The sequence below is a fragment of the Polyodon spathula genome, chromosome 22, assembly GCF_017654505.1.
Source record: "Polyodon spathula isolate WHYD16114869_AA chromosome 22, ASM1765450v1, whole genome shotgun sequence".
In the NCBI taxonomy this organism is placed as follows: domain Eukaryota; kingdom Metazoa; phylum Chordata; class Actinopteri; order Acipenseriformes; family Polyodontidae; genus Polyodon; species Polyodon spathula.
Window position 1 is genome coordinate 7,045,776 of NC_054555.1, and position 72,089 is coordinate 7,117,864.

Genomic DNA, 72,089 nt, shown 5'->3' on the forward strand with positions numbered 1-72,089 from the left:
CACTGCGGGCGAACTTGCGGCCGCAGATTTCGCAGGCAAAGGGCTTTTCTCCAGTGTGAGTGCGAATGTGGGTGGTCAGGTGATCACTGCGGCTGAAGTTCCTCATGCAGATGCGGCACTGGAAGGGCTTCTGCCCTGTGTGAATGCGGATGTGTCTGGTCAGCTCATCGGAGCGGGAGAACCTCCTGTCGCAGGTCTCCACGGGGCAAGCGTAGGGCCTCTCATGCGGAGGAGTCTTGCTGGGACGGTTTGGATATTTTCTCATTCTGCTGGGCTTGATCAGCTGGGACTGGTAGGCGTTCTTCAGGTCTTGAGAACCTGTCTGGGTGGCAAAAGCCTTGATGGTGGACAGAGGTGTGAGGGAAGGCTGTGGGTTTCGGTTCTCCAGGTTCTGGAAGGGTTTCTGGTCCAGGCAGATCTCGGCTTGCTGCTGTGGGAAGAGGTAGTCTGGGATCATGGGCACTGAAAAGTTGGTGGTGCCAGTCTTGGTGATGGGGTACGCTGGTGGAGGGTACTGGATGGAGCTGCTGACCTGGCTGGAGAAGGTCTGGGACTGGTCAGAAAAGATGTCAGTGCTGGCACTGGAGTAGGTTGGAGCTGCTGAGTAGATGGGGTTGGGCTCACTGTGCTGGATGGAGCAGCTCATGGCAGGACTCTGGGATGCTGAGGATGAGGGGGGTGAGGATGAAGTGGAAGTGGAGGGCGAATTTGCCATTCCCATCAGTCCACTGACCAGGCTGAAGAAAGGTTCTGCCCACAGGCTGTTGCTGCAGTTTGCAGGTTCTAGAGTGAAGCGCCCAGTGTAGGAGATTGGAGGCAGCCTGCAGGTCTGGTTGGGGTAACTTGGCTCAACCAAAGACTTGTCACCATTGATGGAGATATCAGTAAATGTATCTGGAGAACAAAACACAAACAAAACCTATGTTTAAATATCTTTGTCTGATCAGCAGTAGACAGCTAATTATATGCAGTGACATGTATCAGAAGGTATAGTTATAATGCACTTGGATTTATCGTTTGTTTCTTCTGCACGCTAGTGCTTCAGAAAGAGAATCCTATCCAATCTACAGTGCTTAGCAGCAGCAGGTGCTGACGCAATGAGAGAGAATCCCCCTATGCACAGCACCAAAATGTAATTGCACTTCACACCTTTTGCATCTGATTGCTAAAACAGCTAAAAACAGATATCTTTCATTACATTAACAGGCAGCATTTACATGTTCCTCTGTTTCTAAACCTAATTACATTTAATGCATTTTTTTTTACTTCCACAGGATTACAAGCAATTCTTTAAAAAAAAAAAAATGCATATGTGACAATTATTGTCTATGCTTCTTAATCCTTTAACTGTATTTAATGTACATATAAATGCAGGTTAAATATGCAGAATGCATGCATGTTAAAGAATCAGAACCTGGGCAATACATCCATCTTAATACACACGCTGACTATTACAAATGATTTTAAAATGACATGTATTTAAAAGGAAAGCCAGTTCTTACCTCCAGTCAGGTGTTCATATTGGTCTCCAGGTTCCCCAGAGCCAAACCCAGTGTTCTCCGGTACAGAGGGATTCAGAAACTGTGTCCCTCCTGGATTGAGGAGCATCATCTCTTCCAGCTTCGGGTAATTATCCATTGGGGAGTGGGGGAAATTACACAGAGGATCTGATATTTGCAGAGGGGACAGAAGCATCTCCGTCTTGGCAGCTGCCATTCTTCTACAAACAATTAATATTGTTTTTCAGATAAACTCTGAGAAGGGAATCACCAGAGCAGTGACAGCTCTGGGATGAGAGAGGAAGAATTCAGATATAAATCAGCAGCCTTTTTGTTGTTGTTGTTGTTGTTCTGCTGGTTCTCCAGTTTTTTTTTTTTCCTTTTTTTTATAGAAAAAAAAATCGTGCTCTTTTTTAATATAAATATTAATGTATATTTATATATTCTGCACTCAACCAATGAATTAAAAGATGATAGCAATTGGTTGTTCTTTATTAATGTTAAAGGAAATCTTCCTGTATTTAAAAAGGCTGCAGCTGGTTTTGTTATTTTCGCTGTTTTACTTGCACTGGCTCTGTCTCTGGTTCGCTCTGTACTGCCAGTGAGCAAGCTCTGAGGGCTGTTTCTCTAGTCAGAGAATCCCCGCTCCTTTTTATACCCTCCTGGTGTGACGTAGATGTCCATATATGGATAGGAGGAAGCCCATATTTAGGCACTGCAGTGGAGGACACATGACGTTGCCTGGGGGAAAAGGCAACACGGAGAGAATCTGAATTAAATTCTGTGCAATAAATTCAAGGAAAAGACCGATCGTTTTCTCTTCACGTTGGGATCAATGCATCCATGGCTTAATACCGGACATTAAAATGATTGTTTTTTTTTTTTTTTTTTTTTTTTTTTTTTTTTCCAATGCGCACAAGTTAAACGTGGATTTCCCGTCCCCTTGTCTGCCGGAAGCCTCGGCTCTGCCACTCCATATTAGGGCATATCTACATATGGCTAATTCCGGTAGGGTTCCTCTTCCTTGCCCTTATTTGGAGCTTCCTGAGATTCTGATTTTTAAATACTGATCGGAGAGCTTGGCAGTGGATGAGTGACGAGAACGGGATTAAAGTCCAACAGCAATAAGTTATTGTCAGAACTACTATATACTTTCACTAGCACTGGCACAGACTCATTTTACTAACTGTAATATTACTGTAATCGTTTTTATAGATGTAATTAAAATAAAACGCGGACTCTTTTTAAAATTCCCGTGCTTGCACAAATTTGTCAAACAAGGTTATAATACGTTCTTAATTTAAAACGTAAAATGTTATATTCCATACTGTTATAAAAGTGAAACATTACACATCTTCGCAATACAAATATTGATATTGATTAGTTTCGTTTACTGTTTTGTGAGACGTTCGACGTACAGTGTTTGGGATGTTTCTCTTGAACACGCTGAACTTGACGGTGCAGGACCCTACTACTATCTAGAAAGCAGAAAGACTGGGCAAAATCAGAAGCAGCAAAGTAAATAAATAAGCAGACCGCTTGCTAAACAATAGGAAAAATAAACATTTTGCTGATATTACAAAAAAAAAAAAAAAAAAAAAAAAAATGTTTTGCGTTGAGCACTTAAGTGCATGGGCATTATTATTGTTAACACCTACTAATCAAGCTACAGAAAGTGACTGCCGGAGAAAGTTGTAAACAGGTACTAGCCAGGAAGTGTTTTGCCTAAAAAATCTCTACCGTGGGGACAGTTGACATAGCGGGTGGCGTTGTAACCAAAACGGAGCTGGGAAAGCCACAAAAAAACGCTGCATCTTTCAGACAAGCAGAAAAATAGAGCAGAGCGTTCGGGCTGGGTGGGGAAACTCGTACATTTGTTGCAGTAGTACGAGCATAACAGATACACACTTTCTAGCGGAAGACTCAGGACGTGAATGCTACAAACACACTAAACAAACACGGATTGTAATAAAAGAATAAAACATACAAATAAAAAGGGTGAGCGTCGAGCGATTAAAAGGTAAATAACGGGCACATAAGATTCATTTCAGTTTAATTTCTACCACATTAAAACGACTACACTGCATCTCCATCGGCTGCACTGGGGAACTGTTTACACCAAGAATGACGCCCCGTGCATGCAATTAACCCGTAAAACAACGAATATGATGATTTAAAAAACAAAGTTGGAGTGAATTAAAAACATCTGTGCAAAGCTGAGAATGCTCGCGCTGGCATACGCAATTCCTTATACATATGTGACAGATGTAGAGCAATGACTGATGTATATATCGGTTCTGTACACCTGGCAATGTTGTGGATACCGCATCGGTAGCCTGTCATTCTCTCGATATCTTAATGTCACGATTGCGCTTTAGTTATTTATTTATTTATTAACTTTTTTATTGCATATATAAAACAGAACAAGGTATGATTTACCGTGATAGCTGTTTTACCAGTCTGTACATTTAACAATGTGTTTGTCTCTGCTCTAATTTAGAGGCGATTATGCGAAAGGAATTCCCTTTAATGTTGTTTGCGCTCACGATAGTGCGGAGAAGGTTTGATTCTCGAGGCACGGATTAGAAATCCCTTGCCTTCCTCTTTGCTGCCCACACCTTTTAAAATGTAATGCAGAAAAAAAAAAAAACTAGTTGTTTTCTACTACGTTGCTGGGTATAGAGCTATATCATATTCAAAATAATGCGCATAATTCAAGCAATATAACTGGTACTTCAAACATATAGATGCTATATATTTTTTTATCTCAATGCAATCATGTGAATTACACATTTTCCGTCATTTTTTTTTTTTTTAAGTTTTGCAATACATAATATGGTACATATATGTACCATCGTTTTCACAATACGCCTGGCGATCGAATCTTGCAGACATAATATACGGTTGTTTATTTACACCTTACTGCAGGCGTTTCCTGGGTTCGATCCTCGTGGGTTGGGTTCCCTTATTCAATCGTTATTTTTAAAAATGCTGCAATATGCTGTTGTTGGGGGAGGAGGGGGTGCTCCTGGTGATGCAAAGTAGAAAAGCAGGGAATCTCTGTGTCAATAGGTTCGCTGCTGCCCTTCGGAGCAAATGTGCAACCTGTTTGTACATCATTACTGTTGTATTATTTATTTTCTATAACTTGTAACCACTGCAGAAATGCAAACTGAAACGTGTTCAATATATTGCTCGATCATCATAATCCTTGTGGCTGGCTTCTGGAAGTCTCTGTAACTGGTTACTTGCTGTTTCCTGTACTGGAAAAATGCCAGGTAAATGCCTAGACGCAGTGAAATTGTACTGGGCATGCTCGTATTTGTCTTTGGTTTGTTGGTGCTCTGCCGCAAATCTCTCACAGACGAGTCAATAGATCTCGAGCTCACAATGAACGGTCTCAGGTAGAAACTTCTGTGCTCCTGAACTGTGCTTTTCTGACGTCGTATACAGTGTAAATAAAGCTTTATGTGTGGTGTATAGTTGTGTATATGTTTTATGAAACGCGTTAAATGGTTCTTATAACACTAAATGAAGACATCTATACATAGCCTAACAAACATACAGCCACAATTACCAAACCAGAATTAAACAACACATACAAAAAAACATGCACAAACCAAGAACACTACCAGAGATATGAAAGTCGAATCTACAGTCGCGGTCATTTCCATTTTTATGCTTATAGTACAGAGTGTGTGTGTAAAAAGTGTTTGGCCTGCCACCAAGTAACTTCCTCAAAGAATTCACAGCACGGTATAAAAAAGACAAGAAGACCGAATAGGAACTTCTGGATATTCTGGAGAATAAATAAAACAAGCTTTATTTGAAATGAGAATAGAATTCAGTGTTCAGTGCATCTTGAAATCAAGTGCCTACGTATAAAAACTATCAAGAAACAATTTAGTTGCAGGAAGGAGCAATTGCATTATTGAGTACTATAGTGCTGGTTTTGCACCTTCTATTTGCTTCTGCACTTCACAATAAAGACCTAATTGTTTTATTAAATGTACCATTCAGCTGTGAATGTTCAATGCATGAGAACATTTTAACATAGGTAATTAAACCCCCCCCCCCCGCCCCCAAAAAAGCCACAAAATGTACTATACACTGACAGCAAAGAAAATTTCACTTGTGTAACGTGATTTATTTTTGTGATTGACCAACTTCGCCACTGGCACGACTCACAGCATTAACTTTTCTGTTTTCAATCACTCTTCCCACAGTAGAGAAAAGCCCTTGTTTTGCTGCTGTTGGAGGTGTAAATACAATAATTGTGGCTTTCTCCTTCACCTACACACTGCAACACCCCCTCCTGGTCTTCAGTCTCCCTGTACTAATATTTAAAAATGCGTCAGCGTCACATCGTGGGATTAGCATTCCCTCACACCCACGCTCCAGTAGAACACTTGCTGTGCAAAATTAATTGCAGCTGCTTTCGAAAATGTTGTCTCACCCCATTAAAAGTAGAATCATCACATTACTTACAACTACTGTACTTATTTAGTTTTACTTTTAAATGTAGAGGTTGTTATTGCCATGCTGTTTTAAAGACACACTTGGTGCAGTTCTAAAATATCTTTACTGATGTCTTCTAGCTGTTTTGAATGTCTTATACTATATCGTCTGGTTTCACAGCCCCTGATTAGCACTAGTATTAGACTACCCAATGTTAAATTAGATAAGGTAGTTTCAAGATTAGTGCTAATCATTTCAGTCATCACATTTTGGTAACGTTTTAAAACTTTTAAGCATTCCTTTGTCTCTGTAGAAAATTCAAGCATTCTTTTCACTAAGTACGGCTGGAACACCATAGTGTTGGTGTTATTTAGGCCACAGATGTGTTTTAAACTGCCAAGTTTTAAAAAGTCGACAGAATATGATGACTGAAACAAATATAGATATATAAATTGAATCTAACAAGAAGAACATTTGTTATATTTTACACCCCTACCAAGCTGCTCTTTAAATTCCCCACATTGAACAAAATCAAAATCTTTTTATTGTATTATTGTAGGATATGAAAGTCATAGAGCGCACATTTTGCCTTCTGTATTCCACTTTGCATCGCAGAGAACCTCGATTCATGACATCAACCGTGCCACTTTCAGTTTGCTGTGTTCTCCCTATCAGCACCCTTGACGTCAGTTGCTTTAAAAAAAAAACTTAGCTGAAGCATCTTTTGGAAGTCCATTCAACTGCAAAGTCCATTCAAAATGGTAACATCACAATCAGTCACGTTCCTCAGCCACTTCACAGTATTCTCTTCATCAAGTTTTTTCCTCTTTTCAATGAAACAGACAATGAATTAACTACAGGTTGGTATTGATTAGAAAACAAATATAGCTGGTATAGTGGAGTAACGTCACGGTCAAGGCAGGCTAGCGGAAGGAATAGCAGACACGGAGGCAGAAAACTGCAGCACAGTGCTTTTGTTTACTTTTATTTAAGAAATTAAACAAGCAAAAACGCACCACAGCAATGCTATCTCGCTGCTAGGACAACAAACACACCTTGCTGCCATCTGCCCTTCTCCTAAACTACCCCACCTAGAACAAAGGATCTGTCTCCTCTTATACATGTGGCCATCCCTGAAAAATTTACAATTCATTAACTAATTTGGGAATGTCTACATTTCACACTCATTTCTGCAGGGAACATTTGTGTATGGGTTATATCGATGCTCGTAGTGCTTAAACATTCCCTGGCTTTTAGCTTCGGTCAATTCACTTCTACTCATGCTGGTATTCTGCCATACAGAGACTTTCACCATCATGTAACCCTGTATTCATGATTCTGATTGGCTCTCCCACAGAGAAAGACATGCAGGAACCTCAGTCTGGAGTGTCTCTGTGTTCCAGTGTGAAAGAAGTCAATAAACCCAAGCTTCTAATCTAATCACAGCTACTGCATAAACTCCAAGGCAGCAGTGTGAGGGAATCGAATAACAAACAAACAGAATAAGGCCCAAACCTCATTCATCGTTGTTTAATGAAATACCAGATCATTCGATTCTGTGAGTTTAAATTCAGGTTCTTGCAGTACTTGGGAGCACTTCCTAATAAACTGCTGTAGGTGTGTTAAAAACACCTGCTACTGGGGTAGATGCAAAAGGCTTTGCTGATTGATGTTATTGTATTGTTACAAATAAAATGAAAATTATTCTTTTGTGAGGGCTTTTGCTGCAAACAAGATGATCTGTTTTCTCAAGTGCTTCCTGGTGTATGGTTATCACCAAAAATTTATAAACAAAACACAGATTCCAATTAAACAAGTGAGGGCCTGTGGTTGTGAGGTTTGCTGTGGTGCTGATGGCTCTGCTACTCTCAGAGCTTCTGTTTCCACCCTGGGCAGCCTAGAATACATGAAACAGAAGAGAATTAATGTAATGTCACTGCTGGATGAAGAGAAGAGACAGCGTTTGCATAGCTTGGCCCCTGTCACCCAGTGCCTCTTGTCCGTCACAGAAGCATTGCTGTTTAAAATTATGTTTTTGTTACATCCTCATGGGAATCCTTTCAAATTTTGTCCAGGCTGCTTAATGCCAGCACCTCTGTAAACAGGGTGGCACGTCCACATAATGCTGAACAGATTAACAGGGATATGCTTCCTTCTAATGCGTCTGCTCCAGGCTGTTATTATCATTTTGCCACAGACACATTTGATGGATTTCTTTAGATGCCTATATAGAAACACTTAAGAAGTGATCTTTACATAACCTGGATGTGATATATATATATATTTAATGGGTTTTTTTTTTGTTTTTTTTTCCAGAACATGTTGCCACGAAGGCTGTTTTGCATTATACAGGAACGTAAAGTCTTGTCAGATTTCAGCTCTGTTAACTTGGAAAGAGGAACTAAGTAGAGGAAACTGGTGAGTATAACACCTCAATTTTTCAATTTTAAACCAGGAAAATAAGAGAGAGGTCCTGCAGTAAGCTATAACCCCAAGGGTTTAGAGTGAACCAGTAGTTCAGTTTACCTTCGGAACACTTTTGAAAACAAGACTTGACATCTGAAAGAGCTTTGTCCAGGTTAAATAAATAAGGAGGCTGAGCAGCACTTACTGTATGTAGTAAATCGTACCTGCCCTGCAGTTGTGTGTAAGCACGCCAAGATGTACCTGTCAACTCCCACACATAATAAATCAGGATAATCTATTTTTCATAATCCCCATTCTGTGTGGCTGGCAGTTCAGACTTGTAGCCACAAATAATGTCTTTGGTAAGTCATTATTTTCCCCCTTTGTATGCATTCCCTGCGAGATGGAGTGGTCCGGACAGATTAAACTAAGATACTGCTTTCAGCAATAAATGTTACATTAGATTTGTGTATGTTGACTGTAGTTTTCCGCCAAAGACAACCAATTTCCCTTGCATTCCTTTTGAACTCCTTAACAGCCTTAATTAGTATACTCTACCGCTAAATCAAAAGAGCCACATGTATGACTCAAAAGTCATCTGTTGGGCAGCCCTGGTCTGTATCCAAGTTGTACACAAAGCTGCTGTTCTGACAGGTCTTGGATATGCTACATCTGTACCTAGGAGACTGGGAGTTCCACTAGCAGCACCACGGTCTGGCTGATGAAGTGGGGGAAGCACAGCAGGACCACCAATAGTCTGGACGTGTGTGTAGGGGGGTGCTCAGAAGGGTCTATATAAGCGTGGACTATATTATTTGAATGCCTTACTGTGGCAGGGCTTTTAGTAACTTGCATGACAAAGAATACAAACTTAGTTTTCTTATATGGCAAATCTTTTGCATTATGTATTCCTTTATTCAGTGTTGCTAGGATTTTTGTGCTCAGTCTGGACCTCACACAAAAACCTGCTCAATGCTGAATGCACACTATTCAGACATCAAGGTTTCAGAGTTTTCTTTGCCTTCCGCCTCCTATACAGATTTTTGGGGGTCGAGGCAGTCTATGTACAAATCCTCCTCAATGTGTGACAGCTTTTATTTGGATGTTTGAACATTTCTTTTTACACTTTAAAATTGATTTAAGAGAGCTGACTATGTTCAAAGCTTTTTAAAATAAATATTTGTTCGGAAGAACCTTTTAAATGTGTAAAGTACTCAAAGAGCAAAGCGTTTCTTTATCATGTGTGGTTCTCTGGTTTGCACAAGCATGAGCCAACTCGGTGATTTTTAAAAGCAATTGTCCCATCACACGGGTAGGTGTGTCACTTGTTATATAATATATATATAATATATATATATATATATATATATATATATATTTATATATATATATATATATATATATATATATATATATATATATATATATATATATATATTAATATATATATATATATTATATATATATATATATATATATATTATATAGATATATATATATATATATATATATATATCTATCTTGTCTTTCAGATAGATAGACACATTTTATTATGGGCATACCCTTCCATTAAATACAGTTTGCTTTGTCAGAGGACATGTCCCAAGTCTATTGACACTTCTGTCTAGCCTGGGGAGGGGTGGGGAGGGGTGACCTGGCATTTTTAAATGCTTACAAATGCCTGTAGGTTGAAACCCTTATGGAGAATCAATAAGAAGCTGCCATCCTCGAAATTAATTGCTTTGCCTAGAGACGCTGCTGTTATTACACCCTGTAAAAAAACAAAGGGGTGTTACCAATTTGCATTTGTTGTACTGCTACAGATTAATCATGTTACTTTTTCCTAAAATAAATAAGGGTTATCCACGGCAATTCCGAACTGTGAATGGTAATACGTCTTGCCATTGTTATTCAAGACCCAAAGAGTGGCCCATTGTAGATTGTAATTGAGTGTTGATGCAGTACTGTAGGCGTCTAGTGTTACAGAAGTGATGATAGACTCATCCACGTCGTTCCAGGCTCTTGAAGTAGCAGCAGACTGGTTATTCTCCAGTCCATGACCCTTGACTGGTATTAAGTGCACTGATGTGGACTGATATGTGTTTCCCAACTAGTGACCAGGCGCTTGAACACGCTGGTTAAAGATCAGCTGTGGGTGAAAAGCAGAAGAGTGCATCTTACAATCCTGGTTGGGTTACCTTTGATCTGTATGCTGTATGAAGGCAGTCATGCTATACTACTGCCTTTCTCACAGGCAGGTAGGAAATACACAGTTACAAACCTATGCAAAACTGTAACCTTTTCAGATTATGTTAAATATTGGCTGAAAATCTACAGGAGTTCCTACAAATACAGCTGTCATAATAATAATAATAATAATAATAATAAATAATAATAATAATAATAATAATAATAATAATAATAAAAATACTGTGCTCAATAATCTCTTATATGACACCCTGTGGAAAAAACACCTTAGAAATGTGTTGAAACACCAGCAGGAAGAAAAAGTAAGTCGTGTCACTTTTCATGTGAACGGAATTTCTTCTGTATTTGCATAAACTGGGCCCAGTTCTGTTTCTGGAATTCCTGCTTTCTGTGTACCGCTACCAAAAGGTTATCATGTTTTGCAAAGAAATTTCCTTGCATTGTTCATTGAACCCTATTTCTCCCAGTGAAGTGACTAAACCAAGGAGCCTTATTCCCTTGTATTTGAATATACAGTGGCTTTCAAAAGTGTTCACCCTCCTTGGACTTTTCCACATTTTATTGTGTTACAACATGGAATCAAAATGGATTTAATTAGGAGTTTTTGCCACTGATCAACACAAAAAAAGTCCATAATGTCATAGTGAAAAATAAAATCTACAAATTGTTCAAAATTAATTACATATATAAAACAAAAAATAATTGATTGCATAAGTATTCATCCCCTTTAGTCAATATTTGGTAGAGGCACCTTTGGCAGAAATTACAGCCATGAGTCTATTTGGAGTCTCTACCAGCTTTGTACATCTGGACACTGCAATTTTTGCCCATTCTTCTTTGCAAAATTGCTCGCGCTCCATCAAGTTGGATGGGTACCTTTGGTGAACAGCAATTTTTACACATATTCTCAATTGGATTGAGGTCCGGGCTTTGACTGGGCCACACCAGGACATTGACCTTTTGGTTTTTAAGCCACTCCGGTGTAGCTTTGGCTGTATGTTTGGGGTCATTGTCCTGCTGGAAGATGAATCTTCTCCCAAGTCCCAGGTCTCTTGCAGACTCCAGGATTTCTCTGTACTTTGCTGCATCCATTTTGCCCTCTGTCTTCACAAGCTTTCCAGGCCCTGATGCAGAGAAGCATCCCCATAGCATGATGCTGCCACCACCATGCTTTATGGTAGGGATGGTGTTCTCAGGATGATGTGCAGTGTTAGGCTTGTGCCAAACATAATGCTTAGCTTTGAGGCCAAAAAGCTCTATTTTGGTCTCATCAGATATATATCAGATAATGAGAAAAAGAGAGAGAAAGAGAGAGAGAGAGAGAGAGAGAGAGAGAGAGAGAGAGAGAGAGAGAGAGAGATGTATGTGTATATGCTAGTGACTGATAAGGAGACCACTTTATTCAGGTGATCAGGTGACCATTAATTCACTCTTATAAATGTATTTTTTTCAGCGAATCTTGGAAGGTACATTCAAGACAGTGAAATAAGCTTAATAAAACAAGCTTTATATAGTAAGGACTTGTGTACAGCTTAGGACCATAATATCAAAGCTCTGTCATTTGTGTTAAGTACCTCTTCCAAACAAAAATGAACAAAAAAAACAGCCCTAACAAAACATTCCTTAATAGAGTCATTAAAGTGTTGTGAATAGATTCCAATAATACAAAACCACACTTTAAAATAACGAATGCTGCCCACACATGTTTTTGACTATAATGAAGTGCCCAGTCCATGTCTAGAGATGAATCCTTCTAGTATGTCTATATAAAGTGTATCTGTAAGAAAACAAAGCCTGTCACATTGGCAGTCACTACACATACTGTATTCATAACAAACATGTCTGTTTGGACTGTGATTCTCTCAGACAAACAACAATTTAAATTGATTTGGTTCTTCTCTTTTTCATGAGCCGGTCTAGACTGGGCGGCAGTGAAGAATCGGCTCCCTGGTTTTGCGTCTGCTCCGATTCCTGCTGCTTTCAGACAGTTTTACATTCTGGCCTGGAATTCCCCCTTCCTTTTCTCGTAGATTTGGCCGACAGTCAAACGCTGGCCTGATGGCAGCAGGAAAAAAAAGCAACAAGGCAAGTTGTAATTTCACTCTCTCATGAAGTTCCTGATCATTTGGTAGCTCACATATTAATTTATTTTTATTTTCACCTATAGATAGCTTTATAATCGATGCATGTGTATGATCGCATGTAACCCACTGTTTCTGGATTCCTGGAGAGCAGGTGCCCATTATATTATGTGGGCATGTATAAGGAGCTTTGGAATATTGAGGTGTTTAAACCTTTTCTCCACAAAACACTTTGTAATAACAATTGTTGTCACTGTTATGAAAATAAAAATGGAGAGCCAAAAATAAATGAATAACAATTCAATTTGCCATTTCTGGTTAAAAATTGGTGTATATCTGTATTAAAAAATAACATGCATTTATCTTTTTTAGCTACTTAATATTGATCATTTTGGCAATCATAATGTGTGTCTGTGTGTGTGTGTGTGTGTGTGTGTGTGTGTGTGTGTGTATATATATATATATATATATATATATATATATATATATATATATATATATATGTTGAAATAAAGAAGCACTGTTTTTAAAAGTTAAAAGCAGGGGAATGAAAAAAAAAAAACACATAACAAAACAGATATCTGAGATTGATAATGTAAGATGGAAAAAAAAAACAGTTAAGCCAGCTGGCTATTTTAATTGATATAATCTGCAGGGGGGATATTTATCTTGCCTCACGTATGTGGACATGTCAAAATTATCCACGGTCTGTCATAAAACATATGTTCTGTGTATATAAAGCAGACTTACAGTGGTCAAGAATGTTAACCCAGTCTGACAACACTTGTTTAAAACCGCAGCTGGAGGATGAGCACCATAGTTTTTCCCAGTGAAGTATTCAATAGAATTGAAAAGATGTAGGCATACCTACAGCTATGATTCAAAGAGTGAAACCTGGATAGATTAAACCATCTTCACTCACTGAACATTGGTATGGCCAGGCTGGCAGCAATCCATGCAAGTCGATAAGACTTCAACTTTGTGTCAATTAAAAGAAACTGTATCAGGAAACACATGTAACCAACTGAGCTTGCATGCTCCCCACCCCCCATATCCCTCCTCCACCCACTTTGCTGCATTATTATTTTTTTGTATTGATGTACAAGAATCGGAACATACATTAATGTTTTCACGTGAGGTGTATTACTCATGCATCATAACAACTTTGGGAAGTGTGTTTGTTTCAGCAGTTTTCCCTCTCCATAGTGAATTTGTTCAAGATATTTATAACATTAAGAGCAGCTTTTTAAATTTCATACGATTCCCAATTGGGCAGCCATGAATGTATGATTTGTCAAAAATAAAAGCCTTTTTTTCATGTACAATAGGGATTGTCTTAAATGTATCTAAGTCTGCTTTTCTGTAAAAATTGTTCCATCAACAAGCTGTTGCCTATAAAGTCAGTTCAAACGGACTTCAGTCATTGTGAGGAAGGTATGTTCCAAGGATTATGGTGACAGACTTTAGGAAAGTCTGGCCTGTACCCTTTGAAATGGAGGCCCTGGCTGAATGGCTTTGGACCTTTCTATATACCATATTTTCCTTTTGTTGCTGTAGTTTTGTTTAAGGAATTCCACAAGTTATTTTCAGTCATGCATTTTGTCTCGCTCGACCCGGATAAAAGGGTGTTGACCCACATCCTGTGACCCGGATCAACCTGGGTACTACCCCGGTACATGGTTTCATACTACTTGGGATTGTGACCCTGGTAGACGTGCCAGTATGAAAGGGCCTCTAGTTGTACCATTGTACAGTGACATACAGCAAATATGTTAGTATGTGCCTACAACTTTGTTTTTTTCATGAAAAATAATACAAAGAACACCATTATTTACCAGTTATATACAGTTATTAGTATGACATGGAAAGCTTGGACACACTACTAGGGCCTGTTCTTATTTGTTTATTTCCCCCCCAGCATTTGAATATGATAAAAAAAGCAATGTTATTCTAATCTGTGGTTTACAGTTTGTGTGTAGCCTTTCTTTGCTTGGAAAGCAGACTTCACCAGAAAGAAAGATATTTTAATAAACCAAAAGAAAGAAAGAAAGAAAGAAAGAAAGAAAGAAAGAAAGAAAGAAAGAAAGAAAGAAAGAACTGTAACTGGTTATTTTGCATCTTCATCTGCTATTTCTGTCCTGTGGTTTCACTTTAATTACCAGAGTTCACAACAGAGGAAGTGTTGTCACTTCCTGTGCTCCATGATATCACTGCTGGTTAGTAAGACTGAATGTGTTTCTGTTTTACTGTTGGAAAACAGATGCTATCATCAGTTTACCATGACTGTGTTTAAATAAAAAAAGAAGTAACTATGTTTAGCATATATTGTATTTAGAAACATATGCATACACACATACAAATGTTTACATTATATACTTTATCAGCACACATTCCATTAGTGTTAGAATATTTTTTTATAGAAGCAGGAGTTTTAAATATTCCATTCTAACAAATTCATTTGGAAGACTGGTGTTTATGGACTAGCAGGCTGTGGGAACCAAAGTTCATCTCCCATATGTTGTCCAACAAGACAGAAGTTTTATGGTTGATTCCATTGTTGTCTCTAACAGTAGAACACAACAAAAAAAAAAAAACAAAAAAAAAAAAAAAAAAAAAAAAAAAAAACACAAAACAAAACAAAAAAAAAAAAAACAAAAAAAAAAAAAAAAAAAAAAAAACAAAAAAAAAAAATAAAAATATCAGAAATCACATTATATAAAATTTTTATTAAGAATCCACATTATATAAATTATGGTTTTTTTGGTAAAACCAAATACAATATAATATATATATATATATATATATATATATATATATATATATATATATATATATATATATAAACATGGATTATAAATTACTATACAAATCAACCATACTTTAATTAACTTCTTTGGCAAAGGTGTTCGGAAGTGATTATAATACAGTAACTGTTTTGGTAGCAAACAATCTCATTTTAAATTGGATATAAATATCTATTTAGATGGTAAGTGAGACCCAGTGGCTTTGGGGTGCTCCACAGCAACCCATATGTAGACAGTTTAATGCTACAGCAAATAGACCTTCAGTAAAAAGGGACAGATTCTGCAGACAGTGTCAGTATATTGAATTATGTGAGTCTGTTTAGATATTTGGAAGGCTCTCTTCTAAGTGATTTCACCCTGTGCTTAAGATATTTCAATGCATTCTTGTTCATGTTAACCTGTTCTCAATAAGGGGTTTACTGTATCACACAGAGTCTCCCTAACATATAAAACACCTGTCTCTAATTGCACAGCAGTGGAGAGCCATCAGAACCTGTTTTGGGGCTGAGTTGTCACCTGTCAGTAGTCCTAATTGTATGCTGTTTCATAGGCTGTCAGATGTTTTCTGCTCCCTGGCAATGTAACACGTTGACAAGAAAACGTGGGAAAATGTTACATTTAAAGTGTCAGTGAAATTATATAGACACAATTTGAAAATACTGGAACATGCATTTTTGTTTAACCCCTTGTGTGATCATCTGTTTAAGGTATTTTACTTTATTCATGCTGTCTAGCCTTTTGGGGGTCAAAACTTTTTGTAATACACTTGGTAATCTGTCCTAATCTTGGCCCAGTAGGAGATTATTGTTGTTGATTCTCTGGGGAGGAAACTAGTGATATGTGAAAAATGATCAGAGGTTAAAATCTGGCTAACACTTTAGTTTAGTGATCCATTATAAGTGCTTACAGTGGCTCTCAAAAGTATTCACCACCCTTCAGCTTTTCCACATTTTATTGTGTTATAACATGTAATAAAAATGGATTTAATTAGGTGTTTCTGCCACTGATCAACACAAAAAAAGTCCATAATGTCAAAGTGAAAAATAAAATCTACAAATTGTTTTAAATTAAGGACTAATACAAAACAGAAAATAATTGATTGCATAAGTATTCACCTCCTTGAGTCAATATTTGGTAGAGTCACCTTTAGCAGCAATTACAGCTATGAGTCTATTTGGATAAGTGTCTATGCGTTTTGCATATCTGGACACTACAATTTTTGCCCATTCTTCTTTGTAAAATTCCTCAGGCTCTGTCAAGTTGGATGGGGACCCTTGGTGAACAGCAATTTGCAACTCTTTCCACATATTCTCAATTGGATTGAGGTCCAGACTTTGACTGGGCCAATCCAATATATTGACCTTTTGGTTTTTAAGCGACTCCAGTGTGGCTTTGGCTGTATGTTTGGGGTCATTGTCCTGCTGGAAGATGAATCTTCTCCCAAGTCCCAGGTCTCTTGCAGACTTCAGAAGATTTTCCTCCAGGATTTCTCTGTACTTTGCTGCATCCATTTTGCCCTCTATCTTCACAAGCTTTCCAGGCCCTGATGCAGAGAAACATCCTCATAGCGTGATGCTTCCACCACCATGCTTCATGGTAGGGATGGTTTTCTCAGAATGATGTGCGTTGTTAGGCTTGCACCAAACATAGTGCTTAGTGTTGAGGCCAAAAAACTCTATTTTGGTCTCATTAGACCATAGAGCCTTCAGAGACTCCCACATGCCTTCTGGCAAACTCTAGCTGAGTTTTTTTCAACAATGGCTTTCTTTTTGCCACTTTCCCATAAAGGCCAGTTTTGTGAAGCACCCGGGCTATTGTTGCCATATGAACAGTGTCTCCCAGCTCAGCCGTGGAAAACTGTAACTCCTTTAGAGTTGCCATAGGCCCCTTGGTGGCCTCCCTGTCTAACGCCCTTCTCACAAGGATACTCGGTTTTTGAGGATGGCCTGTTCTAGACAGATTCACAGTTGTGCCATATTCTCTCCGTTTCTTAATAATGGACTTTACTGTGCTCTGGGGGATATTCAATGCCTTGGAAATGTTCTTATATCCTACCCCTGATTGGTGCTTTTGAAGAACCTTATTCCTGATTTGCTTTGAATGTTCCTTCATCTTCATGAGGTAGTTTTTGTTAGGAAATGTACAACCAACTGTGGGACCTCCCAGAGACAGGTGTATTGAACCTGAAATCATGTGAACACCTAAATTGCACACAGGTGGGCTCCATTCAACTAACTATGTGACTTCTAAAGACAATTGGTTGCACCAGAGCTTATTTAGGTGTGTCATAGCAAAGGGGATGAATACTTATGCAATCAATTATTTTCTGTTTTGTATTTGTAATTAATTTAGAACAATTTGTAGATTGTATTTTTCACTTTGACATTATGGACTTTTTTTGTGTTGATCAGTAGCAAAAACTCCTAATTAAATCCATTTTGATTCCATGTTCTTATACAATAAAATGTGGAAAAGTTGAAGGGGGAATACTTTTGAGAGCCACTGTATATACAATCTATAAACATGTTATTAATTATGGTATAAATAGTCTGTGCTAAAACAAATTTAAAATAATTAATATGCATAAGCATTTTAAACAGTTACCAAAATCTGTTTTGGCACAAACTTACTCTCAATGCCATCTGGACATTTTCTGTGTGCAGTTAAGAGGAGAGCAGTTTCATTTCAGAAAATGCTAGACTGGTCACAAATTGTAAAAGAAGATGACACATTTGCAAAGACTACCCGTTTCCTTTATGGATAAATTCTAGTGATCAAAATCACTTTGACCTGTAAATTGTTCCTGTAGAAAGTACAAGTCCAAGAGCTGAGCTGAGTGGGTTCATGAGGTGTATAAGAAGGGATGTTAACAGTTTGTGTTACATAGTGAGTTGCAAAACTCAACAATGAATGTATCATACATTTATGAGTCCTAAACAATTGACCATTAATAGATTACAGATCATCTAAAAATACAGCAAATCAAATTCCTAGGGTCATTCCTGCTTTATTAAAATGGCATCAAATTGTTATGGTCATTCTTGCGTTATTAAGCTTGCCCATATTTATTTCCAATACCTAAATTAAAAGTTGCATCATGGGTACTTTGAGACAGTATCGCTGATTAGTATTAAAACCTCAGATTTGATCCATTCGAGACTCGAATTTGAGTCTCCTGTAGTCGATGCACCCTGTAGTTTCTGCTTAATTACACTAGAAGACGATATTACCCCCATTAAGTCTAGAGATATCGTCATTGGTTGAAATATTATTCTATTATGTTGGTTTATTACAGTATCTCCCTATTATAAAGCTCATATTTCTCAATGGGATTATCAGCTATCCCTTCTGACCTTGCCAGGGCTGCTGTTTGTGAAAGACATCTCTTCACTGGCGCTGTTTACTCCCTATTTTTAAATGTCTAGGATTGTAACTGCGTCAGTGCGATGCTGTGTAACTGTGGGGCACCTATTGTACTTATCACACAGGAGGCTGTGTGGTCCAGTGGTTAAGAGAAACGGGCTTGTAACCAGCAGGTATCTGGTTCAAATCCCAGCTCAGTCATTGACACTGAGAAAGTCACTTAACCTCTTTGTGCTCTGACTTTGGGGTGAGACCTTGTTGTAAAGCACTTTGTGATGGCGGTAAATAAAAATGATTTATTTATTATTATCTACATCATTCCTGCAATCGTAGTTATAAATGAGCTCGTCTCTATTGCTGTATTTTCTCATAGGCTTTTTTAACCCTTTGTTGGCGTGAGACGCACCCCACATGTTTATACCTTTAAGATGCTGCATCTAGTATTAAATAAAGTACTGTGCAGTAGGTATTGAGTTAAGTTTAAGGAACGGTCACATTTACTTGACGAATCCGTTGTATTTGCTTGTTTTATACATATCTTCATTGTGAGTTTACGGCCTCAGTAGAGCAGTAAAAGATGTCCCTTTCAACCGGCTTCTAAAACACCCAGTGCAGAAGTTAATTGCCATTGATTGGTACTCCCCATGTTCTTTTATTTCAATGTGTTGCTCTATAGATGACCAGAGAGCAAACTTACTGAGAACTGTGCCATTTCCTCTTACCATGTACTGTATAATTCTTTTTCCGCTGCCAGTTTTAGAGTTCACACTTCCCATTGATCTCTATACTTCTTCTCTGGCATAAATTCAACCCAAAACTAAATTAGTGTGTGGTAGGTTTCTTCCTTTCCTATACATCAACCAATCCAGAGTACCGTATGTTTTCAATTTGGAAATTCAGTGTGCCTCAGGAATACAATCTTCATTTTTCTTTCAACTTTTAAATAGTTTTGGAACTATTCTCCATATCATTTTCAATCCTCAATCCTCTAGATGCTGTTTTGTATTTCCTTTCTTGGACGGCTTCAGTAAACAGCCGCTGAATCACTTCCCTTCATCCTAACTTGTCCATTCCACATTCTGGAGAGGATTGAGTGGCCAAGAGTGTTGGGAAACAGTATCGACAGCTGGGGATACTGAGGACCTCGGTCTGTCCGCAGGGCTGGCTCCCAGCAACAGATTACAACCAGGCCCGGAAACTTTAACCTCTGTTTAACAAAGGCAGACGGGTCAGTTCCTACAGCGCCAAAGTGATATGATACTTTTTATTTTGATAGCAGCAGTAGCACAGACTCAGTTACTGTTACTGTGTGTGTATATACTGTACGAGCAACAAGCATTTTAAAACAGCATCATTCAAAAGTTGATGCAGCCAGGAAATATAAAACCAGCTATCAATAAAATAATTACAATTGAGGAGCAGCAACAGGTTCCAGAACTCCTGTTTAAAACAAGTTCTAAGGTAGTCTGTAACCAGTGATTTTAGAATTATCTCTTGAGTCACATTTAAGACCAATAACTTATTTAAGACCATAGCATTGGTGAGGATGCATTACCAGTGTGTTTTAGAGAAGAATAATGTGGTCCAATGACCCCACAGTAACAACTTGGAACGCAACATTAAATTTGTTCTCAATTGACCTCTAAAAAAAGTTTTTGTAAACGTTGCTATTACAGAATATAATCCTCACAAACGATACGCAGGCCTTTGCTATCGATAGAATGAAGCAGTGATGTTAAAAAGTATGCCAAAGGATTTATCTAGGATATAAAACGTTTATGTACTTGGTTTTACTTCTTTTTTTTTTTGTGTTATTTTTTTTTTTCTCTGCGATTGCTATGGGATGAAATTACCAGACAACCTTACACATACAGTCCTTCTGTAATAATCATTTGATTATAATGGTCTGATTTACCAAGATGCAAATAAAGAGCAACATACTGCCTCATAACTATGCTTGTCTCTAGAACACTACTTTACTCCTCTTTAAAATAATTGTTTTAATTTAGAAAAACAAATGATATAACAAGCTGCTGAATTTAGCCCATTAGTTAACCTCCTCTATGAGGCTGTAGTAATTTCAGCACATTTTATTTTAGCTTGTGCTTTATTACAAAATTGATTAATGCTTTTGTTCATACCAGAAAGAATATCATTATTAAGTAGGCTGCTAGTGTGTCACAAGAGAGGGTCATCTCATAGACTTGGAGTTAAGCGTTACAAAACGCTTCCTTCCTCCTTCCTGTTTGTTTGTTCTTCAACTCTAAATTAATACAGCTAGGATTTTCCCTAGGGGTGATTTTTAGGCCCTGTCCACACTATACATTTAAATCATATTAGTTGCTTTTAAACTGGCTTAATTAAAAGAACTTGAGAACAGGACTCGAGACCACCTCAGCAGATAGTCTCGAGTCCAGTTCTAAATTTGGTCACATCGGGTAGTGCGGTTTGTCAGAAGTGTGGATGGGGTAATACCAAACACTATTTTTTGTGTATCCTTCAATATCACAAAATGCCCTTTGATATTTTTGGCACATGGACATTGCAAATACAGGCGCCTGAAGGAGTTGAAAATGACTATCAATACAGCCTCACTGTATATCGTCTTATGTTGTAAAATGGTGGCACGCGGAATGACTCGGTCAGATTCCGAAATGAAGGCACTTCTTGATATCTGGAACAACGAAACTGATGAAGCAGAACTTCAGAGTTCAAAATGGAATGCTCAAAGCCATAATGTTCATTCTAAGCTCTATGTCTTCCTTGGGCATGGGTTCCATATTTGAAGGGTTGTAAACATAAAATACAGTGCATGGTGGGATACTATCGTATTAATTTCCAGTGTTCATTGCGCTGCTAGGAACTGTAACTGAAAGATTTTAATAGAGTCTTTATGCATTAATCAACCAATCACTGGTAATGATTTGTCAAAATCCTGAGTAATTTTTGTGATTTACTGTACAATAAGTTATCCATCGTTATCCAGCCCATTTAATTGAATGGAAAGGCACAGCTGGACGCAAAGCGCAAACCATGTGGTTCAAAGTCGAGAGGTAAGTACGGATTTTATGCTGATGTCAATATTATTAACTCACCAGTCGCTAGGAGGAGATTCATTACAGTATGTAGAGTGTCTGTTATTATAACAGAAATCCTTTTAAGTAGCCAGACCACCTCGCCCAAACTGCACAAGATGACATTTCTTATATCAATAAGAGATACTGTACACAATTCAATTATATTAAAACTGACCTCATGGAGTGTAACCCCTCCACCTCTGCCTGTGTTGCACCTCAGCATTATTTCTGTCCAGTCAAAATGTCTGGATCAATGAAACATATCCCTCTCAGGAAACCTACAATAACCAGCCTCAATAGTGACACCGTTTTTAAATTACCTGCAAGCACCCATTCTATGTATTATTTAATTACACTACCTGTATCCACCTCCCCCAGACATTTTATCAACAAATAAAAACACACAGCAGTCAAATTCCTTCTCAGTTATATTGAAGGTTATAACTTCAACCAGTTTATCCACCCGCATTTCTGTTAACTTTTTGACTATTATTCTCTTCTGGGCCTCACACTGGATGCTGAAGCTCTGTTTGTCCCTGTACTGAGGCTACAATGAGTCATCTGGCTTAGCAGTGCAGTGAAAGGTCAGGTAGGGAACATGGAAAAAAAGAAGTATGTGTGTGTGTGTGTGTGTGTGCGTGTGTGTGTTTGATCTCAGTCTAAAAGAAGTCCTTTTCTAAACCACTCTTTTTGTAGTTCATTCAAAACTCTCTGTGGTTTGAATAGCGAAGAGGGACTGTAGGGGAATTCCAGGCTCACACAGCTGCCCAATGTCTCTGCCTAGCCAATGAAATAATAACAGGAATCGAGTCCAACAGTGCACTGCTGTCCAGAAATGAATAATCCTGACTCACTGTTCTATACAGTATATAGCGGTACACTGTGTGGATGACCCTGTGAAACAAAGAGCCATGTGATTATTGGGTTTACAGTTTTGAGTTACATTGAGGGGCAGCCATGAGGCTGGTATTATTAGGGAAAAGGGTTTTTAGAAAGCTGAAATGCAGTTTATTTAACAACCAATAAATACCAAACTTTTTTAAATTTACCACAAAAAAAATAAATAAACTGTATTTAAATAATTTGTAATGAATTTCCTCCCAGAGGCTGATGAGCTAATAATACTGACATCAGCCTAAGGCATGTGCTTACTTATCCTCTACAGACCTTATTCTTTAATTGAATGGTATTACGCTCATTTTGAACCGTGAAGTTAGCGTTTCGTGTCCAGCACTTGCCTCTCTATTCAGTTCAATAGACTAAGATGCCAAGCCATTATATTAAGTTTTGTGAATAGGGCCACTAACATTTTTTTTTTTTTTTTTTTTAATTTACCAAAACGAACAAGAACTGTTGTAAAGATAACTGATGATTTAGTTATCTTAATTACTCAATAAAATGTTGTTGTATAAACGTTATGCTCTCACACCATGCTGAGCGCAGCATATCTCAGACCTCCCACGTGTTTGTAAAATAATGTATCTGTGGCCAGAGCTGAGGCCTGCAGGCCTGTCTTTGTTATGGCCTACTCATGTTTCCCATGAACTTGATCAGTCTGAGCTGTCAGCCTGTGGTCCAGACCCCTCCCCCTGTCACACTGTGTGTATCTGTGCTTCACTCTGGACGGGTGGTGGTGGTGTGCGGCCTGCTATTTTTAGCCCTTTTTCCTCTCCATTCACAGCACACAATGAGGGGTGATGAGCTTTATGGGTCTTGCCTTTCACTGTCCACCTCTCCAGTGGTCAGTGGTTCTATTTTAATCACTTTTGTCTGCTATTCTTTAGGGTGTACAGAGCGAGGTGCTAAACGCAGTGCTATTTTTGCATTGCAGACAGCTGATGTAGCCCAGCCTTTCACATAGTCTTTCTTGTTTTGTTTAATAACCACCCCCCCAACCCTGCAGTTACCGGAAGCTCTTTCCTAATTTAGAAACTTTCCGGCTGCTTTCACTCTTACTTATTTGTTACTTTGTTTTTTCCTACAGATCTTTCTTTTTTTTTTTAAGTTGTTATTTTAGTTTTGTAATCGAAAACGCTTTTATTAATTCATTTCTTGCAAAAAAAAATAAAATAAAAAATACTGATTTAACACAGTTGTCTTTCCACACAACAGTAATAAAATTACACCAATCTTAAAAGTCTCTGGATGTCTAACAGCAAGGTTTGTACAGAGTAATGTTGGTAAGCATAATATACAGTACTTTGAATCAGTAACCAGTGTATAGCACTGGGAGATTACACTGAATGTATAGATAAATGACAGTTTCAGTAGCAAATGTTTAAAGATGTTGTTTGACCTGTCTCTGTGCAAAAAAATATATTCATTTACATTGGGACTGAAAGCACTTTTGCTTGTTTTGTTTGTTTTTTAAGGCTAATGCAAATGAGTGTATGCAATTCATAGTGGTGGAGACAATACTCTTTCCTTCTAATAAACACATTTTCCAAATCCTTAAAATAGCCACTGTGATACAATTATTTGGCAAATGGCCAATTACCCAACCCTTTAGTCATCCCACTTCATTCTCTGAGATTCCTAAAAAGTATATGAACTACATTATCAGCCTTTGGACCACATTAAACTTAAAATAACCCTTGATAATATTACGTGACAAGGGTATTTTTATTATAAAAACAGCTGGATTAACTCCCCCCGCCCCAACCCTCCCAACCCTCCCAACCCTCCCAACCCTACACACAGACAACTAGAAATAACCCTTAGATTAGATTAATAACACAAAACCCATCAGAAACTCTTGCTTTAAATGGTGTGATATTAGCCTGTGTCTGTTTTTGTGAATAAAGCAGACAGTGATAACTTAATGAACACCTTTAATGAAGCTTAACCTTGGAACATTCTGTTTTCAATATTCCAGTCTCCCCTTCAAACTAGTGTAACTAATCTCTAAACTGCATCATGTGAAAGGTAGATGCAGTAGTCTTTGCAGTCCAATGGCATTTCAACACATCATATCACTTTCATTTAGGAATCCATTATAGGTGATTATATATTTGAAATATGCAATAATGTATTCATATAACACTCTGTAGCAAAAACCATTTCAAAAGTGTTCCCACAATACCATTGCAGGGTCACTGTCACTCGTCCCTTTTGAGCATTCAGTTCACAAAGTGAATTTATCAACGAGGAAGGAAGGAGTGAAGGAAGGAAGGGGTTAATCTGAATGCTACCCTTCTCTTTCATGCTACGAATAGATGAGGGACCATGGGTTTGTTCTGAATGTAGGCTCTTCAACATGGGAATTGATGTTCTTGCAATTACCAGTGCCAAGTGGCACTCTGAAACATCTTTTAAAATCTCTAGCCTTATTTTCCTTAAAATGGTTTGCGGCAGAGCTTTCTCCTGCTGTAATTTGTATTTCACAGAACATTAGGAGAAACACTGTTAGCTTCATTATTACAAATAATTGTGTAACATTTTGATTACACTTTTAGCTCCCTTTTTCCATGATGTTATAGTTTTGTTACAAGAGGGAAAGTGGAACCATTTTCTTAAAAAGTGTTTTTTTTTTTTTTTTTTTTTTGTGCGTGTTATTCCCAGTATAGAAAACTTTCAAATAGGTGGGACTTACACAGGATGTGTCTAGGAAATGTTTTTCCTGTTGTTAAATGTTTCAAAGGCCGTTTTGTCCTGGCTTCAGCTTTACTTCAGGACCATAGCCGAGGAGACCAGGTCGCTTTAAATGAGCCGATCGTCTCAAAGGCTTTGTGATGAGCATTGCAACATTTCTATCGGCTCCACATAAAAGCTGCTAGTCTCCAGCTCCTTCATAAATAAAGGCAGTTATCAAATAATACTGGCTATTTGGTCTGGTGAATGCTGCTGATATATAGGGCGTGTATTTCTGTGCCATGTTTAAAGCAGTATAAGCTGACCAATGGTTTGTAATAGGATGGCATAATTGTGTGAACTAGTAAATACCAACTTTGCTGTTCTTTCTTCTACAGCCTTGTACGAATAGGACAAGCTTTCTGTTAAGACAGACCATGGAGGAAACAAGAGCTAACTGGTAAAAAGAAAGGCTAGCAGTACAGCAAGATTGACACATACAATAGTTATTAAATACTGTACTGTATATTGAATCAAAATATTAAAGCACACCATCTAGTCTCTGTGGTGTAACAATGGTGGTTTACCCAGGAAGGCTCAGTTTTAAATATCTACTGTATCTACAGTGCCTGTCTATCTCTAGTGCTTAACACTGCAGTGTTTGTTTTCATGGTAGTCAAAGTACTGTACATTACACACACAGAGTATACACACCCACGCACACACATCAACCACACACATATACTGTATACAAAACACTCACCTGCACACACACACACACACACACACACACACACACACACATATAAAAGATTCAGGGGAACCACACATTACAGCTTCAGTCAGCTTTTTTGTACATTTAAAAAATCATTTTCAATTATTATCGTTTCTTAATCCAATACAGACCAAAGAATTGCTGAATGCATAGAAATGTAGTTATGTAATATATAATGCCATCATTTGAAATTCATGCTATGCAAGTACATGTACATTATAGTACATTTTCATTTCCTCTTGATGAATTACTGTTGACTATAATGAAGTGTGAAATATAAAACCCTTATAAAAATTTGCCATAGTAAAATCATAGCAAAGTGTTATAAAGCATTGTGAATGCAGGGTAAAACATAGGTAAGCATGACAAAGAACAGTTATGGTGAAGCATATTAATAAATATGGCAAACAGGGTAAACTATGGTAAGTGCATAGTAAGGGAATAGATGCTAATTTCATATTAAAAAAAAAAAAGGTTTGCTTTAATAAAAAAATATCAATGGCAAGTCATTGGTTAGTTCTTACATGAGGAGTTTATCTTTGTGTTTTCATGTGTTTGTTATGTGCTAGCCAGCCTATTAGAACATGAGTGAGCTGTGAACAATGATACCCAATTTAACTATTTAATAACTATCACGTACAGACAATGTCTATTTTTAGAGACTCTTGTGCCTAAAAATATATCTTTCTTTTCTATTTCTATGTCTGTGTCATCCTGTTATTTGTCTCTCTCTCTGCTGATAAATGTAGTTGAGTTGGTTTTGAAGTATGTGGAAACTGTGACAAAAGATGTTTTGCAGCGAATGCTTCCTGTGTCAGAAGCAGCCGAGTGTCTCGAGAAACCACAGCCACTAGAGCTGCTATCGTATCGGTGACGCTGCAGTGCCGTGGAAAAAGACTGTCGTGGAAAAAACGTTTTCTTTACACTGTGAGGAAGTTTATTCTTCCGAACAAAAGTGACTATTTACTACTAACCAGAAAGGATATTTTTTTCCTGTTGAGGACTTTCCCTTCAAAAGAGAGACAAATGGTGAGACCACATTTTGAACTAATACAGTATTTCTTCAGCTATTAGTGCTATCTCAGGGGGTTCAACTGTAACACAAACAAATCTTCTATTGTTTCAATCCAATCTATGTGTACAAAAGGCAGCTTTGGCTATAAGAGGTATACAACAACTGTTAGCATTCAAAACTAAAAATGATTGGTGACGACAAGGACCCTTATCAAAGTGCTGGGTCATTTATTTTGTTTTAATGTGGTTTTCTGGTTATACCTTTAAGAAACAACTGGTTTTGACTTCTTGAGCAAAGTTTAGTTATCCCTATGTGTCAAATTAATGCGTTCCCTTTTTCTAGATATATTTTCATGAGTACATTAGAAAATTTACGAACAAGAGCAGGCCATTCGGCCCATCTAACCTTGTCCAGTTCCTAGTAGCTGGTTGATCTCAGAACTTTGTCAAACTGGGTCTAAAAGGATCAAAGTGTTTCTGTATTTCTGTTCAACCATAAGTTACATTATGTACTAACAGAAGCATGCCACAAATGTGTCACAATATCTATTTTCACATTGGTGAATTGAATGGTACCGTGAATTATGCGTTAATGACATTTCTATATGACAAGCAGAGTGGAGGCGGTTGCTTTATTTCCAAAAAGTTATGTATTTCTGACTCAATTCCATAAGGTTTACTCAACTAACAAATATAGCACAGATATGACACTGCTGTGTTGGAACAGACTGTTTCACCCACGCTTGCACATGTACAAACTCAGAAAGTCCAGCAATCCTGAGATTTTCCTAAAGAAATTCTAATAAGCACACTCCTACATACAGTATTTGTGCAATGCTGGCTCTTCCAGGTATAATAATAACCAGTGTTAACAAATCAGTCTTATGTCAGAGTTGCATGGGTCTGGTGGCTGCAAGGTGACTCTTAGTTGAAGGTTAAAATAATTTGTATATCCATATAACAGTTTAGCATAGTAAAAGTATGGCAAAGTGTAGCAAAGCATAGTTCAGGTAAGGCACAGAGAGATGGTAAAGCATATTGAAACCATGGTAGATGCATACTATAACCATGGGAAAAGTGCAAAATGACAGTGCATATATACAAACTATTTTAAGGATCAGTCCTTAGAAATACATTGACTGTGTCACAAATAATTGAGTACTCTGTCACCTCTGATTTGTATATCTTAAATACATTTGACACCCTATTGTAAGAAACCCTGTCATATATTTGTGTCACCCCTTTAAGAATTATTCAGCTTTACGCTTATTGTGTATAACTGTTGTCCCTTTAAGGGTGACCTCAAGTGTTTATTGGTGCTCTGTTTAGTTGTCAGGACTGTGGAAAGAAGGCCTGACCTTGATGTTTGTATCTTTGCGTCTTGCAAATTAACTGTTTAATTTGAAAATGCAGTACAGCTATGGCCAAAGTTTTGCATCACCTAGAATTTTAGGATTCATAATTCAATATGTTAACGTAACATTATGCAGCAGGTTTCATTCGACTGTATGAAGCTAAATTAATTAATTCTATAGGGTGATGCCAAACTTTTGGCCAGAGCTGTATGTTTGTGAGTGGCTGTTTATTGAGCTAGCTGGACAAATGAGGGTTTAGCCCAGAAGTCCCTTACACTGTGCTGTAACTGAACATGGATGTGAGCATCTTTTTCTTTGCTTTCATTTTCCTTGATGATCCCTGAATTCAACCCAACTATTTCCTCGGAGCTTTTGAACTCCCAAAGCAGCATTTTCTTTGAACATTTATAAACATAAAGGTCAGATTGTATACTCAGCAACCTTGAGATCAAAACAGACTGAAAACAGAAGCACTACACATTGTATCCTATCTATAGGACAGCATGAGAGAGATATGATCATATTGAGCAGTGATTCATATAGCATGACACTTCAAACAGCTCCTGTTGCCCAGCAGATCTGATACTGTAAGACACCAACTGCCAAACTAGCAGATTCCAGTCACTTTCGTACTTGGGTCCATGGCATCCTAGCAGGGCTTTGCTGCTGTCAACCAAGTTTTTGTTGTGCATAAATGGCCAGTATGTGTGCTTGGCCTATTATACATCATCACAACCTTTACAACCAACCAAATTGCTCAATTGTCGTAGGATATGATATGATACATGACAGATCTTCTGTAGTGTATGAAAAGGAATAAGTTTAAGTTGAAACCAGAAAGCATTTGATCGCTATGGCAACCGTGGAGAGCAAAGTAAAAACCCAATGCCAAGATGTATTCACTTATACAAGCAAAAGAAAGTAAACAGAACATGATCTTTTTTTTTTCCCCCTAAAGTAATGGTGTATAATACAGATTATTTGGTTTTCAGTGCAGTGAACTTGGAGGTAAACATTACAAATTCTAAAATAAACGACTCGACAGGCCTGATCTTTGTTTATCTGAATTTTCAATGTTTACCCTACATTCACTACACTTAAAACTGTCACAGAATTACCCTTCTTTCTGTAAGAATACTACCAGTAAGAAGTTATAAGTATATCCCGGAAAAAACCTGAACATAACCCACAATTTCAGATTCACTTAATCTTGCCTAATATTTCAATCAAAAATCTATTTCTGGAAAGTATATATATATATACACACACACACACACACACACACACACACACACACACACATATATATATATATATACATATATATATATATGATATATAGGTCCTATTTATATATATATATATCCCCCGTAGGGGAAAAAAGATGTATTTGGTTTGAAGAAAGTGAAAATTTCCTGAACAAAATGAAATTGTGGGTTATCAGGTTTTCTAGGTCAACCCTCAAAACATAATGATGCTACTTAGGGTGCAAATACAGCATTTCATGGGTTCATATTATTATTATTATTATTATTATTATTATTATTATTATTATTATTATTATTACTATTGTGTATGCTGGAGACCTCTGTGGAATAAGTTTTGGTGATTTCAGCCCAATTTCCAGTGGACATCAGATCAAAACCATGACTGACTCTATAGCCCATTGTTCAACAGAACAACAGATCAACAACAATGCTAGTCCTAAAGTTGCACTGCTTTGTATTTCCACTGCTAATAGACGCACAGGAAGCATGCAACAGCTTGCATTGAAAGAAACAAAACCACAAAAAGATTTGAGTTCTAATACTGATGGTGTTTAGTACAAATAGATTTGGTGATATGTCAATTTTAACATGCATACATATATATATATGTATATATGTATTATTTATATATATATATATATATATATATATATATATATATATATATATATATATATATATATATATATATATAAAACTAGAGATATCTAGGTATTATTATTTAATACATTTCTTGCTAATGTCAACAGCAAAAAATAACGAGTCAGTTAGATATCGGTTTCTTTTGTCAGTTAAAAAAAAAAAAAAAAAAATTGCCAAACATTCCGCTTTGCTATTTTCATCACCCACCTTAAAATAATATAGGTCTTGTAAAGTGGGAGTTTGCAAGTAAATACAAATGGCAGGACAGAAAAAAGAGTGACATTTAGAGGAGCAGAATGTGCAGGGAAATTAGATTTGCATATGTGTACTTTAAATGAACTGTTCAGATTATCGCTTGTGAAGAGAAAGTGGGTGGCCAAGACATGTTGTTTGTATTGTGCTATTTACACCCAAGCCCACATACTTGCTATTTATGTTAAACAGTACAGTTTCTTTAATCAACTAATATTTTCCCATCCCACCCCCAGTATTACAATCTAGATATGTGTTACATGATCTGTTCTACAGTATAAAACCACCACATTGGAGCATTATAGTGTCAACCACTTCTGTACCTGGGGTTAATGGTTTTCCATCATGACCCATGTGGAACATACAGTAAGTATAGGTATATGTTTTATAATAGATAGGGTGACACATATAAAATGTATTATGTCTTATGTGTACAAGCTTAGGCTTTTATTCGGGGTGGGATTATTGAATAATCGCTCTCTCATCAGATCACTTCCTTGTATGTCATATAAATCTCAGGTGAACTCACCTGGGCATTGCCGTCGCAATGCTACAACTGCGCTGCTGATTCCCAAAACAGACCCCGTTTTTATTTCTGCAGTCTGTGCTTCCCCGTGCGTCGCCAAAGCTTTTGCGTACTACATTGTTACATTTTTCTGTGCTTTGGTTGGGAGAAACTTTCTCCATTGTTTTGTTTGGGGGGCTCGCCATTCCTCTCTAGACTTTACAACAGCGCTTATGTTCAGCTTTGCTCTGTGCTCTGTTGTGCTTTTACTTGTTTGGACAGTCCTGAGCCTGTCGGCCCCTCTGACCCATCCAGGCTTCAGAATTGGTAGCAACACATTCATTCTTACTGAGGTGTGTCATTGCCACCACGTCCCCTACTCCCTAAGAGATTGTTCTGTCTACATTAATTATGGCAGCATGGATTCATGACATCATCTTGTTGTGGATTGCAATACTTCCCTATGCAATTTTGGTAACAAATTGTCTTACAAAATTAGAAATTGTAGGAATTCTGCTATCTGTCCAACGCTTTGCCCTCCATTTCTGAGTGAGCTCCAATAACGGCACCCATAGTGATAGACGGACTGAGCGGTGAGATTAGTCCATAATTATAAATAAATAAATAGAAAAATAAATAATATATTATTATAACTTTGGAGGGTTTGGGTCTACCGTATTCATTCAAATTTAAGACTCACTTTTTAAACAAATTTCTTCTTCTAAAAAATGTCCTGCTTCTGAAATTCGAATATAGTGGTGTGTGTATTAATCGACAACAAAAGATATGAATACCCGAGTACACAAACAGCAACGGTCTGGCTGCAGGGAAAAGACGAACAAAACGTCACTGCCGAATCTCCAGTCATCCATGACATACAGATAGCCGTTTTCAAAGAAGAGGCATTAGCTTCCTGAGGAATTCGAAGAAAAGCTTTTATAATTTCAGCGTTTGGTTATTAAACTCCGTTCTAATAAACAATACCAGCTTGGACAGATCGGAAAAGCTGATCAGACCCCCATATTTTTAGACATGCCAAGCAGCACCACAGTTCACAAAAAGGGACAAAAACAGGTGTGAGTACTCTGGGGGACCAGGTATCTCCAGACCAGAGTGCGATGGCTTCTTCTGATAATTTCTCCCTGAAAAGTTAGGGAACATCACAACCTGAAACATCCTTACCACCGAGAAAAAATGGGTGTCAAAAATAATGCTGCTATCTTTATAAAAAAATCATCAGATAATTAGATTAACAACATCTGTGATTAAGATAACTGATGGTTTTTGGCATTGACACAGTTGTGTAATCCTACATATATTTATTGACATATACACACAATAAACTGTACAGCAGAAATTATATTTCGCTCAGGATCATAACTTCCAAAAGTAGGCTGTAATTTACAATAATTACCTCTGTATTTGGCACAGCCCCCAAACCATATCATTTGACTGTATTCACTAAACAACAGTGTATTATTACAGGCAACACACAGAAAAAAGACAGTACATGCCTGGGATATGCAAATGAAAAGGGGGAAACAAGTCTATTTAACCACTGGGCTGGAAAAGCAGCCCATAACTGTCATGTGTTTCAAAACACATTTCCAGGAACATTTGACAGCTCCGACTCCCTTGAAATGTACCTTTATTTCCTTTCCAGACATAAAATTCTTTTTGTTAGCCTGCATACTCCAGTTGTTTAAGCAAGACAGCTGATTTAGACAGATAAAAACAGTTCTCATGAGGTGGGCACCTTTCCCTTTTGTTGCTGTGCTCACGTACTGTACAGGTGAAAATGAGACATAACACTATTTATAAGATACGGAAAAGCAGTCTCCGTGAACAAGACTCCTGGTTATATTCCTGTAATCTATACTTGGAAGAGTGAGCGTCAGTCGAGTTTCAGTACAATGTAATAACCCTCTATGAATGCTTTTAGACTTAATAGATTTTTTTTTTCTAAGCAATACAGGAGGCAGCCAGTTGCTGTGCTCTGAACAGGTGTTTACATTGCAAGAGGAATGGGTTTTTTTCTTCTGTCACTTGTCAGCCCTTGAGTCACTTTCACCACAAACCCCAATTTCACAAAATTCCTCATTAGTACCCAGCAGGACTGTGGTACAAGTGGTAAGCCACTCATCAAACCACAAAAATCTCAGGGATGCTATCACTTCGGTAAGGACTGCACTGAATCTTTGCTCTATATTGTAACGTTATTGAGTTTATTTCAACTACCTACATAGTTTTCAAAATACTTTGTAGAGTCACTTACTCAGTGAGTGCAGTTGATGTAGAAAAAAAAACACTCTGGTCACTGGTAAGTTATTATGTTTTACTGTAAAATAGAAATGATTTACTTTTCCAGAATACAGGAATGATGAAACTTCCAGTAGGGGTTCCTCCTTCCAGTTTTACACATGGTCGGTCCTGAGGAACTTGGAGCCAGTCCAGCCCAGGGCTGCACAGGGAGAGGCTTAGTTGGGATTCCAGCCCTGTATTTCATCGTTTTTTTTTCATTAGTGCTTTTACTCTAACCACTAATCTACACTGCCTGGGTGATGGGTTATACTTGGACACAAACAGCCCCAAACTCTGACTCTCCTGGAATTAATTTTTGATGTGTAACTGGTCTACACTACATATATAAATGGCAGAGCATACCAAAAAGTTTCTTAGCAGATGCCACGTTTTTATGTTTTCTGGTGAGCTGCAGGTGGGGAAGGGGGGACCTAGAATTTGAGACTCAGAGAAGCAACGATTTGGGCCACAGGATATTCCACTGGCCAGCAAGATCAATTTAAATGTGGCATATCTTCTTCATTTATGTGGCTTCCCCAATGCCAAGTAAAAAGTGGACCGCTGTCATTATTATTATACGGAGGTATTTCTGTTAAAGAAGAGTTCCCATGGCAACAGAAGATAGCTGTGGTTACAGATAGTTTTGCAGTAATACAAAGACATCAGGAGCAACCTAAATTGCTCTTCCCAATCCGCTAGGAATCCACGGGTCTAACATCTGCAGAAGATTGGAAAAGTTTAATGACCTTAAGAAGATGAAGATGCCACTCCTTCATTTTTAGTTCTAAGTAGGACAAACAGACCAGATGGAAATTAGAAAGGTAGAACAGGCACTGTGAATATCTGTGGTCCTCCACAAACATTTCTTGCATTTAATGGTGTACTTTTTTTTAATGAAAATGTAGACAAACAAAGGCAAACTGAGCCCATCTGAAGCAACTTATTAAGATTCATCACTCCATACCGCAACCAAAACAACTTTACAAAATTAGTTTCCATAGCAACTTAAGACCTAGCATGTTTGGTGTACTTTGTTCCTTAAGGGGTTAAATATATTCTAAAATATACCTCAAGGGAGGGTGAAAACAGGTTTTCCAATTGTTAATATAACCATTCAACATGTTAAAGAGCTTAACTATAGTACTGTGTATTACAAATAGATTATATACACATCTATATCAACACCTTCCCAGAGAAGACTGCATTTTGTATCTGACAATGCTGGTAATGTAATCAGGAACATAATAAAGATGTACACTTGCCCCATGTTTTCCAAAAGATAAAAAAATAAAATAGAGACAAAAACGCTGGAGGGATTGGCACTAAATAAATGTCAGAATCGATGACTTAGAATTGCAGATGTTTTTTAAAAAATAAGACAGAGGATGATATCATTTTGAAATGTGGTTATGCTTTTTTCAAAACATTTTGGTAGTTTAGGCTGATGTCTTAAATGCTTGTTAACATTTTTAAAATATAATTTGAAAGTATAGTAATTTACTTTGTGACCCTGTCATGAAACAGATGGTGCTTGTGATTCAGCCACTCATGTATGGCATGACTTTAAGTAACACTGAAACCCAACTGTTCTTGGCACTGTTGTGACACCACTGAGCAAAAAAGACTTGGAGAGAATATTCATTTTTCGTAAGGCAACAGACATCTCAAAAAGTTTCTGTTTATAGGGCCTGTCAGGTTCTTAAAGCACCACGGTAGATTATTACCAGTTTACTGTCTCTCAGTTGCTCCAATTTCAGTAAAAAAAAAAATACTGTGATGTGTTCTCAGTGCAGCTAAACCATGCAGTACCATCTGTTTATTTAAGCAATACTGCTCGACAATTGCCACATGCATTGCCAGATCCATTGTTCTGGTAGATCTTTTTAATTTATTTGTAGTGTAAAGAATATACACTATTTATTTAGGGAATTTACACAATTCAATACATACAGGACAGTAAAGTGTGTTGGAAGCACTGGATGGGACCACAGGGTTGGGGACTGGTAACCCCATATCAGTGTCTTCTTTAGTGTAAAATTTAGCATTGCCCTTTTTTAAAATTAATACAGCTCCCCTAGAGGTAAATGGGAAAACAGAATTAATTAAAGATTTAGGGATTAAGGGATTTTTCAAAACTCGTTAGGGACTGTTCCTTTACTGTTGACCTAATTCCCGGATAGCATATTATATATATATATATAATATATATATCTATATATAATATGTATATATATATATATATCACTATATATCTATGTAACACACACACCTTGTGCTATATTTTAAATATAGTGTTCAGGGTTTTTTCAACACATCATTTTGTGCAGTGAACAAAATCCACACATATATGTTATGTATTGGGAGTTGGAGGGATGCTATATCTAGTTTGAATATCCATTTGTATGAAACCAATTTGTTTGTATTGTGTAATGGAGTTATAAGGTACCCATCTACTATCCTGAAATGTGATATATATGTAAATTACCTAACAATTCCATCTGGTATTATAGTAGGTGAATGTGTATCTTTGAAGGTTAATTCAAAACCAAGTGGTTGTTTTTCAAGGTTTTGTTAGAAGCAAAGCATCCTATGTGATGTCCATAGACTTCCATTTGAGTGGTAAACGTTGTTTTTTGTTGCTGCTGCAGTTTCCTCGTGTTTTTAGTTTTTTAGGAGCTGTGTTGTGCGAATAAGTCCATCCTAAATTGCACAGACAAGATGTGAGGCGAGATGACAGGAACCCTCTGTGGGTTCAGAGTGCAGTTTAAACATAAGGCTGGCAGAGACCAGAACTCCTAGAATCAAACAATCGAACCACTGCTGCAGAACTATGGTTTATTTTTAAAAGGCCATTTAATTGAAGAAATAGTTGAACCACATTGTCATTCAACATAGTAAATCAATCATATTTAGGGTAGCGCTGAATTTGTGAGACGGATAGCTCATTAAAATCCTTAGACCGATACATTTATATGTAATTCTAGTAAGTATGCTAAAAAGATATTGGACATAAATAATTTTTAATTATTTCTGGGTACAGATTGTTATTCAGCACACTTTTTTTCATAGACCTTTCTTTTTTTTTTATTCGGCGGGTACAAAGTCAGTTGCGATCTGGCTGTGCTGTCTAAAGATGTTATTGTGCCAATCAGTGTGTTATTAATATCAGGTTAATAGCCGGACAGTTTTCATGCTACTAGCGTCCTGCTGTTATTAGCTTAGGTGTAGAATCAGTCCTTCATTTCAGTTGAAACAATAATCTTCTGGGTTTATTTTTAAAAACATTATTAGAAACTGAATAGCTGCTTTGAAGGTTTTATAGCTTCAATATATTTTAGACTTTCAAGTTTATTTAAATACCACAGAAAATGTTGTCTTTTCTTTGTGCCCCATTGATTTCAGGCAGGAACATATTCAACATGTGGTTTATTTTTAAATTCCAACAATAAGATTTGAAACTCACAAATGAACTTAGAAAAGCAGATCGTTTGTGAAATTAAATTGGAATCATTAATTGCATGAAATAGCAATTGACTATTAATCCTTAAAGTAAAATACAAGATAAAGCCTCTTATTAAACTACTGTTTCCTTGGGGCCTGTTTATATACCATAGAACAGATAAATCAAAAAGCAGGATAAAACATCAAAGTGTTCAGAAACACAATTGAATGAGGCAGTGAATCCTAGACGAACGGGGCAGCAATTCTGATAAAACATTAAACACATCAGCCCTCCGTAGAAACACACAAGAACTGATCAGCTTCACCGACATGCCATTCGAAATTCTTCAGCAGCTACCTGTACCTGTGCAGCGGGCCAGTGTAGCTTGTCCCAATGTCCACTTGACTTTACTGTACATCTGAGGAAACTGAGTATGACTGTTTCTCCTGTTTTTAGAGCTGCCAAAACAACATGGCATGGATGAAGAGAGGGGCGTTTTGGGGGACAGTGGTCAGAAAATATTGTTTTCTGTCCCCGCAGTTTAAAGGTTTAACACACATGTTTAACCATCATAGAAAACAATGGGCAACCCCTTCTAAAGTGGGAAAGCTCTATAGTGGTATAGTTCTTCTAAAATGGTGTTTTGAAAAGCCATACTGGGTAAGCACTACCACTGTGAGCAAACACTCACTAAACAAGAGAATGTGAAACAACATTCAAAAACAGTACTCCATCCGGTTTTGATCCATTTCCTACTCGAGTTGCTGTACCTGACCATAAACAGCTAAATCCTTTAACATATTAAATCAATGCTGTATTTTTTCCCAGATTTGTTGTATTTTTGCCTGAATGAGCCCTTAAAAATCCAATCTGCCACAAGAAGTCTCCGTGTTCCCCCAGTTACAGTTCTTTTCACCATTCCAGTTGTGACAGCTGAAAGAAGAGCCTTCATTAGAGCTTAGCTGGTGTGGGTTCACACACGCTGAAGCTGTTGTTGTAGTGTAGCGAACATCTACGTGCTTTTAGTACTTTAGTACTGTAATACTACACTAATTGAACACAGTGTAGTATAAAACACATAACAAGTGTATCCATGAAAAGGTGATGGGGGGGGGGGGGGGGGGGGGGGGGGGGTTGGAGCAGTAATTATAAGTATTAAGAAAATTGATTAAAAAACCTTTCTACTCCATTAATGTTGCTGTTTAAAAAAAAACAAAAATGTGCTGAAGGCAGGGCGTTATTTTCAAATGGAGCTTGCGCCCTCTATGGGTTACTAAAGGTTTTGCTTCTAAATGTGCACAAGCTTTAACTTCTTCAAAAAGCTGGCGTTATTGTGACAAATGTTATTTGCCTGAAAGTTCTGGAAAACATACCATTAGTAGCTGCATTGAATACCCATACCCGCGGCAGCTGTGGATACAAACACGAGATGGTTCTTCCAGGAAGAAAAGCTGTCAACTACAAGTAGCTATGTGGTAAAAAATGTGTTATGCAAACCACTACTCTGTTTAAAACATGAACTAATCAGCATTGGGAAATTGATTAAAATCTGTATGTTAAGTTTTCTTCAGTGTCCTCCTGGTGAGATAAAACCAGGCATTCGCTTTTCATTTGGATTTGATGCTTTTTTAAATTATGAATATGGCTTTATTTCTTCTGGAAAGGTCTCAGAGAATGGTCTCATGGGTTAGAAGTGGCAGTGGCAAGTGTGGTGACCTAGAGGTGCTGCAGCAAAGTTTTTGTTGTCAGGAGCCAGCATGAAACAAACAAACCAAAAAAAAATAAATAAACACATTCCTGTTATTTGCTATACTGTATCTAGCACTTACCAGGCTTTGGGAGCATCTGTGGTAGATTCAGACCGGAGACAGCCACCAATGGAATGAAATGAATGATTTATTGAATTGACAGATAAACATGCCTGTAAATAATTGCATTGTTATTGAAATTTGGCCTACAGCCTTGCCCACTGGATCTCGTTAGCCACCCCTCTGCTGGTAAAACTATGATGAATGCAACATAGTAGTTCAAAACTAATGCCAGCGGGCAGGACAAGTGGCCTTGGGCCACCTGCCCCTAGACAAGGCAGCTGCAAGGTGGAAATCAGAATGTATTCCTGATTTTATTATTACTATTGATTTGTGCTAACACGAACTTGTGTAGAAAATATTGATGTCATTTCACGTTTAGACTGACCGGTTCTGAATACAGTTATGCTATACGATGGAAATGCACATTGTTTCGAAATGCTAAAACAAGCTTAAATTCTTAGAAGTCTTTTCAAAGTGGCAGGTTTTGCCAAACTGGTAATTAGAGTCACCTTAATTACATTGCATGTATACAAATGCACAAAATTGACAGCAAATTGCTACAGAGTAGATGATGCTTACTGTACCCAAACTACTTGATTACCGAGATTGTAACAAGTCCTCTCTGTCCAATTTCTAATTAAATAGTGAATTCTATTAATATGGAGACAGATTCCAATGTTCATTTTAGTGCTGGACCAGTGGTTCCTGTTTTTTTTTTTTTTTTTTTCAGTTAACTGACCAGAAAGATAACTGAATTATCTCTCTAGGGAGGAAGGCAAACTAAAGGTTCTCATTAGACACAGAACCACTATTAACCCTTAGCAGTCCATTTATTCACGCTTGTCAGGTGCGTCAGGTCTAAAAGGCAGAGCAGGTTTAAAAGGCACTGCATGGCAAAAGGACACTCAGTACTGCAACTCCAGTCAAGCCCCACCCCTTGTTCTCTGTATTTTTCACATTCCTCTTCATAGTCATGCATACTGATAAATCCTCTCCTGATCACTCGTTTTATCACCAAACTCCTCAATGTGATGTGATCCAAGTCGTTATTTTATTACTATAAATCTCGAAAAGCTCCTCAAATATCCCTAATATTCTTTGATGCGGAAGCAGCTATCTTTTTTGTTTGTGTCTGTGTTATCTCTGTGGTGCAAGGGCTATGTGTATTGCTTTTTTTCGGCATCTCTCGGCTATCAGTCTCATTCGGCCATTGAAAGGTTTTCTTGGCTTTTTCCGGAGAAAAAATGACTGGAGACCTTGATGATGTCAGACAGGGTCCGAAATTGGACTGGAAAGGGAAAATTGTAATGTCGGACCTGATCCGACATAGGACCTCAAAGGGTTAATGGAAGGTCTTGTATTCTTTGCAGCGTGACACTGCTGAACTCATGTGCAGTTAGTGCAATATGTATTATTTACTGCAGATGTAATGGGGACTAACAGAGGTGTTGCTGAGAAACTATCATTCAATTGTAACACTAATAAATAATATTTTGTCAATTATTTTATTATTTGAAAGTTTGACTGAACACCCCTTGCTTTTTTGTCCATTAATCTGGACAATTCACTTGCTCCTGCCTCCTGATAAAAGTACAGATACACAATGGGGATACATGACAAATCATCCCTGCGGGACGATTGACTGAGATTGTTATGCCTGTACTCAAACACTGATTATTTTTTAGTTGACCACAAAGCTTTTTATTTTTTTATTTTATTTTACAAAAATAAATTTACATTTATTTTTTTATGTACTGTAAGTAGCCATTTACTTATGATTGAATTCTGTGCTTTCTTTTTGTTTTGCAGATTAAACACTGCCGTTGCAAAGAGAGGTTCTGATTTTAAAGGTTGGTCAAGTCAATATAAAAAACTATATTATAGAAAAAAACCCTCAAAATTATAGTGTAAAAAAAACAAAACTAGTAACACTACAGCAAATCCTAATCTGCAGCAGGTTATGAAATATTATACATACAGTATGGTACTTATTCTTAGACTTTGAGGTATGGGTTGCACTGTGTATTGAATTTGCTTTATTTCCCTAGTGCATATATATCTACATGTATTGATAGATACATTGATTTAATAATTTTCACATATGTAGCTTTATTCCTGCAGTATATTGTCACTTTATCAACTGGCTAAATGTACTAACCATGGACTCAGTGTTGCCTTGGAAACAGTAATGATTCTCTCCTTGAACCCCCAGCATGCTCTCTGATTTCTGCTGCATGCTATATGTGGAAATGAGCATGTAATGGAAACATTATTAAATAAAATTGATGTAAATGAGCAGTGATTGAAATGAATCCTGTCAGAAAGATTCAATCAGCCATTACTTTTCTTTCTTTTTTTTTTAGGCTATTTATAGCCCAGCCTTCTCATCGAAACATATCAGGTCTATAGACCTCTCAGTCAAATGCTAAACCCACCAAATTGATTGAATGTGACTCCACAAAAAAAAAAAAAAAAAAGTTACTTTTTAAGTATTTACAGAGCATACGTGTAAAAGTTTTGATTGCAGTTTAGAACTTGCTCCAAAAAGTCAAACTCACACAGGTGACCCATTTAAACACAGTTCTCTCTGCAAGCTATCACAGTTAGACCAGCTTTCAGTGGAAAGTAGGACTAACTCATCGAACTAAATAACATGCTCAGTTTCTTCACTTTTTTATCATTTTTGGATCACAACGCATTAGTCATGCCAATGCTGTCCCCTGCACCTCAATCAAAATTAAATGTTTTGCATTTACAGCAACCACCCCAGTTGCTGTTTTACTCACAGGAGAACACAGTTTTAACTCCAGACACCACATCGCCAGCCGGGGTGTGATTGTGACATGGCCAGTGGCAGCTGAGCTGGCTTGGGGGTGTTTAACTCATGTAAAAAGACCCAGGGTCCCTAATTCAATTACAATACATAGATGAATTAGAAGCCTTGTAAAATGGCTCAAATCAAAAACAGCTCCTGCTAACAGTTTGGCATTCTGCTATCATTTACTACTATCATCATTCGTTTCATAGGCTGTTTGACATGCAGATGACTTGATTTAAAAAAAATATATATACAGCAGTGTAGATATAATGTGTGCGTTTGCATTTTTCCTCGACGAAGTCATACCAAGGCAGGCAATATGCATCGGGGAAGCAGACAGCTCACAAAGCCATAATTCAACCCACGTAGCTTTGCTTTGACATTTCTACCAATGCTTTTAGAACTGTAATAGCAACATTTATTTTCTCATTTCATATAAATAGTGTCAATTCTTTGCATGGGCTAAACATCAGGTGAGCATTTGTATCAGGGTTAGTTTTGAGTACTTAAAATGTCTGTTACCCTATCTGGCAAGTATTACACCAATGAATAAATGCAGAATGACTAGTGTGGGCATTTGTTGCCCTTTATACCCCAGTACCCCAGTTACTAAAGATTTTAATAGCTAAGCCAAGCAAACACATGGTGGTACTAGTATATTCAGTGAGCGAATTCAAACGTCAGGCAACAACCTGGCATTACACATTATGCTGGATGTGTACAGTGTGTGAATATGTGTGCTGGCCCTCAACCACTTTATTTCTCTGCTGTAGTAAATGTGAAAGCTCTTGAACAAAGTTAGACAACATTAGCGCTTTGCTCCAAATGTGCCCTTTTTTAATAGCTAGAGCCAATTAAAATGCATAGTATAGAAATAGTAAATGGCAAAATTACTTTACAGATTTACTTTAAAAGGGGTCTAAAGTAATTATTAATTAATTACACTGTTAGAGTTGTTCTAGTGAATGATATAATTCCATAAATATTTTCCTGTTGTGCTCTTTCATTGGCTATATAGCACAGGGTTAATTTAAAACCAAATATGTGGGACTTTCTGTAAAACATAGTTAATGGAAATGCATGACACGATTTGTGGAAATATTTTGATGAAGAGAGTTATTTTGCTTGTATCATTTTCCTCTGGTTGTGCCTCATGTGTCAGGGCCTCATAAATTTGTTTTAAAATCAAACAACCTTGTGCTGGTTGTAAGAAACAACCTCTGGGTAAAAAATAATAACCTTTTTCCTAATAAGGTTTTAACACACGTACAATACATACTGTACACAAACCCATTCATGTGATTGAACTGTAGCCCTACAAACTCAAGCTTTGAGTACACGTTTTATTGTCCCCTAGTGACAGCATAGTGACATGTAATTGTTTTAAAAACCAGAAAATGGCTTTTCCAATTGCGATGAATCTGGGAGAGTATGGATGGGGTCCTGCTTGTTTGTCCAACCAACTGTCTGTATAGCAACATTTTTATATAATTCAACTTTCTAAGGATTTGCTTCAACTTCTCAAAGGATGTTTATCCAGTCAGGTTAGGTACAGAAATTGAGGAAAACTGTCAAGAATCACTGACTCAGTCCAAAACGTATTCAATGAGTGACATTACTTTATAGCCTACCCTTTCATTGGCTGAGAGTGTTTTACATTAAACAATTTTAATGTCATAATAAGGAAATTAATGCTGCAGATAAACACAAACAATTCTTACTCCCTTCTGGTACAAACTGAAGGCATATTTAGCTGCAGATGATTGGTTATATAATTATAATATATCATGCTAAGAGCTTTCAACAGTTGTGACACATATTAATAAGCACTTGTTAATACGCACTTATTAATAAGTGTCAGGAGATTAATTGATAGCACATATGACCTAACACCTGATTAAATTTCAGTGGTATGTGATGATCACTTTTCATATGAACTGTATTAATCCAATGCTTATTCATGTGGACTGATTGATTATATTAAACATTCATCTGGCATTAAATTGCACTGAACCTTTCATATTACAGTTCAGTACATCCCAGCTTTTGTCGACTGAGCCCCCATTAGTCTGGGAGCTGTGAGCTCCCTTGGCCTTTCACCAGCTACTACTCTGCACATTGTGAATCTGTCTTTCTTTCTTCGTTCAGTGTTGACAGGTTAGTAAAGAACGCTGTGCCTGGCTCGGGGCAGTCAGGATGGATGGATGGTAGAAGCACAAAATAAATTCACAAGAACTTCCAGCGAGATCTCCAGTGAGTCATCAAATCTCCAGGGAGCAGGGACGTCATATGGAAATGTTAAACAGTCCTTCAGGCATATTAATCAGAGCCTAACATGGTCTTGGACAATTACCCTCCCTTAACTTTGTTTACAGTATTTTAACACCCATTTGATTTTATAATGCTACCATGGCTGGTATTGGGACCAGCCTCCCTGTGGACTGCAGACAACTGCTCATCTCAGCCACCTTTAGGGAGCAGATGGACACTTTGTAGAGGCCATATTCCCCACAGTTACACAGCAAATATCTGCTGTGGGGGAATCATAACAATACAATTTACCAGGAATAACTAACTCTTGTCAGCTTTGTGCTGTACATAAACATTGCCAATTGCATTTCATATTTGCTTCTTTCAATTAACACCATTAAGGAAATGTTAAAGGTTGTACAGAAAACAACGAATGCGGAACAATCTAAATTTAATTACCATCATGGGTCAAGGATTGTACTGTATTAATCTATACCTGATAAATATTGCACACCGTTTTTCATAGTTTCTAAAATTAGGCTAAGAATCACTGTTGTTCCCCTCGTCACTCAAAATAACTGAACCTAACTAAGAGACACTTCTATAAATTGGTGGTCTTTGTCCATGGAGCTCATCATGGGTGGTTAGAAGATATTGCCCTGTCCTGGGAAGGTGTGTGGTCTGAGAAGAGGCAGCCTGATTGCTTCTTGGGTTCCTGCCTTTTAGTCTGGTTGTTAGGAAGCTTAGAGATGACAGGGTCCTAGCCACTTTCATTCCACCACTCCCTCCCTCCCCCACACACACATGACTAATTAAGGGACTAATGTCCAAACTATAGGGTCACTTGACCTCTCCCAGCTGCAACTCCAAACAGCTGTCTTAGAGAGTGACCTTTTCTTACTTTCTCCCTCTGAGTCTGGCACCAAAGGAAATGCACTGAAGAGACACACATGCACTGCTTCATGCATGGTTTTCACAAACAAATGCCATGACAGTAACGTTATTTAGATTCACAGCTGTCTAGATCAATGGAACAGACCTGCTAATGCGTCACTGACACCCTATTAACGTCACCTGTAATACGCAATCATTACATTTTGGAAATTGTATTATGAAGGCTGTGAATAGTAATCACATGGTTTCGATGCACATTGATCTTGCACAATGTATAATATTGATAATGTAGGTAGTGAAGAGGGGATAACTCATTTCAAGCTCTTAGTAAAAGTTAATTATGATCCCCTGTCATACTGTAGTTTCTGATTTCGCTCATCTGCTCATTAACACTTTTTTAAAAAATAAAACTCAATATGGCAGTAATTAGTTATGTATTTGTGCTTGAGCAAAGGCACTGAAACAATCACACACTAGAGGGTGTGAAATGAATTAGTTCTATTAAGAATTGTGGATTACAATGTAGTGAAACACATTAGTGCTAATATTAAAGCAACTTGCCCTTGTAAGATTCCTAAACGTTTGTACTTGTTTCCAACAGATACAAATCAAAACAAAATTATATTTAGCACAGTATGTCATGAATTTCCCAGCTTGATGCATCCACTCATTCACTGATATCAAAGTGGCAGATGAGGGAATTTGAAGAGTTTTTTTTTTTTTTTTTGATTACATAACAAAACCACATTGAGCATGTTGGAAACTAAAATAAACTAAAATTCTGCTATTTTCTCTCTCTCTGTCTCTGGAGGTGTGAATCCCTTTAGAAGTCAATGAATAGGTAATGAAGTGGACAGGTTGTAATTATTGCAATAGAAGACAGAGCAGCAGGATGTGAACGAGAGAGGAAAAGCCCTGTCTGGCGTGGGCCGAGGGACGACTTCCCTGCACTCCAAGCGATTCCTCTGCTCCAATTTTACATCACAAATTGAACCAGTGACTCTCTCTTAACCATAGAGCACAAGACTATTAACCAATTAAACAACCAATCCTGCCATCTACACCCGCTTCATCAGTGTGACTCCCCTGACATGTCTGGAGCTAATCATCTGGCAACAAGGACCGTCACACAGCTCATGCACAGATGATTGTGAATACCGCTATTCTCAATCCAGTGCTTGCTACGTGTTGCTGAATTGTGCGTTACAATTTAAATCTCACTTTATCCCATGTGACCCACACAGTGCAAGTCTTAAATGGTTTCCCATGATCCCCTCCCTCATTTTCTTAGTGACCCCAGAGTGTTAATTACCATCCACCCTCTGTCACCATTAAGTGCATGGCATTGCCACCTGCCAGCCATTACAGTATGAGCAGTATACATTGTACTACTCATCTAGCCTTATTAAAAAAAACACCTCTTTGAGATTGGCCTTTCAAATTGTGCTGCTGTACACAGTTTTATTATTGGCTTTTATTCCACGCGTATGTCACCTCGAGGGTTGAATCCCTTTGTAAGACCCAACGGTGGAATATACCTCCAGCTGGGAGAATCACTTAGTAAAACAACAGAGGACAACTTTTCATTATTAACAAGTACAATTCCACATGCTGCAGTTCATGAATTATTTAAGGTTGAGTTCTCTTGCCAGACAGAAAGAAAAAAAAAAACACCACCACCCTGCCTTTTCATGGCAAACTGCTTGCTTTTCATCACTTCTCTTTATCACAACTCCGACGAGAACAAACAAAACTTTCAATCTAACAAGCATACAACTGAGGAAGAAAAACATGCCCCCCCCACCCCCCCAATTTTGACAGGTTTGGAAAAGTAGGAGGCAGTACGTTTAAGTGGTTGAAGAAAAGGCCCCAGTTCAAATCCCAGCTCAGCCGCTGAAACACATTGTGTGACCAGAGCAAGTCACTTAACCTCCTTGTGCTCGGTCTTTCGGGTGAGACGTTGTTGTAAGTGACTCTGCAGCTGATGCATAGTTCTTACACCCTAGACTCTGTAAGTCGCCTTGGATAAAGATGTCTGCTAAATAACTTCGAAGCTGGCAACCAAGTGGTTTTAGATCAGGGAGCAACTGTGAAGAGCACAAAGTGTGAAGTTAATAAAGTTATCACAACACAGATGAAAAGAGTTGCCCTCTATTGTTTATTTCTACATCCTCAGTTCCTAGTGGCTGTAGTGCTGGGTGAGTCATGCGAGTGAGGTTCGAACCCTATTGCCACCATATTGAACCTTGGCTCACAGGAAGCGTTGCATTGGCCTTTGCACTGCTCTTACGGAGGAAACCTCAGGGTTTAGAAGCTTAGCAACATCGGTCACCGAACATGATTTCTTTTCTTGTGCCTTATGAGCAAAATCTGTATCTTTCAGTTTTTTGGGTTTTTTTTAAGACAAAATCTTACATTTCAAAACTGTAATACAAGTGGACTCTCAGTACATTAAAGAATAGTTTTGAGAAAAACGACTCAAATTCAATGTAGATTTGGAATTCATATTTACAGCAGGACTCGGTAGGACTGTTAATAGCCCCTGAGACCCATCAGGCACCGTTTTATTCTCCTGCTGCTGAGATTCCTAAAATAGGCATTTGAGCTGTTAAAGAGACCCTGTAATGAAATCAGCCCTGATACTGTCAAACCTGGGGGATAAGTGGTTGAACCTGGGCAATCACAGCCAACAGCAATAGATACACTACAAACGATTTGCTCCTTGGCATACATACGCAGCTTTGTCTAAAAGATACAAATCTTCATGTATTTGAAGAGTAAGATGCCTCCAGCGAAATGATCTTGATTTATTGTTTTTGCTCTGCTTTGTCAGCTGATGATGTGACTTCAGTTGACAAAGCTTTCCTGGGTGGCACAGTCTGATCTTATTCATTATTCAGCTGGGCCGTTCTGTGTCCTGGCATTTTAGGTTCAGTAACTTCATTAACACAAGTGTCCCTGCCAGAGAGGTGTTAATGAAGAAGTTAGATGTGTTTTGTATTCCAGCACAAAAAGAAGAGAAGCAGGGTTTTCTTAAATACAGGGTTCCAACATACAATCAAGGCTTATCTTAACATATACATATGTATATATGTTTTATGTCTACCCCTAAGTGGGTTATCCTTAACTCTTTGATCTGTCAGGCAGGATTCTGTTTTGGTTTACGGCGATGTGATCTATAATGAGTAATAGTTATAATTCTTGTAAATTGATTTTAAAAAAGAGGAGGTTTAACCCATGTATTCTCCAGCAAATCAAAACTGCACCCTAAATCAGAACTTCCAAATCAAATATTCAAAAGGCACTAGATCAGCTCATTTTTTATGAGAAGGTTTATTGTTTAATTAGTTTTAGTTTTATATAATTAACAAAGTTAGTATAATAAAGCAGCCAGATTTCCTTTGTTTAAACTCCACAGGCTACAGGATTACAACAGCCTCCTGCATAGTTTTGATTGGTTCTTCATTGTTCATTGTGAATAATATTATTCAGTAGCGGAATCATCTTATCTGTTAATGAAAGGTACTTGGGATTCTCCTTCTGAACTTAATGAGGAATGGAATAGATACCTATGGCTTTCAGTGTGGAGCAATCAACTCAATCATTTAGCGCTAATTGCTGGCAAAATTGATGTATGCATGATCATGTGTTACAAATGAAATTTGCCAGATGGTCTACAGCATCTCAGAATTTGACTAAATTCAATGACTCAATTTAATTTAAATGTAATGACTAAATTCACATTTCAGGAAAAGTGCCTTTTTTTAGATGTATATCATTGTAACGTGGTTAATATTTGGCTGGTTTTATTTTAAAATGCACTCAAATGTGCCTGACCATAACCAATGGGTTTTAATGTACAGTCAAAACAGAATTTAAATATCTGAGTAAAACTTAATCTATTTGATGTTATGTTTTTTTTGTGGATTACCTCATCTCTTTATAATGTCCTTCCAGATAAAGCTATTCCTTAGAGCATGCCAGTCGGCGGTCACCAATTTGGGGGTAAAATGAAGAACAAATTTCCATTGGTTGAAGAAACAGGCTTGTAACCTGTCCCCTGTTCAAATCCCGGCTCAGCCACTGACTCACTGTGTGACCCCAAGCAAGTCACTTAACCTCCTTGTGCTCCGTCTTTCGGGTGAGACGATGTTGTAAGTGACTCTGCAGCTGATGCAGAGTTCACACACCCAAGTCTCGTGTCTCGTAAAGCTCTTTGTGATGGTGATCCATTATGAAAGGCTATATATTTATATTTATACTGTGCATATGGCTGTTCTGAATCACATTTATTTTTCATATTTATAGCCAAAACACCCCCCAAAACAAATGACAATCACTAGCCAAAGTTTAAGGGAGGTAAGCTGTTGTAGCAGTGATCTGACACTGCCTGATGTGTAAAGCACTTCAAGATTCTGAACAGGTTCATTTGAAGATGTTCCTAACACAGAATTGCCCTTTGAGCATGGGTTTCCAAAGAGATATTTATAATGAAGCAAGCCACTTGATTTTAAGCCGATGAGATATTCCAGCAGCATTAGACATTTCTAAGCAGCTCTTGGTTGAATGGATGCTGACTAATGCTCTGACACTGTCTGACAGCGGACAAGGCATGTAAATGTTTATCAAATGTTTTCCATTGCAAATCATTTAGCAGAGGAGGATATAAGGATGTCTCATGCTCTGATTATCCATATTTTCCAATACAGCTGGCTTAAATGCAACATGGCTATTGTAAGAGTTAGATCTTTAACTTCAACAAAGCTACTGTACCACATCAATCATTATAAAGATCCAGATAAAATATACAATTTCTGAATTGTGTGTTGCATCTTGTGTAGAGGACTTAAACCAGTTGAAATTAACACTAAAATGTTTCAAAACATTAAAATAAACCCCTGATGAAGATGATTCTGTGTGAGAATAAAAGAATATTGGCCCTGTCACCCTGTCGCACATATATATATATATATATATATATATATATATATATATATATATATATATATATATGCAGGGGTTCATTTGTGCAGGTTTGCGCAAGATACCAAACCTTTTTGTCTGATAGATGAGAATTACACAGTTTGCCAATGAACTCTACGTTATATAGATAACATGCAATTAAAAAAAAAACGCTTTCCTGTTCCATGAATTGACAAAAGTGCACTGTAAACGTCCACAACTAGCACCCTTAACAACAACACTGTTGTCGCTCCTGTTCATGAGATTAGTTGGCCCACCACTGGTATTGTTTAAACAATAAGATATGAACCCCCGTCCCCCAGCAGAAGAGCACATGAAGCATACAGTATATGAGAACTATTGTAAACCAATTGTTTTACCCCTGATTTTTCCCAAATTTGGAATGTCCAGTAATTGTTCCCCTCACCGTAGCAATTCCCCACACAGCTAAGGAGAACTGAAGATTCAGTGGCCGTCTTCCAATGCCACGACCAAGCCAGCATCCTCTTTTACACCCAGGAACTCAGGAACGGATGTCAGCGATCTACTGACCTCTGAAGGACAAAGGCCAGCCTTGCAAGTGTCTGCTATTGAGTTCACTGGGTGCCTAGCCAGCAGGGCTCAGTGTAGCACAATGAGGAGAAACAGTTGCTGCCAGTTTTCCCTCCCTTACCCACGGGCGTATCAGAGCTAATGCCACGCTCCCTTTGCAATACCCAGCGAAGACCAGCCACTTCGTACAGCCAGGATGTGAACCGATCGACACATCTTTTAATGAAAAAAAAGCATTTGTTTGCATTCAGAAATTTACACTTTTATAAAATGTTTAAATGATATTGGAACCAAACATTATTTACAGATCCACAGTTTGCAAGCTTTCTCTAGTACAGATAATTCCGTCAGCATCGCTCATTAATTATTGTGAACTCTTCTCACACCAAGCTTGAGCAACTTAAATATAGCAGAGAGAGAGAGAGAGAGAGAGAGAGAGAGAGAGAGAGAGAGAGAAGCTGGGAAATGCATTGAATTGTCATCCACAGGAATGAAGGTGCAATTTTCAACCAGCTGGGAAGAAAGATGTGTGAAATCTCTACAGCTCATCATGATCATCAGTGAAACTGTGCAGTACCTCATTGTCACATTGTTCTAGAGCAAGGGCTGTAATGACATTTTCACAATAACAAGTGACGTTTGTGACGTTTTCACAATAACAAGTCTTGTTATGTGAAAAACCCCAATGGTGCTGTGCTATTTATTGTAATCGGCTATCATTACAACATGAGAAACACATGCAGTCCACTGAAAATTAAGTCCCTTATACCCCTGAATTCTGCATACAATATAAGAAGACCACTTCATTTTTAATTGTACTGTAACATGTTACATTAAATGTTTCTAATTACTGTGTATTTTCATAGTAGTTATATTGTAATTACATGTGTACTTACACATCATTACAATGGTATTATGTACAGTTATAGTGTACTTAACATGTAAATCTTTTTGCACAATAAATGTAAGTACATGATAGTATCAAAAAAGTATTAGTATTAGTTTAGAGTTAGGGTTAGGGTTGGGGTTAAATTTAGGATTAGGGTTAATTCGTGCAAAAGCATTGCATGATAACATTGGAATTATGTGTAAGTGTTTACTATGTTCACAACTCACTGTTGTGTATATTTATACTAACAGTAACATTTACAGATTCCACACCACTCCATTGCCATGCACCCCATGGCCTGATACATTCACATTCAACTTAACAGTAAACCGAACTGTATGCTAGGTGATAGTTAATATGACCAAGGCAAGATTTCTCTAACCTTAAAGATAAAGAAGTGATGGAAACACTTATCATTAAGTAGGCAATTTTAAGTGTAAGTACTGAGTTATTACTTATGTACTTACAGTGTATTTACAGTGTAGTTACACACAGTCACAATGTAAGGTAATGTGTAACTACTTATGTTGTTAAATTATTACACATCATGTATAATTATGCAACAGCACACAAATCCACATTACATTGTCACTGTGTGTAACTACACTGTATACTAATACACTGTAAGTACACTGAAGTGACTGCTTAGGGAACACAAGGGCTGCATTTATAAAACATTAGCAGTCTTCTGCGCTTTATCAGGCTAGGCTGTGTGAATATCAATGCTAATCTTTATAGACATGCGAGCACAGATGTATTAAGTACACTTTATACATTGTAACACAGTGTTTATTGAAATGTATATGAATGGAAGGGGGGGGGGGATCCAGTGGAATTGTTAATCATCACTGCAAGAATCCTGACTGGTTCTTGACTTGAGGCAGAGCCGGGAGAACACAGACTCTTGACAGCCAAAACTGCTAAGATGATCACAGTCCATCTGAGTTCAGCTAGTGTCTTCTGTTGCTTTAAAATTTTATAAACAAAGCCACGGGGACGACCGTGGGGAACAAGGCAGAAATGTTTCGCTTCACAGAGTGGAAAACGCAATCTTCTTACCTCAGCGACTTTCGATGGAGAACCACGGCAGAGGGACATCTGTTTACATGCAGGAGACTGCATTTGATTAACTGTTCCGTCGCTGTGTTTCTGGGTGCTGAGTGAAGGGTCAAGTGTTGAGAGTATTCCACCTAGAAGCATTTCTGAACAACAGCATCTTAAATTAGAACATGCCTGTAGCCATATTTCTTATTTAGCAAAATTGAGAGTGAAATCAGGTGAAATAGAAAATAACATTGGCTGACCACACACAGCCACATGTACAAACTGAATTGCTGAAATAGAGCTGTGGTCTATTCTAGCAACTCGATTGCCAATTGAAAATGTGTTAACAACTTGAGTTGACTATTAGTGACACACGGTCGGTTTTTATAGTCAATTTGAGTTGCCAAGAAAAAATTGCTTGCTTGTGTATCTCTGGCCTAAGCGCAAGCCGTGATGGGCTGAAAGATTTCTGAGGGTTATCCAGTATGCCAGCCAGTCACAGTCAATGTAACAAAGTTTTTGTTTTTAATACATGCCTCTCACAATCATTGTCACCTGATGCAAGAAAATGGACTGTCCGGGATAACTTTGGAGACGAAACATGATAAACACGCAGGCTGGGCACAGGGTTGGTGTCAGCAACCGGGCAACCCGAGCAAGCGCCCGGGGCCTGGACGCCAGAGGGGGGCCCACACACATACAGAAATGAAATTACAAATATGGGTAAATGTACTATTTCTGTACCAACTATCCTACTCAAGCAGCCTTTAGGGCTAGAAATGTTTAGTTTCCACTAAACTAAACTAAACTGTATGTGTGCAGTGCAGTGAAACTTTTCAGATCACCTTTTTTCTTTTCTCTTTTCCTGCTTGCGTTTTGTTCCCTTGGTCCAGCCTCTTCTCACTCCCTATTGGCTTTCGTCTTAACCCGGGTCTTCGTAAAGCCGAAAGCTATTGGCTGATCTCGATGTGCCAATTAAAGACATGCTATAACTGGAACATTTACTTTCTAGCAATCAAGACTTTCATTTGACAAGCTTTTATCTTATTATCGTATTATCATATTATGGTAACGTCTGTTATCATCCTAATGCCTGAACGCCTATTATAATTATACGATTTTAAACCATAAAAAATTAAACCTGCTGATCCTCTGGAACCTCCAAATAAAAAGAAACACAAATCTGGATGTCAAAAAACGGCAGGAAAAGAAATTTAAAAACAACTGCAATAAGCACATGGTCACATTATCTATGTTTCAGTCATTGCAACTAATTTTTTTAAACTTAGAAGTTCACAGCAAGGTCTCAAAAGACAATGTAAGAAATACACATTTCTTATATCCCCCAGGAGCAATGTGGCAGGGGGGACTGGATAAGGATGGTACAAAGTGAACTAAGAAGAACACATTAGTTAAGTATACTCTGATATTTCATACCCATTCAAAGCTTCTCTTTAAATAAATAATTATCTTTTTATTGGACATTACCTGTGTTGATGTGACCTGAAGCCTTTGCCCTACCACTCTAAATAAATCACCATGATGATATTCAAAGAGAATACATTTAATGGCTTCATACCAGCACACGCTGCATAAAACAAATTAGGAAACATAGAGAAAAGAAAAACACTGTCACAATCAGATTTAAAAAAGAAAATCCAATTTAAAGACGCCACCAATTTTGTGCTGTGAAAAATTATATTGAAATGCATGGTATTTCTTACAGAGATAAATGTAAGCATTGCTTCGGGGAAAAAAAAAAAAAGATTGTCAAATGAATATGTGAAACACAACTATGGGAAAGAAAACAGTTAGCTAAAAGTAGCTTACAAAAGTAATGGGTTTTATATAACCACTCAATATACCTGAGCTCTGTGAGGCACTTAGGGATTTGAAATATTGTTTGTGTGCATTTTCACATGTGTGCATCCTGCGCTAAGGCTGAATAACATTAAACGGTATATGCAATGTGATTTTTTTTCTTTTTTTTTTTTTTTTCTAAAGTATAAAATGTAAGCAGTTTACACTAACTGCAGTATAATAACACAGTAACTACACATGCACATGAGTGGCTATACCACAACAATACAAATGAAAAAATGAAGGGCACCAGCAGCAGACAGTGGAGAGGTTCTCCCAGATACGTTTCCCTGTTTACCTTCCACTCTCTTCTGATGATGACAAGCAACAGCCTTTGTTTACCCTGCAGTGTTATTCATTGTAAACCTCTCGCTCCTTGGTGTTTACCCCTTGAGATACATCATATACTACAGAACTTCAGACACATACAGCCCGGATGCAATATTCACATCAATGCAATTATCACTTTACGCAATGATATGTAATAGACAGGCTACTTGAAATGTCTTTGCAATTACACATGCACACCCAAGACTATTTTGAGGAGCATTTCAAAAAAGGACCAGTTCCCTTTAGTGTCTATTCTGAGGAATTCCTCTGTAGCTTTTGTATTTAAAATCTTTATAAAGACTACACAAACTACACTTTTCTTTTGTATGTAGTTACCGTGCTGCTCTAAAAGAGTAACCTAATGACACGATGGCTTTTAATCTGCATTCTTCTACCTGGAAAAATGAAGTGCAGAGAGCAGAGTTGCTTCAAAGAATGACATCTCACCTATTGAAAAATAGCTCTTCCAATGTACAGCTAATTATGAAGGACATTTTCAGGACAATCTATTAGAAATCAATTTGAAACACCTCTCGATTGCATGGCACTAGCTGGCACACTCTTTCATTTCCATCCTTCACATATTAAAGTCCCAAGACTAGGACAATAATGTCAACAGATAGCTCAATGCAGACTTTAATCTGCACAGTCATTTGTGCATTTAAAATGTACCATATGCAGCTGAGAACACAATTTAATTCAGAAGCATACATAGACTTATCAGTCTTTAACTGCAAAGCTCTGTTAAAAGGGAGTAAAAGCCCGGAGTTGTTATTTATTTATTTGTTTGTGTATTTGGGGTTTTTTTCAGCCAAGGCTCATGTGCTGTTTTCAGCTTTTCTGTTTTGTCGTTTTTCATCAAGCCCTGTCGTCTTGAGGGAAAGCGAGCTATTAAAAATGTGCGAGCGGCTGTCTGGTCAGTGCAATATCTCTGGAAACCTCTCCTCCCCCACCTCAGGGCCTGCATGGAGACAGCAGGCTCACAAACCTGATTCGAAAGGGATTTCTAGCCTTTGACGTCAAAGGGAATCCTACCACATCAATCATTCATGTCTTCCCTCAGAGCTGAGTGATTCGGCTTCTTTGTTTCTTTCCCTTTTTTTAATAAACAAGTCTGTTTGTTTTCTGTTTTCTTTTTTCAAATACAATTATATGCAGTTTTAATCAGCACAGAAGCAGGTGCACAATGGATGCCTGTTTTAGCTCAGAGCAGGTGCTCTGGGTAAAGGTGTAAACTCCATGTGACAAAAAGCACAAAGCAGAAGAACATAACATCTGTTTACAGTGTCTGATATTAGGCAGCCCCTTTCTCCTCACCTCTTGTTGTCAGCATCAGTTTGAGACACAAAGAAAGGTGTCACTTTGTTGGAAAGCACAAGTGACTGTGTCAAAGGCACGTAGCATGTGCCTTTCTGTTGCATAAGAGGTGTGCTATAGCTGGATGTTGTGATATTCTCCGAAATCATACTTTTATATACTCAAGTTAGGGACTGACCGCAAATGAACAACACAGAGGCTTTCTTGAATGTTCCATTTTGACCCCTCGTCTCCTTACGTTACATGCTGGTCACCAGAACTTTATGAAATGCTTACTGTCTTAAAGTGGCAGGAACATTACAGATGCTATAGCTCATGAACTTCAGATTTTTGTATCTTTGTAAAACAGTGTATCAAATAGTATATTTGTGTGAAATAGATGCATGGGCCTAAGCCATCACGCCTATTTGTTACACAGTTGCAGAGTGTTCCTTCACATACAAAACCCTGCATCACAGAGACATTGTTTAGTGAGTAGATTCAGTGCCCACACAGATGTCAACATGTCTAATAACTGATGTATATTGATCTATCACTACCTAATGAAAATCCCTTCCACTGTCCATTATACTGAACTCTATTACACTGCAAGCGCTGAATGTTTCATTAATCAGTGTTTGCTTCATATTAATTCACGATAAATCAATGAGCCGTCTGCAAGAGTAACGAAGGAGAAGGGTAATTATGTTCGGCTGTAGTATTCTTTTTTGATGTTCAAATTTGTAAGCCTACTCAAACATTTTCAAATGATGTTTTATTTGTTTCCTGGTTTGTTTCTTACAAAGGCTTCGGCTGAAATGTTTGTCAGTTTCTTACGCGTATCCATGTCTGAAGTTATGGAGGAACGGTTATGGAAACATAGTGGGCTGTAAAGCTTTCAGCTACTATACAGGCTGAGCAGTGTCACCACAAGCTTGTCTGAGTTCAAAGCAGCAGCAGCAGCAAACAGGCTGGATTAAACAAGCTGCTTCTTTAATTACTGAACATTCTAGAATGTCCCACCGGTGCACAAATTAATTCATTACACTTGAAATGTTAGCACTGTTGCTGCACACCACACACCTGTAATGAGAACCAGGTCAGATGAGTACCAAAATAGACTCATCAACTCTGCCACCTGCTGAATTCCTCATGTATAACCTTTTAAATACATTTCTTGCAGTCAGAAAGAACCGGCTTTGAGTATTAATAGAGACTTACTTCATATTATCAATGAAATATATGAAGGTTAATGTGACTTTGAGCTCCTTTGTGAAAAGAATTTAGGCTGCCATTTATAATTTTTAAATCTACATTATTATTAATATTGAATAACTCTATTATGTTACCATCTGTTTAATTGTGGGGCAATAACATTGTATTAGCTGCCATAGTTTTCAGTTGAATTAATCAGAGGTTATTATGGTCCCATGACTTGGGTTTTAACCCTGGTGTCTTCCTCATATTCCCATACAGTTAAATCATCTCAAACAAGTCCTTAGCTCCAAAAACAAGATGTTGAATCTCAGTGGATCTGCCCTGTGATATGGGAGACCTAGTTTGAGGGAAGTTTGCTGTATCAAACCTCAAGTCTTCCCTGGTGTCCAATGCAGTGGCCTGAAACCTAGTCTCCTGAAACCAAGTTCTAAGCCATAGGGTGGCCTTGTGTTCCCTCAGCTTTAAAGTATTGTCTCATAGTAAAGGTTGTCTAAGATCAAAGCTGAAATGAGCAGGCAGGAAGACCATCTGCACTGTTATGCAACGATCGGGAGATGTCTTCTGCAATCAGGACAAATAATCCCAGAAATATAAAAATGAAGGTTGGCAAATGTTGGGACTCCCTAGCAGGGCACGAACCAGCGAGGAAGTGTTTTAATCACTATGCAAAGGAGGCTTGTGTACAGTTGTACCTAAAGTGCTTTCAAACCTCTTCTCCCAGACAGAGGTCCCTAACAGCAGTGCATCACAGACCATTGCCTGTTACAATGTTGACAAAATATTTGTCTACCTTTGGGTTGTTTGTACTGCTGTAAGCATGAGAATTACTAAAGATGTTAAGTCTTAGGTATGCCTGGGTCAATAAATAATGCCTCATAAGCCATAGACAAAAAGAGATTAAGTGAGATGTCATTTTGTTTTGTAGTTACCCTGGTGACCAGAACAGGTCAAATTTTGATTAAATTCCATATGTTCTGGTTAATCAAATCCCTCCACCCCTATATATGAGGCCAAGAAATCCTAGTGGGTTTATCTTGCATAAATATATTTGAGTAATCTACATTGCAAATGTGAGGCAATTCATGAAAGAAAAGTATATTACATTTTTATCAATCCTGGTATCACATCCCTCTCTTTTTTTTTTTTTTTATCAGTTTAATAATTAATTGGAGGTTGATGTATTGAAGTTATTTCAACAGGATGCCCCAGCATGGTACAGTTTTTGAAGCATGAACTCCTTTGCGAGATTGGGGGGGGGGGGGGGGGGGGGGGGGGGGGGGGGATGAAAAATACGTTTTTTATCAGCAGTAGAATCCAATTAAAAGCTTGGGCAGAAAAAAAAAATTGGAACAAAGTTACATTAAAAGGTTATGAGCCAATTAGTGTCAGAGTGAATCCCAATGTGGGAGGGAAACTCTAATTTATGTGAGCTGCAGAGAGGGGGGTTTCCCTGGATACCAGAGACTTGACAAATATTATTATCTTCGCAACCAGAGGGAATCAGTGCCATGTGTCAGAGAGCTCAATGGTCCTTGTCTTTATTTGCTTTCTCCCTCATTTAAGTAACTTGTTTTTGAAATGATATTGTATATTACTATATATGTATTATATGATATATGGTATCACATGGTATATGATACATGGTATTAATAGTACTTCTTTGCATTTTTGCATTTATGCTTAAAGTGTTCCTGACAGTGTTCCTGTTTAATAATGTAGCCACTTCCAAAGAGACAAACAGAGAATAAAACATATTTATCAATAATATTATCATTTATTTATACTGTGCCATAACAATACTATGATCCTTGTCTCTAATAAACAGAAGAGAAAACTTTATAGTCAAAGTTGTTCCAGGCTACTGCTGTTTGCAATGGCCCCAGTTGTCGAAATGCTCCAGCAGTGTTTTGGGTTCATCAAGCCTATTTCAAAGATACACACTCAAGGGAGCTCCAGCTTTTGAAGCCATTGTTAAACACAAATTTCATTCCTACTGGTACACCAATTCCCCAGGACCTGTTAGCTTTGCCAACATTCAGATAAGTAAGATGTAAAAGTGCATTTCCCTGTCCCAGTGGCATTGAGCACCAAATGGGTACTGAAGTCCCCATGATACAATTAGCTGGCATTGTTAGTAAGGGAAAGGCCCGTTGAAACGTGTCACCATTTGTGCATTTTACAAGTCAAGCATATTGCCTCAGTGCCAGTTGAGACTTCCCTCTTCTGGGAACACCATTGTCATTTGGAGGCACGAGATCATTGGAAAGAGGGTTAACCTATTCGCAAAAGCTTTCATGAGCAAAACTCCTTCAGCTGCTGTACTTGGGCCAGTGTTTTTGGTATTAAGTTGGGATAATGTAATTGATTTTACTATTGGCCTCCATCTCTGAAGAGGAGCTGATTTGTTGATGTCAGGTTGACAGGGTGGGTCAGATAAGCATTGCCCCACCCACTCTCTGTTTGCAAATAATATAGATGATGGAATGTCTAAAACTAGGGGAACACAAAGCCATTTGTGGCCTGCAACTTGGTTTCAGGAGACTGGGTTTCAGGCCACTGCATGGTACACCAGGGGAGACTTGGGGTTTGATACATCAAAGTTGCCTCAAACTGGGTCTCCCGGTCTCTTGGAACCAGGTTCCAAGCCACTGTTCCTGAAAAAGTGGTTTTGAGTTCCCTCAGCTTAAGAGTTTAAATTAGTTGAGAGGAAGCAGCAATAAAAATAAACACATGATTGTTCTCTCACAAATGCCAGTCTTGGTTTCTATTCAGTAACATTTAGAGAAGTAAGTTGGTCATTGAGTTGACTGATTTATGTCAGTGAATGTATTTCTCAGGGTAATGCTTTGAGTGCGCTGTGAAAACATGAACATGACATGTTCAAGACAACACCAAACAGCTGGTGAGGGTTTCCTCCAGCGAAGAGCTGACAATAAGCAAACACAGTACAGTATTTTCACAGTCGTTTGTGGTTATGTTTTACTTATGTGGTCATATGGTAACACTATAGCGTGTCTGCCCAAACATCAAAGAATGACCAACACTTCAGAATATTCCCATGCTTTTTTGCAAGCATATAAGAGGGGTATTTGCAGTATATGTCTTGACCTATGTAAAGGACCTTTTACAAGAATCCCCTTGCTATTTGTGTGTATCTTAGCAACCCATTAGCATTGAAAGATAAGGTAATTTGGTGTTAATGGATGTCATACAATAAAATTGCAATAGTGAACAATACCTAATGAGCCCAGTGCTGCGGAAATATTTTTTTCAGTGTATCTGTCTTTTTCTCACATGATTCATCTTATTCATTTTTCCAGTGTTGCAAATAATTTCTTCTTTCTAACCCAGCAGTGCCAAGCTCTCCACAGTAATTATAGATTAATTACAGGGAATTTTGAGCAATTAAAGCTTTTGAAATCTACATTTAATGAACGGTTTCCCCACTGCTCGTGTAGCTTGTGAACGAGTTGCAGTGTAATTATGTCTATTTCTTTTGAATTCCATTTAAATGTGGTGCTGTTTTTTTTCTTCCTTTTTTTAAATAGCAATTTCTTTTGTTTTTGGTTTTTGGTTTTTGTAGTCGAGAGGTTGAAAATACAATGTATAGTGCATTGTCTTATTTACAATTTTATTCCAGTCATTCCTGCTGTTGGGTTTTAGATAGATACATTTGCATGTTTGTATTTATACAAGAGCTTTGTGATGGGGGTCCACTATGAAAGGTGCTTTATAAAATAAATATTGATTTATTGATATTCATGGGCTAACAAGGCGCTGATAAATTGAGACTTTACATACAGCAACAACACATATAACATTATCAATCAACTCCTTTGAAAAAATAAGAATTAAAACAGATAAATGGTGATTCTTATAGTCATTTCAGAATGAGTTTAACATTAGGCATAACCCTAATAGAAGTATCTGTATTACTGATGCGTGTCAGTAAGCAAATTATGAGAATCTAACATACTGTAAGGACCTCCTAGTTGTCACACGTCACAATTTTCTGAGGAAAGTCCTCAAACAGAGAGAGCTGTGCCCGTTGAACTAGCCTAGCCTTCTACTATGCCTCTCCAGGGTAAATTGGAAAGAACAGATGGGGAAGCCGGGCATAGCAGTTTCAACTGTTCCATTGGCACTCTGACATATTTACATTGCAAGTTAAGAAAGCAAAAGCTAATTAAACTCTACATGGGAACGAAAGGTAGCAAGATTGTTTAATAATTCAAAGCGGTATTATAGCTCAGTACATGTTCCATTCTTGTGTCAGTAAAAGTGAACTGCTTAGAAGTGCACATGGCACACATTGAGGAAAAAAAGATTTCAATAATGAATTTGTATACATTGGCTAACATTGGACTTGTAGCTTGTAACAGGTAACAGTGTACAGTAGCATTGAATTTCAGAGGTTTGGGCCCACCCCGTTCTGTAATGAAGTTGCACTTTCATTCTCTTGCTCAAAACAAGATGGTTTCACTTGGATTTCCTTACAAGTGAACTGCACTGATGGAGGTGACAGCTAATGCGCTCTCTCTCTCTCTCTCTCTCTCTCTCTCTCTCTCTCTCTCTCTCTCTCTCTCTCTCTCTCTCTCTCTTTCCATTGAGAAATTAATTCTTAATATTATAACTTAAAAATAGAAAGCAACACCGAGACACTTTTGTTCCAGAATATAAACTTTACAATAGAGAGGTCTGTAACACAAATAACCTGTGTTACCTTGTTTATATAATCTTTCAATTATTTATACATCTATTTTTACAATGAACAGTATTTAGCACTTTATTTATTTTTTTTTTAATGAGAAACTGTCTGTGCTGTTCTGTAAGAGACATACCTGGGACAGGGGCTATTATTTAGGGTAAACTACAGTTTCAATATATCAGTGAGCCAAAGTTTTCTACTACCCAATAAAATGAACATAAGTTGCTGTTCCCATAAATTTAATAAGATAAGCGTTCTGTTTTTTTGCTGGGATTGAAGGTTTCCCACACTATCCTAGTTTTGAAGCCTAAAAATGCTTTAATTTCATAAAGGAAGAACTGAAAAACATTTATTGACCATTATTGAAAAATAAACATGACTACACTCTCTCCTGTCAAAAAATAAATAATAAATAATAAATAAAGCTGTACAGTTTCAGTATCTAGCATGCACATGCAATTAAATTACGTTTCTATTATAAAATATTTTTTGAATGCATTTTTGTAGCTAATGCTATATGTGGACTTTGAACTTTAATATTTAATGTATAATGCACTACTTATATATTTATATATGTCTGTGAATAAATCTGTCAGTATATTATATACAGTGTGTAAATGCATGATATTGAGAATGCCTGATATAGTTAATAATGAAAAAGGGCACCAATCACCTTTGCTGTTATCTGTCAGAGCTGTTTATACACAACTGAATACATGTCTGAATGAAAAAGATGCTTAATGCATTATTAATGGGTGATAAATGTTAATATACTTTACATATAATCAGTACAAGACCTTTAATCCTTGGGACTAAAATGCATCATGTCTAATGTTAAACTTACTGGCATGAATGTTTAGGCTTCAAATATTAAACATAGTGTTATAGAAAAAAGGCAAAAAACACCTGTTATCACACACAATAGTATCTGAGGCAGAGATATACACTGTAATTTAATTAGCCCATATAGCAGTTTGTAATACTCTCCAAAAAGAATTCAGAAATGATATGTTTGATGGGTTTTTAGGTTAACCTAATGAACTGCTGTCCCTTAACCACCCTGAAAAATGGGATGTGCATGGGGATAGCCAAGTGAGCGAAGGTTTGAATACAGACCTATGTGTTTTTTTTTTTTCCTCAGATTCTTGTTCCACCAGTAAATCATATGTGCCTCATATTTTTTTGTCAGCCTGTATAGAATATGTAACCTCTATATACTATCAGTCCATAACCAAGCAAAAGCAATAAAACATACATAAATCTCACTTGCGGTGCATTGGGTCACCCCAGCCTTCTCCTTGTTACACATTACTTACAGTGGTTATGAAGGGACTGGCGTGTAAAATATTGATAATGGAATACGGAACACAGGAGGCAAGGGAAATAGACAATTCTACAGGTGCTTAGCTGTTTTCTTCTTTTTTATGTTCACCTCTGAGCTCACCTCCACTTCTCCAAAGGCTAATCCTGTTTGCTGAGTCTGTTTTCCCTCCTGCAGATGTCCTTACGCAGCTAAACTGCAGAAAAGCTCAAAATATTTTTTTCTAACGTAAAGTGACAGTTTATATAACGGTAAGCGGCAGCCAGGAAACCACAGGCTTCAGGAAGGCCCGCTCAGCCCCTCCGAGGCAGACAGGGGATTTAAAAAAACGAGTCATGCTGGGCTCCTTGAAATCGAAAATGAAAAAAACTGCTTTAATTATTTATCTCTGCTGCAGTGGAATTCTCACTGAAGCAGGTCACTTGACGCTATTTAGAGATCCACACAGTAGTGCATTGTGGGATATCCTAGGAGGCTATCTCAGGACTTTTTTTTGTCAGGAAATCTTGGTGTGGAGCTGGCCGTCTGTTCCTGCTGAAAGCACCATTACCCACTAATAGATTAGTGAACTGGGTTAGGGTCAGGGTTAAGGTTGAGAAAGCTGCCATACTCTCAAAGTACCCCCTTCTAAAAACAAAACAAAGGGAAAATCAACAAATGACTTCCAGGGATGGAACGCTGCTGTGCTGACTTAATAAGATGTTAGCTGTCTGTTAAAGCCTTGTTAGGCAACATTAGACAGTGTGTCACATTGAAGTTACATGGTTCTGACACCCCGTCAATTGTAATAAACTGTGGTGAACAAAAATAAAAGCTATGATTTAGCAACATGTGCCCACCATTTCTAGTTTGAAAGTGTCTTCCAGATTAAACTTTGACAACCATTGTTATAAGCCTCATTCTTGAAATTAGGAAAAGCACTAGCTCTATAGACCCGTGTGTGTGTGTGTGTGTGTGTTTGTGATGTCACATAACTCAGTAGCCTATTGGTGCAACACTTATTACACTACAAAAGGAGCTGGCTTATGTGGCCTCAACACATGCAAGGGGTTAGTCATGCCTGATTTCTGTCACACAAGGTACACATTTACAACAGGAGGGTCAAAACAAAACTTTGGTGACAGAAATAGCAGAGCACTGCAAAAAATACATTAAAATAAATAAATAAAAAGTGGTTCAAATTCTACATAAAGAAAGTCCTAATGGTCGTAAGTCTGCTACTTTCAAATGTATACTTCTACGGTACGAATATAAGTCATTGTGAAATGCAAGTTTACTAAGCAGGTGATTCTTAGCAGAACTCAGTTAGGTTGTATAACTGTATAACCAAGTAGTAAAGAAAATAGTCACGGTCAGTACTAAACTATTTAACAGCAGTAGTAAAAGGTACAAGTAGACCACTAGTTGAGTGGAAATAGTACTGTTGTGTTACAAACTTGTAGTAACTAAGCAGTAAACCAGTATGACCATTTAAACAGCCGCACAAATAGCTCCGACCAGACAAAAGCTGTGAGGATGGCCACATTCCCTAGACATGGTGTCACTGCTATACTTCAAGTTAATTGTACTGTAATGACCTGATACAGAACAAACATGGTATTATTTGTCATGGTCCCCATCCATAATGCAGCCACGTTTTTCCTTTATCCTAATCTATGTACTTCATTCTGGAACTAATCTATTCTTTCCTGCTACTTTATCCTGCCGTTTATGTCCTTCTTTTGAGTACTTTGCCTCACTGCTCCTGCTTTAGTGCATTGGTGATCCATTCCTACCGTTCAGTGACTAAACCTCAGATAAAATGTTTAATTCAGTTTGCTGGAGGCCATTGACAGAAGTTGTACTCTTTCATCTACAAAGGATTTCATCAAGTGTGAAGAAATCTTTCAGATTAATGAAATCATTGGGAGCCGTCCCATTTATAGACGGAACGCATTTTGTCACATGGGAATTATCTGTATGTTTGTACCTATCTGAGAAATGTATCTGCATGGGAAATGAGTGCATCAGAAAGCCTTTCCATCTGGTCACTAGATATGCAACTAAATGTTTTTCATGTATAAAATACTGTATCCTTTGGATGTGTGTCCATTGTAGTAGAAGCAAAAAAAAAAAAAAGATGTTTAATTTGAGATAAAGGAAGTAGGATCTCGCTATCTCTTTTCTTCCCTAAATGAACAACATTGAAGTTTTGTGTACGCATTTTAATGTGTTAATACCAAAGTTGAGTAAAAGATTCAATTTGATAAATCTGAGTAATAGCTCTTCATCCTATTCAACGTGACGGGTGGTGGAATAACTATGAATATTTGTGTTAATGTTAATCTTGAAACAGTTCAAGGCAGTCACTTTGTATACCAGTTGGCTCATTGCCTCCGAACAGAGAAAGTTTGCATAGTTAAAAACCTGACATGATTGACAAAACCACATAAGCTCAGGATTTGGGACAAGGTCAAGTCATAGTCTTTATCCATATGGCAGGATAACCCCCAAAAAACAGAGTTTTATTTCCTGGCCATGAGTGCACAGCACACTGCTGGATCAAACACATTGTCTGACAGGCGCCAATGAGTAAAGCAGTTCTTTAACAACTCCACCAGCAGGGGTCACTGTCGGGTAGAGATTAATTTGTACATTTTGTTATTACTCTTGAGTAATAAATAGTTGGTATAATATTTCAAGTACTGCATTTTTCTTTGCTATGTCCTTTAAATATGTATAGAACCTAATGTACTGTGTATTAATGTTGTTAATACAAACTATAATGTTTATATCAATAACTATTAAAACACCAAAAAAATACTTTATTTAGAAATGCTAAAATAATTGAATTTATTCAAATTCTTTAGCTATTTCTGTTAATGTTTTTAGCAAATACCCATTATAGCCATCAATGACTGACACACAAACAATTTGCAAAAAAGTGTTATTGCAGTGTAGAAAGAGGGACATCAGTCTGGGTTTATGATTGATTTATGGATGAACTGTCTGACTAAAAGCATTTTATCTCCACCAAGCTCAAATGACAGTAAAAACTGTACATTCCATAAACCACGGGAAGTGCTCTGTGTTGTAATTCCATCGCAAGGAACTAATGGGAATACATATAAAATTCAAAGCCTCATTTTTTTTCGGATTTTCGTTATGATCAAGTCTCACGCATATATTTGAATGTTATCTACCTCTCTCATATATATATATATAGTACCAGTCAAAAGTTTGAGTACACCTGTTTGAAACCAGGTTTTTTGTGATTATCTATGCTTTTAACTTCATAAACTTGTTTATAAACACTTAATATTTCATTATATGATATGTGTACTTATATAAGCTGATAATCATAAGTGAACTGCATTCAAAAATGTAATTTTTAAATGAAAATGTAAATCTTGTCAATTTCAATGAAATGGTCACCCAAAGCAAGGGGATTTTAGTCTGAAGCCCAAGTCAGTTAAAAGTCTGAAATGTGTATAGCACGATGTTAGAACACTGGTCTAAGTATAAAAGTGTCTTTGTTAGATGTTCTCTGAGTTAACTAGCATGTTACCTAATTAACCTTTTGTCACCAATTATTGTTAACAGGTGAGGGTCCATGATTACTATAAATATAGGTAGGCACAAGTTTGTCATTCCTGAATGTAAGGGAGCAGAAAATGGCAAAATACATTGAGCAAAGAAAAAAGACAGTCTTTAATTACTTTTAGAAATGAAGGTCAATCTTTAAGACAAATCGCAAGAACTTTGCAAGTGTCTGTAACTGCTGTGGCCAAGACCATCAAATGATTTGAACAAACTCGCACTCATTAGGACCAAACAAGGTCAGGCAGTCCATGGGTGACCTCAGAATCAGAGAACAAGTTCATTCGAGTCACAAGTCTGCAAAACCAGCGATTAACTGCCCCTGAAATACAAGCTCAGCTAAATGCTACTAGAAGTACAGATGTTTCAACATCAACTGTTCAGAGGAGATTTTGTGTGAAGTTGGCCTGACTGGAAGAATTGCTTCAAAGAAACCATTGTTAAGAGTGCAGAATAAGAGGAAGAGACTTGCCTGGGCCAAAAAACACAGAAACTGGTCGTTTCAGGAGTGGAAGTCAGTCTTATGGACCGATGAGTCAAAATTTGAAATATTTGGGTCCAACCGCCGAGTATTTGTAAGACACAGAGAGGGTCAGCGCATGAGTTCTTCATGTGTGGTTCCCACTGTCAAGCATAGAGGAGGCAGTGTCATGGTCTGGGGTTGCTTTGCTGGTGACAGAGTTGATGATCTTTACCAAGTCCATGGCAAGCTCAACCAGTATGGCTATCATAGCATACTTCAGAGGCATGCCATTCCATCAGGATTATGGCTAGTTGGGCAGTCCTTCATTCTTCAGCAAGAAAATGACCCGAAACGCACCTCAAAGTTGTGCAAGAACTATCTGGTGAAGAAGGAAAGTGAATGACAACTCAATCTAATGACCTGGCCTGTCCAGTCTCCGGATCTCAATTCCGTAGAATTTGTATGGGACAAACTGGACAGAAGAGTCAAAGTAAATCTACCCACAAGTGCCCTACATCTCTTGGAATTGCTGCAGAAGAACTTGGAAGATATGTCGAGTGATTTCCTCCTGAAACTTGTTAACCGAATGCCTCGTGTTTGTGAGGCTGTTATTAAGGCAAAGGGTAGCTATTTTGAGGAATCCAAGATTTAGAGACAATTTTCTTGAACATTGCTTTGATACTCCTTATGTTTTTTTTTTGTATATTGTAACATGTGTTTTCATTTTCAAGTATTTACAGAGACATATAAGACGTAAAACATTGTCAATTATGAAAAAAACCTAGTTTCCAGCAAGTGTACTCAAACTTTTGAACCACTGCCACAAAATGAATGACATTCCACCCATTTCCTTTAACAGCACCAACGTTCCTAGTGATGACAGTAATCCACCTGAAAAAAAGAGTGAGAAATAGTAAGTCCTACAGAAACTGTCAACAGGAGACACATAAGATTACAGGAGGCACAGCTAAATGAAATAGAAGAAAACAAAAATAAGTTCAGCTGGTGACCAGTATTGTCTCCAGTTTTTTTAACACTGAGACCCTAGTTATCCAGTGCAGAGCTTTAAAACATGCTTATTGAAATGTCCTCCCAATGTAACAGCTTTTTACCTGCATCCAGTCAGAGCTCCTCAGCAAATTGTGAACACTAGACTTTACTGGTACCCCCATGAACCGACGTAAATACATTTCCTCAGTGAAATGATGCCTAAACATCTTGCTGTGATACAAACCACTGCTTGAGTAGCACAGCAGTGCACCTACATTCAGAAGCCGGGCTGGCATCAAGGGAAATAACTTTTTCTGTAACCAGACATCGATCTGAAAGCAGTTTGGTGAGCTAATGGAGCCCTTCACTGCAAAACAGAAAACAGAAGTTCAATTTTACACCCAACTCACCTCTAATACGAGTCAAGCCCCCGTGGCAGCTGTGCCATTTCCTCCCTTAGTTTCACTATGGCCACAAAAATACTTTACCAGCTTGTACTCTGCCCTCTGAGATGCCAAATAAATGTAAAAACGCAGTTTATTTTTAACAAGTAAAACTTAAAACAAATTATTGAATACAAATTAAATGTTTTATCCTTTGGGACTATATAACACCGTAATGCTATATAATAAACAGATTTTATTTATTTATTTATTTTATTTAAAAAGTGTTTGAATTATTTTTATAGCTGTTTTATAAGCGGTATATACCCTTACATTGAAACAGCTTTTGAGCGATTAAAAAAATTATTGATTAATCGTTTCTACCTGAGAGTGGTATCAAAAAATTGGTGAACAGGGTACTTCTAAAGACCTTGGGAAAAGGGCTCCTGGAAAGGAGTCCCCAATATTTCACACTATCTCAAAATGAAGAAAAAAGACTGCAACTTGCAAATATTTCTCATCTGTGCTTTCGTTTCACGGCAGTATTAAATATTTATCATATTATCTTAGTTGAAAGTAAGTTCGTTTTTCTTTTTATTAAACACATTTTTTATTTCAAACGTTATCAGAAAATGAAGAGCTACATCCTATGTTTTCTTTAGCTAAAAAATAAAATAGCACTCAATAAATTACATTTTTCTTCAGTTAACCTAAATGAAATTAGGGGAGTTAGTGATACCAAACAATTGAACATGTTACAATCAAAGTGAAGCAGAGCAACTACATGGTTTTATACATAATTTGGGACTGGGTGAGAAAATCCATCACTTCAAGCAGGACATGTTGGCTCCTCAACTACCACAGCTCAACTGAGCTTCAAAAAGACACCATTCCCACCACCCCCGCCCCCCGGAAATAAAGAACCAATGAAATGAAAGTTCCTTTGGTCAGACAACCAATAGTAAGACACTGATGTACCAACAGATCACTGCAGACTGAGGAAGGACATGACATGGTCCCAATTTAAACTTAAGAAGAAGAAGAAGAAGAAGAAGAAGAAGAAGAAGAAGAAGAAGAAGAAGAAGAACAACAACAACAACAACAACAACAACATCAAAGATAGTAAAAAATACATCAAGCAACTCAATAAAATCGTTTTATAAATATAATAATATACCATGACCCAGCTGAAAATATTGATTTCTTTTTACTCAATAACCCCACCTCTTCGACCTCACTCGGGGCTCCACTTTGGTTCACCACTCGTCAAGGTGAAGCTAGACCAAGGCTGACAAAATAAATGAGATATTTTCAGTTGCCACGGAGTATAATAATATATCCATCTAGAGATGTTGAGACAATGTTAATTCTATTTAAAGCAATGACACTCAAAAAAAGTACAGCCGAAAAACATTTCAATAAATCACTTTTAAATGACCCAAACAGACTAGTTAGTCCTTTAAAAAAAATTAGAAACGAATTTCACTGAACTTCTGCCCTGTGGGCAATAGAGGTTCTGACTGTGTTCAGTTTGATGCTCAGTACAAAAAGGATATGATAATCAGAAAGCCTTGGGTTATATCTTCTCACGTGCCTTGCAGTGTGTGTGTGTGTGTGTGTGTGTGTGTGTGTGTGTGTGTGTGTGTGTGTATTTATGGTATAGTTATTGTTATTGTTATTGTACAGAGATCCATGCACACAATTACATAATTGTGTGCTAATCGTAAAAAAACACTGTCAATTCATAAGGTTCATTTAACAACATAAGGACTTTTACACAAAGTATTGCAAATTGCATTTTGGTTAAAATATCTTGATAAATCTTGTCTAATGTGTTTGGTTCAAAAGAAACCTAATAGCAGCCCAGAACTTAGCTGTGTTCTTCTCATTTTTGGAAATGCAGTAAATGCAGTAATAACCATTATCTCTGCTGAGAAAACAGGCCGGAGAAAAGGTGTTAGTGTGTTATGTAACAAGAGTTCCCTTGGCCCCTGATTAATGTTTCATATGAAATCCCCCGTCAGCTCACCCGATAGTTGCAACAGCAACTTTTTTTGATAAGTTTAACAAAGCGGGTAATCTATAAGCAACAGGAGAGAGCAGCCTAAGGGGAGCAATTAGCACCAGATTTGTTTAAGCAAGAGTGACATTCCTAACTAAACTGAGCAGCTAGCCCAGTTTATGCGCTGCACAGGAGTCAAAGGTCTTCCTGTGTACACACTAAAGATTGAAATGTCAAGTTGGGGAATAGAAAAAATGTCCTCTCACTGGCTGCCTCTGTGGCAGAATGCCAAATGCTTCAAAAGCTGAAAATCTTGTCATGTTTTAATGATTTTAACAACTGGATCTTCAGATTGTATTTTTTAAATCATAATACGATTACAGTACCGGGACACGGCATTGTAGATTTAGTTCTGTTTTTCAAGGTGAACAGACGTTAGAATAAATACAGAAATAACTTGTACTAAGATTGGCAATTATGCTTTTTAACCAGCCATTGTAGAGTATTTAAAATGTAGCACCCTTGCCTTTGTTCAAAAACCACCTCTAAAATAGAACATCATTTTAGGGGAAGGTTTCATGTTGGGGTTAGGGTTAGCATTAGGGGTAGGGTTAATGTTGGGGTTAGAGTTCTGTGTCTCAGGTTAGGGTTATACCTAAACAAACATTATTTACAGTAAGTAAATGTAGGCAGTTTTTTTTCTATATACTGTATAAATATTTTAAAGATGGCTCACTAGTTATATTGTATGTCTGTCTAATGCTACTGAAACAAGCGAAACAGTTTGTCTAGCTGTGTAGGCTATGCAGTTCTTCTCTTGTGGCGTATGGTATGTACCCTCTGAACATTACTCAATCCTCTGGTAAACAGGTTACCGCGGCGAGCTCCCTTGTGCATCCAGGACACTTGCCACCTTTTGTCAATTCCGAAGCCAATCTCATCCACTTCAGCTTTCACCCTGCCTCGTCCATCTGGATCCCTGACAGTGAAGCGAGGACCCCACTGTGGGAACCTTCATGAGTCACTCGCGCTCACTTTGTGTTGCTGCAGCAGTCGGAGATCAGTTCAGTCACTTATCTGAGCACTGGCTCAAGAGAACTAACAATGGAACTGAAAAGTATACAAGGCAGGAAGCACAGCGTGTTGATGAATATATCTCAGCAAGAATTACAGTCAGGTGTATGGCAGCCTGTCCACTGAGTCCATGTTTCAGAAGTTACATATTGTTTTAAGGTTTATTGGCATGCCATCAGCACCAACAATCATGAGCTGCTTTTAGTGAATTAGGGGCATCCAATCTAATAACCCAGCTGAAATGCTGAGTGAGGTTTTGCCGAAACGTGAATGAGCATGAGAGAACGTTGGGTTTTGGGCAGGAACTCTTCTGATATCACTAGTAATGCACTATAGTCAGTAGGGAACTCTAAGAATGCAACAGGACTGTGGCAGAGCAAAGCTCTGCCCTTTAAATTGGCAGGGATGGGGTTAACTTCCCCTACCTGCCTGGGTTTATTATGTTCAGGTGGCTGGGGTTGATTGGTTGATTGGTTGATTAGTTGATTAGGTTGATTAACGATCAATCAGTGCCCAGCCACCTGATATTAAAGGAGGCCTCTGCTTCTCATTTGGGGAGAGGGAGCTGAGGAAGCAGGTTGGTTTTTTTTGGGTTGTTTGGAAAGTTTGAATCCAGTGAAGGCAT

At 37.7% G+C, this 72,089-nt stretch overlaps 1 protein-coding gene and 1 long non-coding RNA gene across 3 annotated transcripts in view; one reads left to right on the forward strand and one right to left on the reverse strand.

The window, feature by feature from the left end:
* Window positions 1-2,123, reverse strand: part of LOC121297198 (early growth response protein 1-like) — a 3,637-nt gene extending 1,514 nt beyond the window's left edge. The window contains exons 1-2 of the mRNA XM_041223335.1: window positions 1,503-2,123; window positions 1-894 (exon numbers count right to left, since the gene is read on the reverse strand). The exon at window positions 1-894 is cut by the window's left edge and continues 1,514 nt beyond it. Of these exons, the coding sequence (XP_041079269.1) occupies window positions 1-894; window positions 1,503-1,716 (1,108 nt within the window). The 5' untranslated portion in view covers window positions 1,717-2,123. The remainder of the gene's footprint in view (window positions 895-1,502) is intronic.
* Window positions 2,124-27,083: 24,960 nt separating this feature from the next.
* LOC121296904 lies at window positions 27,084-46,732 on the forward strand. 2 transcript variants are annotated; one of them, XR_005947114.1, is made up of 4 exons: window positions 27,084-27,270; window positions 40,641-40,681; window positions 43,798-43,902; window positions 45,605-46,732. It is a non-coding gene; the product is annotated as an uncharacterized LOC121296904 (long non-coding RNA). The 2 variants fall into 2 exon arrangements; XR_005947113.1 differs by lacking the exon at window positions 45,605-46,732 and having other exon boundaries at window positions 43,798-45,588.
* Window positions 46,733-72,089: the final 25,357 nt, after the last annotated feature.